The 71,360-nt window shown below is 42.4% G+C and overlaps 1 protein-coding gene and 2 long non-coding RNA genes across 4 annotated transcripts; all 3 read right to left on the bottom strand.

Annotated features, from left to right (window-relative positions):
* Positions 1–12,196: 12,196 nt before the first annotated feature.
* Positions 12,197–13,460, bottom strand: LOC121713308. Of its 2 annotated transcripts, none has more exons than XR_006032784.1 (3): positions 13,336–13,460; positions 13,157–13,248; positions 12,197–12,559 (listed from the first exon to the last, which is right to left on the bottom strand). It is a non-coding gene; the product is annotated as an uncharacterized LOC121713308 (long non-coding RNA). The 2 variants fall into 2 exon arrangements; XR_006032785.1 differs by having other exon boundaries at positions 13,157–13,216.
* A 13,173-nt stretch (positions 13,461–26,633) lies between these two features.
* Positions 26,634–33,530, bottom strand: LOC121713313. The gene is made up of 4 exons (XR_006032791.1): positions 33,472–33,530; positions 29,316–29,451; positions 27,536–27,673; positions 26,634–26,795 (listed from the first exon to the last, which is right to left on the bottom strand). It is a non-coding gene; the product is annotated as an uncharacterized LOC121713313 (long non-coding RNA).
* A 29,665-nt stretch (positions 33,531–63,195) lies between these two features.
* On the bottom strand, positions 63,196–64,357 carry LOC121713238 (nucleolin-like). Its single transcript, XM_042097729.1, has 2 exons — positions 64,180–64,357; positions 63,196–63,479 (listed from the first exon to the last, which is right to left on the bottom strand). The coding sequence occupies exons 1-2, from the start codon at positions 64,355–64,357 to the stop codon at positions 63,196–63,198; spliced, it is 462 nt and encodes a 153-aa protein (XP_041953663.1).
* Positions 64,358–71,360: the final 7,003 nt, after the last annotated feature.

Raw genomic sequence — 71,360 nt, 5'->3', positions numbered from 1 at the left:
ATTTTTTGTGGAAAACATGCTTTGGTTACCTTGTTTAAAGCCATTCTAGTGTGGTATTGAAAGCCTGCATGAAGACTCAGCTCGATTTGCGCCAGTTCTCATTAATATTCAACGAGCTAAGCTGCTTGACTCTGATTGGCTAACAGCTACAGTAGGTTTCGTCCATAACATGACAGCCATTATCAACTAATTTTAGCTTCATGGCATGAACTTAGCTTAGCTAGCGAGTGCTAGCATTGTCCAAATGTGCATAAATAAAACCTGCTAGGCTAGCGAGTTCATTAAACCTGTATAACATAGTACTTCCTTGAGTTCACAATTACGTTTTACTTACAGGCACTGGTCGTAGACTGCGATGGTAGCCTGCTCCAGGCTTCAACAGCAACCTTTTTGCAAAGCCTGTGGCATTGTTCCAAAAAATAAACTGAAGCCATTTGATCCTCAAGTCTGGGTTCTTGGCCAAAATGCATTGTTGAAGTTCTATTTGTGCATAGCGCACAAGTCCGTTGACATTCAGCCATCCTTGCATAGGCCTACGAAAACTGTCACAGAGCTAAACGAATTTTGTGGGCAAGGTCTCAACTGGGCGAGCTCATGAATTGTAATGAGCTTATCAATTCCACGTCAATCTGAAGAGCTTTTGCAATTGGCCTGATTTCTCCGCTTATTTCTTTTCAGTGGCTAGAGCTGACAGAGGAGTTAGCTGTTCATTTTCACATTCACGACATAGCACAGACACATCTGGACCTAACATGTTTAAAAAAAATACAAGTAAAAACGGTTTTGTGTGGCAGGGCACCTTTAAACCATTTTAAGGATACCTAGAAATGAATTTGTATGGATCAAATATCATTCCATTTGATCAAAAAACACTCTCTCTAGTATTTTGGATATACTTGATAATTTATATATTGACACATCCTGGACAAAGATGGGTGGTTTGAAAGATGTGTGAGGGAAGCCATCTATGTGAAAGTGGAGGGACCCTCACCTCACCCTCACTTGTCCAGGCTACAATGCTGCTTTCAAAAATATTCCTCTGTGCTTTATAGACAGGCTGCAATGCTGTGTTCAAAACAATTCCTCAGTGCTTTATAGACAAACCACCTTGATCTACTTCGCAATTCTGTGTTCAAACAATTCCTCTGTGCTTTATAGACAAACCAACTTGCTCTACCTCACATGCAAGGAAAGAGGCACCTTAAGCTACTGGGAACACCATCTCTTCAAGTCATGATTAACATTATAGAATTAGTACAAGGAACATTTTATTTTACAATGTGAAAAGGAGTTCTCTATCGTATCGTTTCGTTATCTCCCTTCCGTAACATATTACACCAAATTTCCCTCATGGGATCAAAAGAGTATGTATACTTATGTATACATACTGTTTGCTGCCGTCGTAGTAGTATAGTATAGAGTGTCGCCTGGGGGTTTATGGTTGGTGCTGTTGTGAGTATGACTGTGTACTGCTTGTGTAACTGGAGGTGGGGGTGCTTAATATGGACACTAGATTACTATTACCTGTGGGGGTGTGATTGACATTATGATAATATGTGGACTCATGATGTTATGGACACGGTGGACGTCAAAGGGAGCTTAACCTGTTTTGTCTGTATGTAAACATGCACAGTGGACAGTGTTTTGTCCTTAGACCTGAACTGGGGCTGTGCACGATTGACTATCAGCAAGGGATAATCGACTGGCTTTCCGCTGGTTGGCTTTGCTTACCATGGCAGCGCGAATAAAAAGGCCAAGCTATCCGACGGGAGGTGAGCTGGGGGAGACGGGACCTCTGACTGATCGGCCGTCCGAGCTGCTGCTGCAGGCCACCGGGATCGCTGAGGAAGAGCCACGCCAACCGCTCCAGACCAAACAGGGAAGAGCCACGCCAACCGCTCCAGACTAAACAGGGAAGAGCCACGCCAGAGCCACGCCAACCGCTCCAGACCAAACAGGGAAGGACATTTGTTTGCTCATTCTGTCTATGTTTCATTTATAGTTACGGTGGTGTTCGCTGTCCGATTCTCAAGAGGCTGGGCCGACGACGCGCTGGATCCTTTGGAGACGGGGAGAAGTCAGAAGATATCCATAACACAATTCAACGATCACCTGGGATCATGCCAAAGGGACGGTGACGCCTTCTAATCCTTGTAGGGGTGAAGAGTTAAATCGCAGCCTATTGTGTCCTGATCAGTTGTTGTTGTTCTCCACTTCCAGCTCGAGCCGTGCACTTCCGCGTCTGGGACTGAGGTGACGTCATTACGCACCGTTTGCCTTGCTGCCATGCACCGGGCTGCCGCGGCTGAACTCCATTTCCCAGAAGGCCCTGGTGAGACTGACCCTTAAAGCACCAGTGCCCTGCCATCAACATTCCTAGTGGGACTATCCCTTTTTTTTTTCTTTTGGCCGGGTAGGGCCCCGGCCAACGGACAATGTTATTTAATATTTTTTGCTTTCTTTTTTCTATTGTCCTATTTGTTGTGTGTTTAAGCCTCTGTATTGGGGCACTTAGGGGCAGAACCATTGGGTTGAAGGGGGAATGATGTTTGAGAGGGGCTTGTGCAATATGGGTCTAGTTTTAGTGTGTGCTCCACATGATTGATATTCATGATTATATTGAGTGCTATGTCATTGATATTATCCATATCTTGTGTGTTGCATTACGGCTGGACATGCGCCAGTATCATGAGGGGGATTATCATCTTCACCAGGGTGACCCGGAGTGCAGTGCTCCTGTACACCGCCCATATTCGCCCCAGCAGGCTGCCTTGTGCGTGTTTTAGAGGAACTGATAAATAAACTTGTATTTGTATTTTTGTAAACTACGTCTCTGTGTTGTGTGTGTGTGTATCTGGGATCGTCATTGGGTACTGGGCCGGCCCCTTGTTGAGCCCGGCGACAGTAGTGCCTACACTCCACAGTCGTAGCAGGCATACAGAAAAGACTTAGTGTTGCCGAGGTTGGCCTGTTTGCATCTCGAGACAGCCCACTGCTAGCTGTGGTTCTCGATTCACGACAACAACCCACTGCTGGGAATAGATGTGTCAGTATGCATATCTGTATGCATTACTCCCTCCAGTGCTAATCTCAGCTCTCCTGTGAGGAGCGTGAATGGGCAAGCACTCGATCACCCCCTGAGTGAACCAAACCTCAGATTGATTGTGCATGTGCAGCTGAGGCAGCAACCTTCTGTCTCAAGCGCAGGGCAAAATATGGTGCCCGAACCTAGAGAGTTTGCGACTGACCATCTGGCTCAATTTCAAATCCACTTTGCTTGTAAGGGGACAGTTTGCAGTTCAAACAGAAATGTAACCATTTGATGCATTGTACCAGAGTTACCCTTAAGCTAATTTACATCTGGAGTCCCGTCTGTAGCTCCTAAGTGGACAAGACTCCTGAGTACGGAACTGCCCCCTCAGTAGTTGAAACCAGAGCCATATAAAGGTAGAGTTGCAACAATGGGTGTTCAAAATTCGTTAAGGTCACGTGGTTCATGTAAACTTCAAAAAGTTCCCGGAAGTGATTGACAATGGATTAGAATGCATTAAATAAGATACTGTTCAATGAGAGACAGAGCCACAATTTTGGGTAATTGACAGACAATAAATGCATTGATATACAATATTTATAACACAGTGTAATTGTGTAAACTGTGTTGTTATCCTACCATTACAACAATATTAATTCAATTCCAGACCGTAGCCTGCTAAATATCAGAAGGTGACCTTTTTTTCTCCCTTTTACGTATGTGTCACTTAATATTAATTTCTGTACAAAACCAAGACGGGAGATTCTTTAGAAAACGCAATAGCACCCACCCCATAAGTGTAGCCTAGGCCTATCTAAATTATCGTTATAAAAAAAATTACCTAGTACGTGACTCGAGCTGTAAACCGTGTTTTTGAGACTGCATGTAGCCTACAAAAGCGCATGGAGATTTTAATTTTGCAACGAGAAACTGTAACACAGCTAGTCTAAGTCTAACATTAACTTATTTGAGTTTTCTCCCCAATGTTTTCTCTGGTTTCTTCACTGATCTGAGATAATGAGCGAACTACCTTAAGTAGCTAGCGTCTCAGGAGAATAAAAAAAAAGTTTAAACATTTTTTAACATCTCTCCAGTGTAATGGTGGGCATGTTAAGTTAACCGTAGCATTACCTACACAGTAACCCCATGGTAATGCGATGCGAGTGATCATAATAACATATAAAACGTGATATAGTCCTTGATAAACTAGATGTACCGCATAGCGGTACAAAATATGACCGCCGCTCAGTCCTGTACATCCGTTCCGCGAAAATAAATCACACTTCAATTTGTCTCCATATTTTACTCCATCCCCCACTCTTGAAAATTTTGTGTATGCTTGTTTGGCATGCCTGTTTGGCATGCCTGAGTGTGTGTGTGCGGCTGCACAGAAAGTAGCCTACTGGTGCTGAAAAGGTGAATAGATTGTAGAATAGCCAAAGAAGATGTAGCATTGTTATAAAACCTTTAAAATCTCTAAACAATCACAAGTAGGGCAGTTCATCACAGTTCATCCAATGCAACTGGATTGATGAAAGGTCACTTACACCTGTAGGCTACAGTATTTGGGAAAAGCAAAAGGTATCAGCATAATGTTATTTATTTATTATTATTTTTTTTTTATGTATTTATAAACAAAAACATCTCTGTCAGTTCCATGCCGTTTTCAACAGCTATCAAAAGCAAAGGTCATTTTTGGATGGATGGATTTTTTGTGAATGTTTCTTCTTCTACATCTTTCTTCTAAAGATTTTAGTCACCTTTAGTTCATGTAATACTTTATTGTCAATACACAAATTAAGTAACAGTAGTCTGAAACGTTATTGTTAATGCACAAATTAAGTAACAGTAGCCTAGTCTGAAACGAAATGCTGTTTTACATCTAACGGTTCCATTCCCGGTCTTTCAGTGTCCCGGGAATCCTTGTTGGTGTATGTCACTAAATGTACACATAAATTATTTTATTGTAAGGCCCCCCATGAACGAAAGTACACAAAACTTGGCATGCATTCGGAGGGTGTCATAATGATCCTACACTTTTAATTTCGTGCAGTTTTGACCTTGTCAGCCAGAGATATTGTGATGAAAACACCTAATTTTTTGCTTTTTAATTTTTAACTAGGTGGCACTATACATGAAATAAGTGGTAATGGGATGGGTTGACATGCCCCCTTAAGACCAACATACATAAAAAAGGTGGACCTCCTAGGCCCTACGGTTCTCGAGATATTCACAGAAAACTGTCTCTGGCCACCTACAAGCCAGTTGGTGTATAGTAACATAAATTAATTTATTGTGTGGCCCCCCATGAACGGAATTCCACAAAACTTGGCGTGCATACAGAGGGTGTCATAATGATCCTACACTTCCAATTTCGTGCAGTTTTGACTATGTTAGGTCACAGATACCTTCAATTACAACACCTCATTTTTACTTTTTTGTGTTTATCTAGGTGGCGCTATACATGAAATGAGTGGTTATGGAATGGGTTGACATGGCCCCTTGAGATCAACATACAAAAAAAAATGGTCCTCCTAAACCCTACGGTTTTCGAGATATTCACAGAAAACTGTGTCTGCCCTACCCTCCTTTCGGGGGTCCAGTCCAGCGGGGGGGCTACAGATCAAAACGAAAAACGATGGTTCCATGCTATCCATGTGGGGTTACATGCCCACCAAGTTTCGTGTACCCCGGTCTTTCAGTGTCCCGGGAATCATTGACGGAAATTTGGGCATGCGAAAAAGAAAAAAAAAAAAAAAAAAAAAAAAATCTGACTAAACCTATACTGTATGACCGCCACTTCGCTGCGCGGCGGTCATAATAATCATGGCTATGAACTCATAAACAACAGTGCTGTGCACTGTGCTGTGAATACAGCATTAAGATGCTAGGCTAAAGAGCTTTAGATTCAGAGAACCTGCATGGTTGTGCTCATCCTGTCAGAAAATAGCAATTTGATCAGTGATCATGCATCATATCAATGCAAGCTTGGTTTGTAACTGGTTTCTGGGGATGGGGTTTACACGATCCTTCACTGGGCTAGTGCCTGCTGTGTTAATATGACCGTGCTGATGCTAACAGCTGCAGCTCCCTCAAATCTATATAGGTTCTCATGCATATTAGGCTAGCTTTTGCCAATGAAAATGCATGCAACATAAAAAAAAACAGTAGGCTACTGCTCCTAACTGAAGAAACGTTTACGTTACTGTAAGGAAATTATTATTATCATTGTATAACCATTTGTGTAAGCAGAAATATTGTGCTGTGCTGAGTTCTAAGAACAGAGAGTTCAAGTTAAATGTTGTTGTGCTGAGTTCTAAGAAGTGTGTAACCAGACAGACAGGAACTGCACCCTGTCTGTGTGTGTGTGTGGGTGAGATAAGAGTATGTCACAATGAAGTCGCTATGTCTTGCTTCCTATTTTCTGTGTGCATCTGTACAATAAAGACACAGCTTTTGGGCTGCAGAGTCAGAGACTGATGGTGTGAGGAATTCTTCCTTACATTAGCAGGCTCTCCTCTTGGTACCAGTTTACGTACTACATGATCACTTAGTTTCAATTTCAACCGTTTTGTCATAGGCTAAAACCTGGCAACCCAAAACCCAAATAAAGAAGCGGGTGCCAACTGTGCAGCCTGAGTCTCGTCGTAAGCAAGCGGGCTAGTTGAATGGCCTACTCCAGAACTAGCTGTTGTGAAATTGTTGGGAATTTAATTGATTAACACATCACATAAACTGTTATTGATACACTGAACTTGTTCCCTCGGAACCAAATCTGACAGCAAGCAGCTTTGGAGTTTTGGAAGTAGGCTGCAGGCAGGCAGCTGGTGGATACATAACTGGCATGCGTAAGGTAATGGTAAGGTAAAAGCAACGACCGAAATGCAGTGTTGAAACACGTGTATGAAACGTATTAAATATGCAAACACAGATCCGGTATAAACACTGACCCCCCCCCCCCCCCAAAAAAAAAAGAATCTCCCGTTTTTGGAAAGCTAAATGTTGACAGTATGGTGTGTGTGTGTATATGAATGTGTGTACACTATCCCCAGATCCGTAAAATGCAGAGAACTCATTTCCTACAGGACTAATAAAGTGTAACTTTATGCCCTCATGAAGCATTTAGTGAAGCAATAGAGTGAGATTGATGTGGTGAGCAAACGTAGTGTGAACATGGTGAGTTAGCACTACTCTGTGTTTGTGTTGTTTAACTGCACATCTGTATATCACATCTGCAGCAGAATATGCCCTGTGTGCCTTAAACCAGTGGCTCTTGCTTTGGGACCCACAATTTCCCATGTGCAGTAAGTCACGATCAAGCGGATACGATCAAGTGAATCCATATCTTACTTAAAATATTCAGGGTCGTAGCCTACTTAAACACTTAAACAACTTAAACTTAACTTAAACAATTCTGTTGAGTTAGAGTTAGTTTGACTGTTTGGGTTTACAGGGCAGTCAGCCAGCATCAGTGCCGATGCTATGAAGTCTGCGGTTACCTTTAGGCATGTTAGGATTGTTTAATGTGTTAGGAAAGCCTGTACTCAGGGAAGTGTTGGGTCTTTATGACATTCTTAGAAGTGGAAAAACCCCGCAGAAATGTTTGTACAAGGTGTTCTGTGCCCACATGAAGTACAAAATGATGTCACTGAAGCTTGAAGTCACTGATGTACTGTAGATTTTGGTAGTTTGGTCTTTTCATGTAGCCTTGGCAAATAGCCATCTAGTATAGGCTTGAATAATATGCACATGAATTGACACTTGTAACTTAAACTCACCTCAACATGTCTTTTGCAATCATTTAACCTGCCATGGGCAATGCTAAAGTCACTGTTACAAACAGTGCAGTGTGCAAGACTAGGCCTATCATTATGTTTTACTCTTATGAGACAAGGGTAGCCTACACTTTGAAATGGGTGTTAGATTTTCCTTTTTTGGGGGGCACTGACTCTGCCATGACACTCCTGTTCCTTGATACACTGACCTAAAGTTCGGGAGAAAAGAGATGAAAGTCTGCCTACACTGAAAACTGATTGGTTGATATAGCGAAACAGAATGTGCAGGTTATAATGATATTATTATATCGTAGTGTCAGTGCTGATAGAAGATGCATTGTAAAGTCACTATTTCAAGGATAACTTGTGCATTCTCAATACCTGACAGACAGGGAACCAAACCAGGGACAGAGGTGGGCACAAATACATCAAAAACTATTTTGTTACAAACTACAAATACTGGCTCATAAAATGTAACAAAATAAAATACAAAATACTGATGTGAAAAATGTATTTAATTAAAATACATTTTTTTTATGCGACTTTATGAACATGGGAAATAGTGGGTCCCAAACCCAGACCACTTAAGAACCCCTGACATAGAATACTACCATACTATCATTTCCATAACCAATGAATGTAGAACGACAAATTTAACAGGTCGGCCTCTTTTAAACTGCATTTCCCTTTTTGTGCTATAAGTGCATGCCTATTGCCTACATAAATGACTGGCAACATGGGGGACAAACAGAATAACATCCTGTAAGGTGTCCCGATATACAGAACTAATGAACTTGGTGGAGAAAACTCTTTCTGCATCAGGGAGGTCTTTGCATCTCCTCCATTATTTCTGCAGACCTCGGCGGATCGCTGGCATATATCCTCATGTCAAATCCATTAAGTGGTTTTAATACTGTTCTGTAGTGAGAATGAACATCAGCTATTAGGTACTCAAGGTCATGGGGTCAAAGGTCATCATATGGGGTCCATGTGCTAATAATGTTCTCCCTCAGTATCTTATCTGTATCGTTTTCACATTTTAGTATTGACTTGACACACCTGACAATTCAAGCTCCTGAAGTTACTTTTTTTTTTTTACTTTCAGTGTTCTAAGGAGATGATGAAACAGAAAAGACAGATACTGTATAAAGCTTTTAAGTTGTCTACAGGGTGACATTATATTGGCGGCGCAAAAAAATTGGGTTTACAACCCATGTTGACCATTTTGGCACCCTCAGTTGACTTTTCTATTCATTTTTTCCAACTTCAGACATGTCCAGAGGGGATCGTAACAGAGAAAAGTTGTATCTACTGTAACACTTAAGTGGGTCACAATGTGGCAAACTACTGCAAGAAAAAGGAGAAATGGGTTTACATGTTACGCTGTCCTTCCAAAAGGGTAATGAGATTAGTATTGCAATCCGTTTGCAAACTGCCAAAGAAAAAGCTCACCGAAAAAGAAGAAGGGTTCACTGGCCTTTTCTTCAAGTTTTTCTTGGCAGTTTGCAAACGGATTGCATTACCACCACCATCTGCTGGACTGGATGTGTAATGGCAAGTGTACCCTCGCCTCTGAAAACGATTCTTTCTAAAAAAAAACTCCAGCCAGAGTGGAGATTTTGGAAAACTTTGTTTGCATGTAAACTGAGAAAAGTTTAGTTTTACGACACAGTATGCGCCAGACAGGGCCGGAGTGGGGCCACTTTTCAGCCCGGGAGTTTCAGGCCCAAGACCGGCCCACGTTTGCTATTGTGGTAGAAATTGGATAAATGAAGCATTTCCTGCAGCTTATCCTGTATCTATCCTGTAGTTTGTATTAGTACCATGGTTCAACAAATGTGTAAAGGTTATATAATAACTCTAGCCTAGAAATCTAGACGCGATGGTCCCATGGTAGGCGACAACCCATGCAGAGGCAACGGTGTCATGCACAGAATGCGTAACGTGTATACTGTATAGCCTACTTTAAGAGAAGATAGACTAACGTGACATGTCAATATTTTTTTTCCTTGACCAGCCCAAAAGTGAAGCGGCCCACCGGGAATTCTCCCGATTACCCACCCTGGGCCTGGCGCCAGAACTTGTCTGCGCCAAAAGTGCAACCTATGTTCAAAAGAGAAAGAGGATGTGATTTATTGCTGTTGTTGCTATTTTCGGGATTCTGATTGGCTAACGTGGGCTTGAGTTTTAAACTCATTGTACTGCCACATATCAAGACAAACTTCAGCAACATCTTGACATCATGTATACCAACTTTGACATGAATTGGATGAGTCATCTAGGAGAAGTGTTTTTTTTTTGTGATTAACTTTTTATTAGGTTTTTAGTAAACACAAAGACAAAACAAAAAACAAACAAACAAACAAAACCGTCATCCTCATAACATGAAGTCAGGGAATAGTGGCCAAAGGGAGGGAGGGGGGGGGGTCATCCAGTGGGGCAGTAACCAAAGAAAATTGTTCAAGGAGGGGTGCAGATATAACTCAAGAGTCTCTAAGAAGTTCACACACAAAATGTCCCCAAGCATCCACAGTTTCTGGCTTTGCCCGATGGGCTCGAGCTGTGGAGAGTTCCAAGTTAGCCATGTATCTGACATTTATCATCCAGTTGCTGATTAAATATAAGTTCTTATCATGCCAGTAACTCAAAATTGTTTTTTTTAGCTGCTGTAAATGCACAAAAAAGGATCCTCCTGTAAATTATTTTAAAATGGAAGACTGTGTCATCATTTAACAAACATAAACATGGATCTGGGTCTATTGTAAACAAGAGTATCTTACTCATAACTTTACATGAGCCCATAACGTTGTAACTTTGTCACATTCCCAGAACATGTGCATTACTGTCCCCACAACAGTGTTCAAACATAAAGTACACTCAGGGCTAGAAAGCAAACCCATTCTATATAATCTATAAGGAGTGGCATAACACCTATGGATTAGTTTAAGATTGATAAATTGGTGGCTCCAGTTCCTGGAGGTGTTGTTAATATTCGTCCATATCCTTTTCTAGTTTGGCTCAGAGTCTTTAAGTTCCCTGTCCCAGATGCTTGTGATGGGTAGTAGGTTACATTGAGAACGTGTGAGTTCTTTGTATACTCTTGAGACCCATCCTCGGACCCATTGGAAGGTGCCAAACCACTCTGACAGTGGAGGAGTCTGTATTTGCGCATTGCACTTCAAGCCACATGCCATCAAAGAAGACCTTAATCTTAAATAAAGAAAAAATGTAGAAGCTGGAATGTCAAATTTTTGCCTCAGTTCTTGAAAAGAATGAAGTCCATTGTCACCATATATGTTTTCAAAAGTGTGGATACCTTTCGTTGCCCACAGGGGGAAATGTAAATGGTTTATTCACTGTTAAGATAAGAGGGTTATTCCAGAGGGGGGACAGTTTATGAAACAAGGGCATGTTGCCAAGACATTTCTGCACTTTATACCACACCAAAAGGGAGTATGACATTATACTACCTAGCTTAGCACGGCTCTTATGTTTCTGTTTGATATACACAAGGTCCTGCAACCTATGAGGTGCCGCTTCCTCTGTAATCCTCCAAGGTACTGCAGAGTTCACAGTAGTACTGCAGAGTTCACAGTAGTACTGAAGAGTTCACAGTTGTACTGCAGAGTTCACAGTTGTCCAAGTATGCAATGCTTGTAGTTGAAAGGCCCAGTGATAAAATTTGATGTTTGGAAGGGATAGGCCTCCAATCTAGGAGAAGTGTGTAAAAATGGATCATGTGTCTGTCACAATGCAAAAAATCCCAAATGGATCATGTGTCTGTCACAATGCACAACATCCCAAATGGATAACATCCCAATTGGATCACAATGCACAAAATCCCAAATGGATCATGTGTCTGTCACAATGCACAAAATCCCAAATACCTCACTGTGGGCATGGCTCATGGAATGTATTTACAAAAGTTGTTAGTGTTGGAAAGGCCGTGTTTGTGCGCATGTGCCAGTATAAACATTTTCCCGCCGTCACCTCAAGTTAGATGCAGCAGCGGAGTGAGAGGGAGAAATGGGGGAAAAAACACTCACATGCGCTACACAAAGAGTTAAATCATTTCTCACTTCAGTGCTGCGGATCATCTCATACAGATCTTGTAATGTGCAGTAGCCTATACGGGTAAATCGCGCTGATTTGAAGTTACCTATAATAACCAAGGGCGTAGGTTTGGTCTCAGCTTTGGTGGGGACATCCAATCCCCCCCCCCCCCCCCATCTCCCAGAAATATGTGCAGACGAAAACAATTTTTTAAACGTAAATAAATGTTTGACCACTAGATGCCAATTTTGTTTCTCAGATAACAGAAGCTAAGCATATCTTAAATTTGCCCAGATTATATAGTCACACACACATATATATATATATATATATAGTTATATAGTATTTTATTTATGTTACTGAGTATGGAAATGCACCATAGTTTAGGATTGAATATGTCTATGAATTTATGCGACTCTAAATTATATTTGTATTTCTTTATTAATGCTTAACTGTAATTCTTTTGCTGTAAGATACCAGTGCCTTAATGGCGATTTCCTTTGTTATTTCAGACTGTTGGCAATACAGAATATCACAATACAGAAGTGAATCTACTCCATCTCATTATATTGTACAGCAATGCTGCTGACTCCAACTGAATTGACAATTTGACATAGGCTAATAATTAGAACCTCACCTGAAGCCCTGATGCTGTTTCCTCAACCTGCCATCCATCTGTAGTGGTTTGATGCTGTCTTTCCTGCATACAAAGTGGTTCATTCATTTTGTAGCCTATCCTTTGACTAGCGAGTTTAACCCTCCTACCATATTGTATATGATAGTGTTATTTGGATATTATTCATCAAATAATGATTAATTATATTTGAATAACCAACAGTGTTAACTTATTCAAATTGCCAACATGTTTTTACAGCATGTATCATAACAATGCAATGACAGTCCTTCAAACGAATTTGGGTCTCCCTTTTATTTCTCTGCATTGTGTAGGCTACACTCAGAAATACATAACATAAACAGAATAGAAACAAAAAATGTCCAGATCCAATGTTTGTTGTGACTTCCAAGATTCTAACTTAAGGTAGGCTAATTAACATTCAGTGACTTGGTAATAGCATCTATTGTGATAGCGCGACATATGCGACCGTGCTGCTGCTGCACACCCCTAATCAATACTCCTGACCTTGGTTGAAAGATTACAGAAGCTAGGTTTATCTTTAACAATATCCTGGGTAACATATGCTATCACCAGTTAATACTATTTTTCCACATAATAGAATCTGCATAATTTGAAAGCCTGGTCACTACCACTGTGTGGCTAGTTATTTTTCTTACTTACACTCTGCTTCATGAAAAAGCTTTGTATGTCCCCTTTCTTCTTCTTGGGTGGCTAGCTGATCTACAAACCACAAAAAGGGGTTTGTATGTATGCTGAAGGGAAAAGGGAATATCAAAATGTTTCACTCTGGCCTTTTATGGGGTAGGCCTATGTATTGAAAGACAGCCCTGGTAACTTACCGTTGTCGTTGACACACCCGCTCGCTTGACTACCAGTGCAAGAATAAAGCAATTTGTGTGCAGCATGCGTGTCAAATAACCCTTCCCCCTCCCCCTCGGTTTTTCAGCCAATCAAATGACGACGTTTCTTGTACTGTCGTGCTGGCTGTCGGAATGATCAGCAGCACAAATGAGTTCGCTAAAATATTGGTGGGGACAATTTTGTCATCTTAAAATATTGGTTAGGACTAGTCATGAGCGTCCCACCCTAAATCTACGCCCATGATAATAACTACCAGTGAGCCGCAGTCTCCTGCGCAGCGCTTCAGCTTCACTTCACTACAAGGCATATGAAGTGCGTCCAAATTCACCCATTCTTCTCTGTTGAACTCCTCGTAGGCTACTCATCACACATGTGTCACATGAAAGAGCCTTTTCTCAGCTTTTAAACGGTGCTAGCTAGCCACTATTTGCTGTGATAAACAGTTCGCGAGAAAAAGGAGTTCAAGAGATTTAATAATTATTCTCGGCGCACACCTCCACATCCATTCGTCTTGGTGGAATATCGTAGACCTACACACTCTTCACGCAACACATGACAAACCATATTTCAGAATAAACAGCAGACCTTACCGAACACAAAGGTGTAATGCATTCCTGTGTATAGCTAGCTGTTCCAGAGTAATCCGGTTTTAAAAATTAATTGTAGCAAAATTCAACATGGTCTTTCGGCTTTAAGCATTTCTTAAAACTGAGCTGTGCTTACATCGCCTATATATCTGTAAATATCAGAATCAGAGAATATACAGGCAGCTCACAGTTAAGAGTTTGTCAATGTAGCCTTAATGATTTCTTTTCACAAAATGCTAAGCATGTATTTAAGTTTCTTAAAACTGAGCTGTGCTTACATGGGTCAATGCATGATTTCATAACAGACCAAATAGAAAATAAATGTTAAATGTTAAATATAGCCTACATATCTGTACATATTAAAATCAGATTATGTAGGCTACACAGTATAGTTAGATCAAGTTGGACAGTAGCACATTTGAATCATTTTATATATCTATGGGGGGGGGGGGGGGGTATATGTTTGAGTGTTGTCACGTAGTTTGCTTAGATACATGTTTAGAGCTTGTCAATAGAACCTAGCATTTACGGAAATTACTTTCACTTTGTAACTCCTTGTAGTTCGTGATTAATCTTGCTATCTCCTTAAACTGTAACCTGTTTCATATCTACACTATGTTAGCACTTATATGTGACATTATTTGCCTTATTAGACCCGTTTCCGACGATGTATGCCATGTGTAAGATGTGATTAGTGGCCACGTTCGTGGAAAATTCCAGAGCCCTAGCGTACAGTCTAATGGTAATTCAGCTGGCCACAAGGTGGCACTATTGTATTGCATTTCAATGGTAATTACTGTTTTACATTAGAATTAGTCATTATAATAGAGAAATGTCAGTTTATAGTGTATTAATGCAAGTGATGCCAATGATTATGTAACTTTATAATGGGAAGTTAACAGACACATTATTTCTTGTTTATTCTTGGTTATTCCAGACCACACATAGGCTACATACACAGATACACGGAAACAGACATATACATACATTGGAACATAACAACCAGTGTACCTTATTGTGCTTGCTGTGCTGTGTAAATCATTCAACACCTCAAGTGCTGGATTGAATTGCGTCGACTCTTTTGTGTTCCGATCGACACCCCAGTGAGACACCCATCTTAAATACATCATTCCTCATACAGTCCTACAATTATTTACCAACCCAACACCCATTTAACAGTTAGACTTTGGGAGTTACACACACCTACCAAATTTGGTATGTGTCACTGAAACTATATTCCAATCATGCAAATTACTGACAAAAGGGGGCGCTATGGAGTTCCTGGACCACACCAGGAGCAAGCCTTTAAACCCTGAGTATTCACTGTGAGAATTGATGTGTGTGCCAAATGTCATGAATTTTTGCCCATGGGAGCCATCTCTTTTTACATCACAAATTATCATGTGTTGTGCGCACAAAATCGTAAATAGCTCACTTCCTGTTGGGTGTGGCTAATGCAATATACATACAACGGTTGTTTGTCTTGGGGAGATACACACCCCTACCCAAGTTGGTGAGAGTAGCTGAAACTATATGTCAACCACAGGATCACATAAGGGAGCCCCTGGGCCACACCTGAGGCCAGACCTCGGTTCCTGACTACAGGCTGGTGTGTGTGTGTGTGTGTGTGTGCCAAATGTGACTGGAGGCTAGTGATCCGGATGTGTGTGTGTGTGCCAAATGTGACTGGAGGCTGGTGATGTGTGTGTGAGTGCCAAATGTGACTGGAGGCTGGTGATGTGTGTGTGTGTGTGTGTGTGTGTGTGTGTGTGTGTGTGTGCCAAATGTGACTGCAGGCTGGTGATGCGGATGTGTGTGCCAAATGTCACCTGAAAAATGGCAAAAAGGCAGAAAAAATCCTGCTAAACGACTAGAATACAAACTAATCCTTACAGAAACGATAGGGCTTTGCAGCTTCGGTGCAAGTTGGACCAGCCTGGACCTCCAGGTCTTGGGCCCTAATGATGACAAGGAAGGTCCAGGAGAAGTCAAGCTAATTATCTCATAAATGCAGCACAAACTGTGGGTAAGTCAGATAAAGAATACTTCAGGTAAACAAAACCCCCTTTGTCCTTACGTCTGTCCAGAATGGTTTTAATTCTGTAGCCTTTTAATTATGGGAGTCATGTGTAACCTGCGTTGTGTTGAACCTGCGCGATTCAGCCCTGCCACACGCCCGGACTCGAACCCGCGAACAGCAGCACCTCGGATCGGGAGGCGAGCGCGCCAACAATTGAGCCAATAGCCCAGGCTACTGGCTCGCATGCCAGCAGCACTCTTGAGGCGTCGGGGAGTGAGGTTTACCAACGTTCCACAAGCACAGCTAAGCTAGCTGGCATCCGTTACACATGGAATATTTATCTTATAGGCATACAACATGAAGGTCTTTGCCAACTTCATAAATGGTACATCACTATTGTGGGCGGGAGGCACTGTGGCATGGGCTGGACTGAGATTGACTGTGCTAAATAATTATGAGCTAAATCTCCTCCTCCAGCTCCAGCCTCCTCAGTGAAACACATGCTCCCAATTTCCCCTCAAAACAGAGTGGTCCCTGTGTAGTTGCAGCATAGATCTGTGTAGACTCTCAGAAAGTAGTTTGGGAATGTTGAACACATTTTCAGAGCGCTCAGTTCGGCTCAGTTCGCTGCAGATACCGCAGTGATTCCACACAGCTGGATTTTTCATTAAACAGGCAAAGCATGTCACAGAGGACCGATGATGAAAAGGACTAAATGTTGATTTGTGTGTAGGTGCTTTTTGGCCTGTTAACTGGATTTACTGCCTACACATCTCTCAGAATGTCATTATGGACACAGAGGAGGAAACGGTAACCAATTCCAGATGTGGAGTGAAAACTGAGTTCAGTCTTCTGCCGCAATTGCTGGTTCTCTTGGCTTACTTCAGTTCATGACTAATCAATGGCAATGCCTGGGGTCTCTACTTGCCGTAGATGAGAATTTGTTTTATGAGGGTCAAGTAAGAGGAATGATAGATAGATAGATAGATACAGTAGATAGATAGATAGATACTTTATTGATCCCCAGGGTGAATGAAGGTCTATTAAAGGTGTTGTTACATCTTCATAGCGGGTCGTGTCAGTCTGGACGGTGCTTCTGCCTGTGGTCTGCCATGGCCACAGGATCTTTTGTGCGATCATAACCCTGATCATAACCTGTCGTTAGGGTTATAACTATGGGCATCAGATTCCATATGCAGGTTGGGAACAGTCCACTCACAGCGCAAGCGCACAGCGCAAATTCCAGCAGGACCCCCACCCGACCTGAGACTGCTGTGGAAACGTGGTTCCCCAGAGCGACCGCATCTTGCTGAGGCCTCATTTCTACCCCAGAGTCACCAAGGAGACCAATCAAACCTTTACTTTTACGGGGAACTCCTCCGTGAGTTCATGGTTCCTCTGGTGTAAATACAGCATATCTACTGCATTTGAGAAGCACAATCAACATGTGCCTATGAAAGATGATCCAGGATCAGCACAATCAACAAGTGCCTATGAAAGATGATCCAGGACCAGATAGGATATAGATAGAGTACTGTAGCGCTAACCAGTAGGCCACGGTTGTACTGATCTGTGGTGGATAGAGTACTGTACTGATCTGTGATGGATATGATAGAGTGCCTTACTGATCTGTGATATGATGGAGTACTGTACTGATCTGTGATATGATAGAGTACTGTACTGATCTGTGATGGATATGATAGAGTACTGTACTGATCTGTATGATCAATATGTTTTGTTAGAGTTACCACAGGTTACTCTATACAACCACAGGTGGCATTGTGGTAACTCTATATAAAACATATTGATCTCAATGGTGCATTTTGCCCATGTTCAGGGTGGAAAATAAAAAAGAAAGATTTGCATAAGAGAAATAGTCTACAAGAAGCAGAGTGTTACCTTTCATTTGAGACCAGGATTATGCTTCTACACCAAGAGATTGCCACACAGAAAGCCTTTTATTGTCAGTATGCATTTTGGGAACCCAAAAGTATTATGGGGAGTTTCCATAGGGCATTTTACAAAACGCATGAGCATACCTTTGCAAATAATGCTCCAAAGCACTCATTTTTATTTTATATTGATCTAGTTTTGGACACAGCTTCACAAGACCTGGTGCTAGGGCTTAGTTGTAGCCTGGGTTTTCCCATGCTGCCTTACGCGCGCAATTTTATTCACGCTGCTAGGCAGCCTGGATTCCATGGAGCAAATTTTCGCCTCAGTTAGGGGACCAATCACAGAACGGAGGGAGGGCAGCAAGACGATGACGACACAGCGAAGCAGTTATGAGCTACGTACAGACGCATTTGATAGACATTCGTAGCGCCCAATAAACGCTTCTGGGCATTCGTAAACCACGTTTCAAATACGAGAAAATGAATGTCTAGTTCCCAGACCCTATCTTAATGAGATGAGGTCTGACGTTAGCCAGGCTAGCTCAGTTGTGTTTTTAAGTCATCTCAAGTGATCTAGAGGGCTGGAATGTGGTCAGTTCAGGGGTACTTGTTATCCGGCAGAAATATAAAACAGTATTTTAGCCTCTGTACCTCTGTGCCAGTACTCCCCACAGCTACAGTATTCTGATTGTTCCCTAAGAACCTACAAGGTCTCAGCTTTCTAAAGAGACCAGGCATTTGATGGTAGGACAAACTAGGTGGGAACAGTGGCCTCTGAAGTAGGCACAGAGCAATTTTGAGGGGGAAAAGTCTAAAAATGCCCATCCCATATTGAAATGAAGTTTCATTTATTCATTAATTTATTTAAAGTCATGTCAAATGGTCATTACTAACATACACAAAGGTGAGGGTCTGGAGATGATTGGGAAAGGTAGATAGATAGATAGATAGATACTTTATTGATCCCTAAGGGGAAATTCAAGACATTAGATATATTAGAAAGAGGGCATGTTCGAGTTACAAAACTACAAAATGTGGCCTGAGTGCTTATACTGTAGGTGGGGACCATATAGAGGAACTGTAGAGGCATGGGGTGGGGACCATATAGAGGAACTATAGAGGCATGGGGTGGGGACCATAGAGGAACTATAGAGGCATGGGGTGGGGACCATAGAGGAACTATAGAGGCATGGGGTGGGGACCATAGAGGAACTATAGAGGCATGGGGTGGGGGCCATAGAGGAACTATAGAGGCATGGGGTGGGGACCATAGAGGAACTGTAGCCCCCCCCCCCACACACACACCACAACAAGTTCGATCTTCCAAAAAGCCGACATCCAATACAATAAACTGCGTCTGCACTGACCGAATAAAGTAGCCATTTTCTGTTTATTTTTTCTCCATTTTTCATGGTCATGTAATAATGTTCAACCGTGAATCTTCTGGGTGGTTTATCTGCATTTTTGGGGAATTCAAAGTTCTTAATTTGCACAGGGCCTTTTTTAACGATTTCAACTCGCTCTGCATCTCTTACGGTGTCTGGCCATAACGCAGGGTCGTCACTAACTGTAGTGCTAGGTATGTGTTAGGGCTACTCACGTTACTGGTTTCGTTTGCACCCAAAGATTCTGCTACTGAAATGGTGTCCGTAGCAGCACCACCAGCACCAGTGCGGATTTCGGCAGTGACAGTAATCTTGTCCCTCACGACTGTTTCACTTAGATCATCATCATCATCATCATCAGTATAAGAATAAGTAGCGCAAGTTTGAGTTGCCGGGGAGGTGCATCGGTGCCACTGCTGCTGCAGCTAGCATTAGCTACACCACCCAGCTCAGCAGATGTTTTTTTCAATCTTTATTATGGATTAGAATATATTGTTTGGATGCGGTGATCATTTATTTAAAAAAAAAATAGAAATACGATACGGGGATGACGAGGCCCCAGGCAATTGCCTGAGCATGCCTAATGGAAGCTCCGCCCCTAATGGAAGCCCCGCCCCTGCCCAAATGGGCCCGCCCCCTTCTGCCCCTCAGTTTAAAAGGGAATACTGGCACAGCTGATGCTGAACATTCTGTTACATGATTACAGGAACAGCCACTTTCTGTGTGTCATATTGACTATAGGCCTGACACTTTCATGCCTACGTATCTCCTGTTAATAACAGACCTCACATTCATCAATGAAGGGAACAAAACCTTAAAAGACAATCTGGTCAACTTTGAAAAAAGTGTTTGATTGTCTAAGTATTTGATAAACTTGACATTTCTTTGTAATGTTGCATCATCTTTATGCTCCATATGGCCTTGAGTACATGGGCTCACAAAGGAGTCTCTCCATACAGAAATTCACAAGTAAGTATGCGAGTACAAGTACAGAACATCTAACATATTTACACACTGGACACTAATTATTACATCTCCACAAACATCTGACATATTTACACACTGGACACTTTAATCACATCTCCACAAACATCTGACATATTTACACACTGGACACTTTAATCACATCTCCACAAACATCTAACATATTTACACACTGGACACTAATTATCACATCTCCACAAACATCTGACATATTTACACACTGGACACTTTAATCGCATCTCCACAAACATCTGACATATTTACACACTGGACACTTTAATCGCATCTCCACAAACATCTGACATATTTACACACTGGACACTTTAATCGCATCTCCACAAACATCTGACATATTTACACACTGGACACTTTAATCACATCTCCACAAACATCTGACATATTTACACACTGGACACTTTAATCACATCTCCACAAACATCTGACATATTTACACACTGGACACTTTAATCGCATCTCCACAAACATCTGACATATTTACACACTGGACACTAATTATCACATCTCCACAAACATCTGACATATTTACACACTGGACACTTTAATCACATCTCCACAAACTACAAGGTAACCATATTATCTCCATTTCCTTTTTTAACCCTAAATCCAGATCCTGAGCAGTTACAGGTTCATAATTTCTGGAAACTAAAAGTAATTTGGATCACTGTGCAAATCAGTTTATTGAAAACAATCGACTTTTATTTGAATGAGTTTCCTTTAGTCTATCACTTCCTAACTAACTCAGAAATGTCAAGGCTCAAACCTGCTGTATTGGGAGGTCATTACGGTTTTGCTCAAACACATTTTTTGAAACCTGCCACCCTTTTCTCAAAACTATAAACACAAATCTCAAACTACATTTTTGTTTGAAAACTGAACACTCGCCTCAAAACAGTTGTACCTGTGTCGTCAGATCATCTCACAAGCCACTCAAAATGAAAACACTACTGAGCAGTCATTACAAACTACATTAAAACATGGGAAACACAGTGTTCAGGGCAGCTCATGTAGCTCCAGGAGAAATGTTCATTGTTTAGCCTACAATACAGTAAATGTATTTTGCATCTAAAAAACAAAATAAAGAAAACAGATTTTGTAACTCAGTGGATTCAACATTTTCTGTAAATCCAGTAAACATAGAGTATTGAGAATGGGGGGTTGTGTTTACAGTTTTAAGAAAAGGGTGGAAGGTTTCAGAAAATGTGTTTTAGAAATTGTGAAAAACTGTATACCGGAAAAGACAGGCCTTTTAGTACTGTAAATGAGAAGTGCATTGCAGTCTACAGCCTCCGAATGCCTCACTGATAGTTTCTGTCCATCACTGATATGAACCTGCAGTGTTCAGCATCCTGTTTACACTCTGAACTAGATTATATTGGTTGTGTCACCTCATTTGAAATGAGTGTGATACATTTTGACTCGTTGTGTTGAACACGTGGTATTGTGTTCTATTTGTGTTTACCTTTTGCCACTTGTGGTTGCCATTATGCATCACAATGCATCCCAGGTGCATCACAATGGAAGAATGTGTTTTATTGCATGAGAATGTGTTTAGAGTTTTGAAAAAGAGTCTATGAGATCTGCAAATTGTGTTTTATATGTGAAAACATAAAAAAGCTTACATACTACGCTTCATGGTACAGTGGACACATGGGGTTTGATTTGACTTTCAGTGTACTTTCCAGTCACATTACGACAAAAGTATGCTGTTGACAGATTTGTCTAAATCAGGCCAATATTCTACTAGTAATAAGTATGAAGGTAAAGCCAAAGTCGAATGAGCTAATGGTTAAAATAGGGGATTGTTTCTGTCATCCACACTGCTGCACGGAGCAGGGGGAAAGTGCTGTGAGAATCGAGTTCTTTGATTTCTCAAGTGCCTTTAACACCATTCAGCCCGTTAGATTGAGAGACAAGCTTGTGCAGATGGGGGTTGATGCTCACCTGGTATCCTGGATTACAGACTACCTGACGGAGAGACCACAGTTGGTCAGGCTGAAGGACGGCTTCTCAGACACCGTGATCAGCAGCACCGGAGCGCCTTAGGGGACTGTGCTTTCAGCGTTCCTGTTCACCCTGTACACGTCTGACGTCAGCTACAACTCAGTCATGCCACATGCAGAAGTTTTCGGACGTCACTGCAATTGTGTGTGTATCAGGGATGGGCAGGAGGACGAGTGCCGGAATCTTAGAGCAATGGTGCAGAATGGAGCAGGCTCAAGCGTCAGTTGTACACAACAAAGTCCAAAGAGTTGGTGGTGGATTACAGGAGGTCTAAACCACCTATGCTGCCAGTCTCCATTGAAGGGATCAATGTGGAGATGGTCAGCACATACAAATACCAGGGGATACACATGGACAATAAACTAGACGACACAGATGCACTTTATCAGAAAGGGCAGAGTCGGCTTTACTTTCTGAGCAGGCTGCGGTCATTCAATATCTGCAGTAAACTCCTCTGGATGTTTTACCAGTCTGTCATTGCCAGTTGCTGGGCGACTGAACAGGCTGGTAAGGAACGCTGGCTCTGTTGTTGGCATTGAGCTGGAGGCACTCACAACAACGGCAGAGAATTGAACCATGAGCGGGATGCTGGCGATCATGGACAATGACCGCCACCCACTACACAGCACGTTCAATAAACAGAGGAGCATGTTCAGTGGCAGACTTCTGTCACTCTCATGCTCACCAGACAGGTTGAGTAGGTCCTTTGTCCCCAGGGCCATCTAACTTTCATCTCAACAAAAGGTAGGGGAGAAATGGACTTTTCAGCATGAGCCTGTCTCTCTCTGCCCCTACCATCATATCACTGTGTCTGCTGTCTGTCTGTCTGTCTTAGGCTATTTTAGCCCTTCTGCACAATCTGGATTGTGGTCATAACAGTTACACCTGTTGCTTCTATAATCTTTACAACTTCATTTCCTGTTATTCTATTGTTCTTAAATTATATTATTTGTCTTGTTTGTTAAAGCTGCAGTTGGCAAGATTTTTTTGATCATATTTCACTGAAACCGACACTATGCTCCGACAGAACAACATAAATCAGCCAGTTTTAGAAAAAACCCACACTAGTACTGTACCTCCACCTAGAGCCACCTAGAGCCTGCTAGAGCCACCTAGAGCCATCTAGAGCCACCTAGAGCCTGCTAGAGCCACCTAGAGCCTGCTTGAGTTATTTGTTTTGCAAAACTTCACAGCTCCCTGTTCTTTTCAATCAGGGCAGGGCTGTGTGAGATCTGACTGTCAATCACAGTCTGGTGCAGTCTGGTGTGCAGTGATGAGCACACACTCGAGGGGCATGAGAGTTGTAAACATTCAACATTTTGGCTAAATCCTCTTAATCTGTCAGACTTCTTATGCATTTCTTTATGAGAGGGCCCAGATATGGAACAAAGTAGTGCTTGAAAAAGAGGTTCAAAGTGTGTAAAGAACTCAATGCAGTGTTGGAGGATGCTTTTCATCATAATACCTTCAGAGTTGCATCGGCATTTGGGTTTATTTGTGTTTGACAACTAGTGACTCTAAATTGCCGGAATGAGATCAACACCGTGACCAACAGATGGCGCCAAATACTTAGATTGTTTTTAAAGCCACAAAATGAGCCGTTCATGGGGTGATTTAACACCAGAGATACATCAAGTGCGGCCCTGCGGCAACAGCAGAGTAAAAGCAACATGTGAGATTTGCCTCAAACTGAATCGAGGATGAATGAGCATTCAGAAAATGAGAGAAATAATGTGTTTTGAGAAGCAAAATGAGTCACTGCTCTGCAAGATATTTATGATCTTAAAATATTCCTCAGATGCACGTTGATTCTGGCGATAACCATTCCTGAGAAATAGACCTAGGCAAATATTACTCTACTTGAGTGCACTGATAATTTGGTGATACAAAATTGTGTTTTTATTTACTAAAGAAGAGAAGTGTTTGTATGTTTGAAATGACTGTCCACCCTGTCATATTGGGATATTTGACCCTTTGAGAAAAGGCCATCCTCTAGTAACATCTGGACAACAGTTTATTTTCTCTTTTCAGTGGAGGGAAATTCACCTGCTGATGTTAGTGAGTAGTTGACCTTCTTACTGACAAATTTAATTTGCCCACACTGCCGGGATAAAATATGTCAGAAGTTATTTGAATACACTATTTGCATAATATGCAGATATGACTATACCAACTTCTCTTCTACAACAAGTCTAGATAGTGACCCAGTGACAGTTTGTTGTGAGTACAAATGTTAACAAAATGTAAAAATGTTCACCCTATCATTGTTGAAAAAATGTCCAAAATTGAAATCCGGCCTAGGCCCGATAGGGTGGACATTTTATGTGCCAAATGCATTGGTTCACCCTGTCATCAAGATATTTTATGTGCCAAATGCATTGGTTCACCCCGTCATCAAGATATTTGATGTGCCAAATGCATTGGTTCACCCCGTCATCAAGATATTTTATGTGCCAAATGCATTGGTTCACCCCGTCATCAAGACATTTTATGTGCCAAATGCATTGGTTCACCCTGTCATCAAGACATTTTATGTGCCAAATGCATTGGTTCACCCTGTCATCAAGATATTTTATGTGCCAAATGCATTGGTTCACCCTGTCATCAAGATATTTTATGTGCCAAATGCATTGGTTCACCCTGTCATCAAGATATTTTTTCAATAATTCAATCATACTATGACATATCTATGGCATTGCATCCCTAAGTAGGGAGGAATAACATGCACATAAAAAGTGCATCCAAATATCAACAGTTTCTTCCCATTTAAAAAGTATGTGTGTGTGACCTATATGAGTTTCTTAAAAAAAGACGGTTTACCTTACAAGTTAAAGCAAATTAAAGCAAATTTATAACCCTACTATTCAATAACAACATATATTTACGGTAATGTATATGTCCGTGACAGGGTTGCCATAATTATGCTTTGTCCTCTGCATATTGTCCAATAATAATCTGGAAATATGTGTAGGAGCTCAGCTAATATATATTTCTACAACTTGAGTGTCCGCTATTGATGATAAAAAATAAAAATAATAGAAAATGTAGAGCAAAAGTTATGGCAGGACTGAATGGAAATCATAGGACATTGCAGTCCAATCCTTCAAGTAAATACATTTTAAGAGGTGGTGCTGTGTGTTCTGATGCCTTGTGTTTCTCCCCCAGTATAGCCTATAGGCTAATATTTAGCTTATCTATTAACCCCCAGTATAGCCTACTGTATAGGCTAATATTTAGCTTATCTATTAAGCCTTGTCTTCACCATGTTTTTACGTAATTGAAATTGATAGATAATTTATAGAATGATATAAAAGATATTATAGACCCCATTAAGATGTGACAGGTTCCATGATTTTCTTGTTGACACAAGACACCAAGAGAAACATCAAACCTAGCTGCTGCTGATTGGACATACAAGGATGTTGAAATTACATACTGCCACGAGTGGTCTGCATGTGGTCTGCTTGGCCTGTCCATCTGAGCAAACACTCATCACTCTTCTCCTCTAGCCTACTCCACAGATCAGGCATCAGGCTACTCTTCATACTCTGGAAAAGTGGCTTGATTCAGAGATGGGTGTCTACACCAGCGGTCCGATCTTTGGAAAAAGTCGCTCTTCCATTGTGTATCCATGGTTACCTCTATGTGTAGCTTATGCCATTAGGCATAAAAGGATGTATTTTTTATTGGTATATTAGGCCTCATGGACTTTGGACTAGGACTGCCATAACTGACTCATTCCCTTTTGGAGTTGATAAAGCAGAGTCTCTATCAATGACATCTGTATTGTTTTCATTGAAAAAAGTGCTTTCAAAACAGTGAATCAGATGTTGAAAGTGGTACACCAGACGCTCATTAATGCAAGTCCTAGCCCTGAAGGGTTCACATTGGTGAGTGTAATTTGGTGTGTGAGGGGTGAGTGGAAGTGAGTGAAATGCATAAGTATTCAGAGAGACAGCCAGTGAAGGCTGACTCACTCATTGGACTGCTGTCAGATTCACTTGAAATTTTGACAAGGGCATTTTATATAAAACCTGCCAGGCCAAATGGGCTACTTTCTACACTGACCTGACTGAGCTCAAGATGTCAGTAACATATTCTGTCAAAGTCATACATAACAAATTAGCGACCCCACAGCTACACTGTCCCCAATAATATACCCCGTATTTGTCCATCTTTCCTATAGTTTTACAGAAATATGACATATTTGCCCTCAATTTATCTGTGAGGGAGCCCTTATTCGCCTAGCGATGCCAGTGTTAATGAGGTGAATGAGGAGAGGGGGTCAGTTACAGACATGCGGCACTCTGACCACACACCTGTCTGAATGAAACTAAATCCAAGATGTGTCCGGCAGCATAAACCAACATGTCAAAGGCCTCATTGGTAGCTATATTTTGGTTCGTTTCCATGTTCCAATAGATATGAGTGACGGGTGAGTCATATTCTGCGCCTGATGTGTGTTGCCTCAGTCGCTGTGTGATGAAGCGAAGACTAAAGGCCGTGACATGGCCTCTGATGAGAGCAGTCCATCCGTCCTGGGGGCTGAGGGGGGAACAGAACTTCAAATGCAGTCACATGTCAGCTGATGTGTGTAAGTGTTGCAGGGCTTCTCCTAGACTGCTGCTGTAACCGGCTCAACAGTGTGCCACCGTCATGGCTGTGTGTGTGTGTGTGTGTGGGTGTGTGGGGGGGGGGGGGGGGGGGGGCTCTACAGTGCGCCACTGTCATGACTGAGGTAGGGGCCCCGGGGGAGGGGCGTGTTAGCTCAAGTTAAAGCTTCTAGAACTTCTCAGGGGTTTCGTTTTTAATCATTATTTCTTTAGTCCATGCCATGTTTTTGTCAGACAATGATCACTGTTTGGACATTTCTGAGGAAAAGCATGATATATGATCTTAAGCTCAAGCCACATTTAGAATACAGCACATGTCAGAATATATAGCTCTATAGCAAACGTCTCAAGTTGAATAGAAAATGACACTGTTTATGTGGGGAGGTGGTTACTCCTTTGATTTATAGTCTCATCACAGGCTCAACTCAGGTTTAGAATTCTGGATGAAACCACAGAGAGTTCTGACAGTCTAAACACATCTACATCAGAAGGCACCACGGCCTAATGACTCAAAAACATGTCAAGGATATTAAAACAAGCCAAACTATGCATGCACCTGTAGAGGTGATGTGACATGACAGGCTGAGATTGTGGATAGGAATGCATCTGAGGCGGCAGACGTGAGTGCTCCGTGTCTGATGAGAGAATCATCCATGCAGACTGCTCCCTTACCTCTCGTGCTGGCACGTCCCCCCTCTGGCGAGCTCCCTTTCCTTCTGCCTGTCTGCCATTTAGCGGCATGCTGTGGATCTCTCTCTGTCTCTCTCTCTCTCATGATTGTCTTCTCAACATGTTTGTGTTATTTTGTCTCTGTGAATGTGTATGCAAATGAATGTGTTTGTATGAGACAGTGTCACAGTGTTTGCCTATACACTGCAGGAGGGTAAAAACAATTCTTCAGAATAGTACTCCTCCATTTGTATTATTAATAATAATCGTTTGCGTAAACAACAGACTGATTGCCATCATGCACTGGCTCTGCTGTTGTTATTCCAATCAATGTTCGCTATACAGGTTTTGGTATATGTAGGTATGTCCTCGAATACTCTACGTTTGTCTCATAACTATTGGATCATTAGAATGTGGTCTCAGAAAAACATGCAACCCACAGGCTATTGTTTTGTTAGAGGGAAAGTTTGAGAGCACAATGTGTTATCTGAATCTGACTATCATCAGGTACCTGTGTGTGCACGATAGATTGGCTCATTATCTGGACTGAGGCTATTAGCAAATGAGGATGGTAATGATTTGCAGCTTTGCGACAGCAAAGGGATTATAGCATCAGGCTTTAATAATTCTAGCTCCTGTCATGAAATGTTTATCAGTAATCATCATGAAGTAGATGGAATCACAACAGTCATCCTGTTCACATCCAGATTGCTAGAGATCCTTACTGGAGGGGTCTCATGCCGTTAGTCAGTATTCAACGCTAGTTTTAGACCTATTGTGAGTACTACAAGTAAATTTACAAGATAAGCTAATAAAAAGTGCAATGTTCTTTGCAGCCATGATAGGAGGGGATGGTCTCTACGTTTTGTCAAAAGTGTGCAGTTGTTCTTTTTATCAATTTAATTTCTGCACGTCTATCTGAATGAAGGCTGTATGATTATCATCCGTTTCAAAACTCTAACTGATCACAGTAACAGTTAATGCTCACATCATTATGCTTTTAATCTAATCTAATCTAATCTAATCTATTCTAATGACCATGCTTTTATTGCAATTTGTAAAGGTGTGTTATGCTGTCCCAGTGGGAAATGATGTGATCTCTAAATGAGGCACCATACTTATATTAATACTAATGCAATGCATGTTGTCAGGGCATCAGACAACAGACATCTTACAGTTTCAGTCACCAGTCGTCCTCTATGACAGTTTTCCCAAAACAAAAGGCTTCAAAGAGCGACACACAGTCAAACCCCACAGAGTACACACTGCTGACTCAGCAGATATGGACTCAATTCCACATCTACTTAATGCCATATAGCAGTGAAGAGTGTGAGGGCATTTGGAAGAAGCAGGGTTGAGTCTATGTGTAGTGCAATATGTGATAGGTTAGCATGTAGGGTTGAGTCTATGTGTAGTGCAATATGTGATAGGTTAGCATGTAGGGTTGAGTCTATGTGTAGTGCAATATGTGATAGGTTAGCATGTAGGGTTGAGTCTATGTGTAGTGCAATATGTGATAGGTTAGCATGTAGGGTTGAGTCTATGTGTAGTGCAATATGTGATAGTTTAGCATGTGAGAGTGTGGGGGCTGTGGGAGGGATGTAGTGGCACAGACTCACTAAGTAGCGGTGATGAGTCAGACAGGTTGGACTCCCTCTCCCAACCCCTCTCCCTCTCTGGCCTCTCCCCCACTCCCAACCCCACTCCCTCTCTGGCCTCCCCCTCTCCCCACTCCCAACCCCACTCCCTCTCTGGCCTCTCCCACCCCCACTCGTTTCCTAACCTCTCCTTTGATTGCAATTGCTTAAGCTCCGTGGAAGTTCCTTCGTCTCCGGATTGATCGTGTCTTTCTCCGCCTCTCACTCCTCATTCTCATTCTCTGAGTCTTTCATGTCTCGCTGCTTAATCTCTGATCAGGCCTTTGTTGTGAAGACAAGAGACACAGAAATGGGAGAAAAGCAATCAAACTCAGGAAAAAAAGGTCTGAGCTCTGCTCAGACACTGTTGTTGGTTTCTCTATCTCGTCATGACAAGTTCACAGATACAAGGTGTATGATAGTGGAAGTGTTTTCTAAAATACCATGCTAGGCAAATGAGTTAAAATGATTTCTTTTTTCACAACAGCAGTTACATCAGATGCTTTCACAACAGTAACTGCTGGTGTACTAAAGGTGCTTTCTTTAGTAATTTTAAGTTACAATGACATTTGTGCTGCTAGCATTGCCTAATTGCGGGTGAATAAAAAAACAAAGTAGTTTATGCATGTATCAGTCATGTGCAGTGTGTGCAGTGAAATATACTCATTTTTTGTCATTGTGCATATATATATATATATAGTGGTGGACAGTCTGGACTGATTTCAGTGGAGAGCAGGAGCATGATAGCACGATGACCTCACTCACAGTGTGTGGAGCGACCATAGACTCTATAAATAAGGAGTGACAGCATGAACAGGGGATTCATCATGCAGTTACTATTCTGTCCAAAACCATTTTGGTCTTAGAATACCAGAACATCAACACACATTTCAGTGCAAGAATGACATTCATAGAGAGAACACACACACACAAACACAAGGGCGTAGGTTTGGTCTGAGCTTTGGTGGGGACACCACTAGGGTGTAGGGTTGAGTGTATGTGTAGTGCAATATGTGATAGGTTAGCATGTAGGGTTGAGTCTATGTGTAGTGCAATATGTGATAGGTTATCATGTAGGGTTGAGTGTATGTGTAGTGCAATATAGGTACACCACTAACCCCCCCCCCCCCCCCCGAAAAAAAAGCCACTCAACTCTTTCACCAGCCACTATAGATATATAAAATGATTCAAATGTGCTACTGTCCAACTTGATCTAACTATACTGTGTAGCCTACATAATCTGATTTTAATATGTACAGATATGTAGGCTATATTTAACATTTAACATTTATTTTCTATTTGGTCTGTTATGAAATCATGCATTGACCCATGTAAGCACAGCTCAGTTTTAAGAAACTTAAATACAAAATACACGCATGCTTAGCATTTTGTGAAAAGAAATCATTAAGGCTACATTGACAAACTCTTAACTGTGAGCTGCCTGTATATTCTCTGATTCTGATATTTACAGATATATAGGCGATGTAAGCACAGCTCAGTTTTAAGAAATACTTAAAGCCGAAAGACCATGTTGAATTTTGCCACAATTAATTTTTAAAACCGGATTACTCTGGAACAGCTAGCTATACACAGGAATGCATTACACCTTTGTGTTCGGTAAGGTCTGCTGTTTATTCTGATATGGTTTGTCATGTGTTGCGTGAAGAGTGTGTAGGCCTACGATATTCCACTGAGACGAATGGATGTGGAGGTGTGCGCCGAGAATAATTATTATTATAACTAGACTGCATTTCCGGCGGGAACTGCGAAAGTGTGCTTGCCCTGGTCCGGTCACCAACGTGAGCAGACAGTGACATACGCTATGCTGAACCTGGCTTGATCCAAGCATTCTAACAGTGCCTTTCAGTGTTGGAGCAGTGGCAATACCTCAAAAGCTCTATTCAACTATTGCCTTGCGGGGTGAATGCGGTTCGTTGGCTTTTACCTGTGGCCTGCCTTCGAATTTAGCTTCTATGACTAAAATCAAATCAATACAATAAAACAACAGCAGTGATTGGCTGCAAAAATAAATAATGTCACGCGTCTTGCACCTCTCAAACTGGGCTATCAGGTAACCTAGAGAAAAATGTGAAATTATGAAATATGACTAAGGCATTAAAATGCTGCTTGTTTGTCAGGATATTTTTTCACTGATTTATTTTAGAAATATGAGCTATGAGTGTGAATGTTATATATTCCATCCCCTAATTCTGTTTTACTGGTTTATTTGACAAATAATCTATATGGATTTGCTCTATAAATACCTTATGTCTGTTTGGGATTGTTTTGACAGCCTATTGATGTATCTCAGAATAAAGGAATGTCCACAACATTAGTGATGTTTTTTTTGTGTGTGTGAATGTATTTTACTTAACTCATTAAATTGAGCTGGATACTCATGAACGCATGTCTCTAATAGCCACAATAGGAGTAATTTTAGCAACACCGTATTTTGTGTGGCCCATAACGACCCAGTGGATCATGAAAACGTGCCAAAATTCACATTCCTTGCTTGTTGTTGGTACATTAATCCCATTCAGATTGCCACTTATCTGAGATGTAAGAGTTCAGTATAGGTTTAAGGTCTGGGGCAGGGATTTGACATTCTGTGACTTCTTCATTGAGGGCTTGCTTAGCAGCACTGTCCGCTTTCTCATTTCCCCTCAGACCAACATGGCCTGGGACCCACCAAAAAACTACACTCAAGTTCTGGTTCTTTAGACGTTCTAGTTGATCAAGCTCAGCTTTGGTTGTACTTTTTGCATGACATTAAAGCCTACTGGAAAGATTTTTAATTGCAATTTAATTGAATGCAATTTACTTTTACGACTAAATAAAATTAATTTATCCCTCTCATCCATAGTTTTCTATTTATTTACAAATGTACATAGGCCTACTGTAATTACATTTATACATAGTTATTCTACTGATCTTTATACTATTCATCCTGCACATAGACTTATTCTTACTACTCTTATAATGTTGTTTCTGCACTACAATGACACTGTTTCCACACTGGACAAAAAAGAGAAAAAGTCCGCTTCAACCAGGGTTTTCTGCTCCCACTTGTTTTTATTTTTCCGTGACGTTTCGGGTAATCACCCTTCTTCAGACGTCTACTGTTTCCACACTGCACATAGCTGTATGTTATGTACATATCTGTTATAAATTTGTCATATTGAATATCCATATTTATTCTGTTTTATTATATTCTGTTAATACACTGCATATATCTATATTATTATTTCTACTATTATAATGTTACTGCTACATCTACATACATTATTCTACTTATTGTATGAGATAACTGCTAATACACTGCACATATTTATATTTAATTCATATTACTCTAAACCACCTTCTGTAAATCAACTGTATACTACTGTCTACATTGCACTATATTTCTTGACCTGTCTCTGTATATTTCATCACCTTTCTATACTTTGCATCACATTGTATGTATACTGTAGCTACATGAATCACAGCTAAGATCCTTGGTTGCTATGAAGGCCAGTCGTCCTAAATGGATGGTTGCTATGGCCAAAGGCCAGTTATCTCTGCGTTGTCAAGCGGACATATCCTAACTTTATCCTATTTTAAATATCTCTATTTTACTTAGCCTACTTCCATACAGTGACTCCTATTAAGAAGTGGCCACTTCATTCGCGCTTACCGTGATTCACGCAGCAACATTATTAAATTAATCTGTCACCATATGCCTATGCCAACGTTTGCAAAGAGGAGAATCTTTTAATTTGATTCACAATGAAACGTTACATTTAATGTACATGTAAACAATGAGTAGGCTAGTTTTGGTTGTTGTTGGTGGTGTTACTGCATCCCTTAGTTATGCCTACAATGCAAAATTGTTCCCTTGTGATTGTTAGACGCATTTCAAAACATCGCGACGTGAAATGCCACCACAAAACATTGTTTGTGAATCGGTCTTATTTAGGGGTCCTCGCTTAAGCTGTCACAGACTCAGGCGCTACTTTTAGGGCTAAAATGCTTCCTGAATTACTCTTAGTAAAAAAAATAGGAGTCCTAAAGTTACTAGTGACGAAGTTATGAGTATAAGCATCTCATATCAAATGACCATGGCATTACGCTAAGCAACATAAATCTCATAACGTTACAGCAACATCTCCTCCCTATGACCTAGCTAGCTAGCTTCTAGCCACACAAGAAATGAATGATGTTAAAATCTCTGCTTAGCATTCTAATAACAGAAGGGGCACATTTATGTGGACCACTACAACATGACTCATTATGTCTGTAACGTTAACTGTATAAAACACTTACTTTCATAAAGGAAGCACACCATCCAGCACATAGCCTACACATGGAAACCGATATTTAAGGTACTTGGCCACGAACTCAAAACGTGTCTCTCTGAAGCTCTGTTCTAGAATCTTTGCTCTGAAGTCTGTCCCCGTTGCTAAGCAACATCAAATAAACGAAATGACAGTCTTCCAGTATTAAATGTCTACGTGTGCTTCCGAATGGATGTGTGTGGTTTGCAATTAGAATAAACAAGAAATAGCATTTCCAATAATTTCCCATGATAAATTACATAATATTTGCACCTTCCTTACTTGTGAATCTCACACCGTATTTCAAGTAGGCTACACTAGTGAAATGTAATACAACGTTGCCACCTAGCGTCCAGATCCTATTTAACATTAACGTGACATTGCTTGTTTATTCTTTCGTCAACTCCATGCTTTTAGGAAAACAATCTTTTTATCATAGTTCCCTCTTCAATGAGCGATTACCAGCTCGTTTTTGTAACAGAGATAGCTGTTTATTGTCCCTAGGTTTACAGAAACACCTATTCATATTAATACGTAGCCTATGGAGTGCTGCCGACCACTGTTCATTACATGGCCCAGAATGCCTTGCATGTCTTTACAACAAAACAACCCAGTAAAACCTAAATGCCCGTAAACATATGCATTTGCATACTTGTAACATTTTTAATAATACTCTCCCATCATGATATGTAACAATAATGAAAAATGTAATTTGAATACCGTCAATGTGAAAACAACTCTATTATGTAAGCTATATATAGCTACTGTTCTCCTTGCTGTTTCAGTTCGTAAGTTCATACTATCCCATGGCAGAGCAAGGATTTCATGATTGGGCAAGGTTGCCTGGAGACATTGTTCATACATGGAAGGCATTGTGATAGAAGGTGAATGGTGTGAGTTACCAAATACCCGTGGGTGGTTTGCCAAATGATGGAAACTTTTGGAATATTTCTTTTTTTTTTTTTTGCCTATGCACCCTCACACTGGAGTCCCCAGTTCATATACAAAATTTGGTATCGATATGTGACAGTGTTCCTGAGATATGGACGACTTCCTGTTTCGGAGCTTCGCCGCCGATTTCGTTTGGCTGTGACGGGCAAACGCTTTCGAAAATCAAAAATCCTTCCGCTAACATTTGTGAGGCTTGGTCCAAGGATAATGTACGTCAAGTTTCGTGGCGTTCGGACCAAATTTGTGACCTGTGAAAATTTAGATTCGCTTTCTGTTCAATCCAATATGGCGGACGAACGGCATGCCCACCTGACGTCATCTTCGCGACCAACTTACACCGGTACTGACCGGACGTTTTAAAGTTGGAACGGTGTCTCTGTCTCAAAGGGCCTAGGCGCTAGGGCTGACAAAAAATTAGGGAGACGGGAAAAATAATAATAATAAAACTTAAGAAGAACAATAAGTGTGCTGCTTTGCAAGCACACTTAATTATTATAATTATTAAGTCATTTTTCTCGCGAACTGTTTATCACAGCAAATAGTGGCTAGCTAGCACCGTTTAAAAGCTGAGAAAAGGCTCTTTCATGTGACACATGTGTGATGAGTAGCCTACGAGGAGTTCAACAGAGAAGAATGGGTGAATTTGGACGCACTTCATATGCCTTGTAGTGAAGTGAAGCTGAAGCGCTGCGCAGGAGACTGCGGCTCACTGGTAGTTATTATAGGTAACTTCAAATCAGCGCGATTTACCCTTATAGGCTACTGCACATTACAAGATCTGTACGAGATGATCCGCAGCACTGAAGTGAGAAATTATTTAACTCTTTGTGTAGCGCATGTGAGTGTTTTTTCCCCCATTTCGACCTGAATATTGGTGGGGACATTTCAGTCGTAATTTGACATTGGTGTGGACACGTCCTTCGGTCCCCACGCAAATCTACGCCCTTGCACACACACACACACACACACAGTCTTTGATTCAGTGTAGCTTTAATCATGCAGGGAAATCATTTTTGTCATTGGCAGATAATTGCGGAACACAAGAACAGAAAGTGCTGCCTGTTGAATGGAAATCAGAGAGAATACAAATGAAAGACAGACCAAGCCATTCATGTATTCATGCATTCACACCATCATGAGAGAAGGAATGACAGACCTAGCCATTCATGTATTCATGCATTCACACCATCATGAGAGAATACAGATGACAGACCTAGCCATTCATGTATTCATCCATTCACACCATCATGAGAGAATACAGATGACAGACAGACCAAGCCATTCATGTATTCATGCATTCACACCATCATGAGAGAAGGGATGACAGACAGACCATGCCATTCATGTAGTTCATTCATTCACAATATCATGAAGCTAAAAGTCAAACACAGTAGAGTTTCTCTCCGCTCTAAAGTCACTCAGTCACAGAGATAATAATCATCAGTAGCACCACATACCTGCTAGAGCAGGTACTCAGTAGAACGGACATGACTAAAGCAGCTAGAGCAGGTACTCCGTAGAACGGACATGACTAAAGCAGCTAGAGCACGTACTCAGTACAACGGACATGACTAATGCAGCTAGAGCACATACTCAGTACAACGGACATGACTAATGCAGCTAGAGCAGGTACTCAGTAGAACGGACTAATGCAGCTAGAGCACGTACTCAGTAGAACGGACATGACTAAAGCATGCAATTCTACAATCAGGGCAACACACATGCAGGGGGAGCAAAGATGTACAGTATTGTAGGCATTAATGTAAATGTAAATCAGGTTTCTAGGCCAAGTATACTTGCGTATACAAGGAATTCGGTCTCTGCATTTATCCCATCTGTGAATTAGTGAAACACACTCAGCACACAGTGAACACACAGTGAGGTGAAGCACACACTAACCCGGAGCAGTGAGCTGCCTGCAACAACAGCGGCGCTCGGGGAGCAGTGAGGGAGGTGCTTGCTCAAGGGCACTTCAGCCCTGGATGTGGGCATGGGAGAGCAGTGCTCAACCACTTCCCCCGCCCACATTATTCCTACAGGTCTGAGCTCGAACCGACAACCCTTTGGTTCCAAGCCGAAGCCCTAACCAGTAGGCCACGGCTGCCCCTAACCAGTAGGCCACGGCTGCCCCTAACCAGTAGGCCACGGCTGCCCCTAACCAGTAGGCCACGGCTGTCCTTTCATCCAGGGAAGTCCCCATCTGGTGTGTGAGGGGCATGCTTTAGACCTGGTACCTACTGATGCTCCAGGTGTTGTTTTTGACGATGCGTGCCCTTTTTGACAGCACAGAAGTAGGTCAACAACTTAAAGTATTCAAGAGGATGAATTTTCTGAAGACAATTTTGACCCAGGTCATTAAGCTTGCAAATCAAATGTGGGCTTGTGCATTTTAAATAGCTTATGGGCAATAGTAGAGACCAGTGGAGGCCGAAAATATTTTTTGGCTTTAGGCACTTTAGGAAAATTGTTGACAATCAGATGTTTATGAAATGCTTTATCTTTAGCACATGAAGGTTAGGATAGTTGAAAACAAATCTACACCAAAACATTTACTGGCAGTTATAAAAGTTTCAAACTTAAATGCCAAAACAATTTTTAGAAGTCACAGGTGAGGGTACATAAGTGGCACTTACTGAAGCAAACAACCACCAGCAATTATTTATCTCACATTTTCAGCATGAAAGGGGAGCCTGTGAAATCAAATAATCCAGGAAACAACTGTGTGTTCCCTCAGTACTCACTCTCACCAGCCTGGTCATCAGTCAGGGTGGAAGGGTCATCAGTATGCCGGTCATCAGGGTGGAAGGGTCATCAGTATGATGGTCATCAGTCAGGGTGGACAGGTCATCAGTATGATGGTCATCAGTCAGGGTCATCAGTATGATCAGTCAGGGTGGACGGGTCATCAGCATGCTGGGCAACTTGCACTTTTGCCATGATGGCATTCACTGAATCTACAGCCAGAACGGTATGGTTAGGTCTCAGTTTCCCATTATCAAGCTCAGCTAGCACAATGGTGTTTTAAGTCCCCAACGTCGTCTTCCAGGCAGCGCTGCATGGAAGGCACTAGGGTTAGGCAAGGGTTAGGGTTAGGGTTAGGTGCCTTAAAGTCGACGGTCGCAACGCTGCCTTGAAGTCGACGGTGGGGGCTTGAAACACCATCGAGTGCTCAGCTATGTACACAGACCTATAAATATGAATGATTGACATAAACAGAGCAAAACACACACGTATATGGACAAAGCAGAAGGCACAAGCAGACAATGAGAAGGGAAGTCATTAACAGGAAAAGGCACGTTTGAAGAGGCGTGTTTTGATATATGGGGTATAAGTGACTTGTTCTTTGTAACAGACCAACTAGTTGCTTATCAAGGATTTGCCAAATCACCTACTCAATAAGAATAAGAAATTCTTCAATAAAGACGTAATAAATGTGCAATGATTCTTAAAGGTGCTCTAAGCAATGTTGGGTAACGTCACTTGTTGACATTCGAACAAAACAGAGAACTAGCTCGCTACTCCCTCCCCCTCCCTCATGTGCAATTGAAACCCTCCTACACGCGCATCTCATCGGTGATTGGCTAGAACAGTTTGTTATGTTTTTATGGTCCAGGCTGAACCAAGTTGTTTTTGTTGCCGTTTTTGGAGCCTGGTCTGTCTACAGTGTATTCTGGGCTGTTTTTACAGTGTATTCAGGGCAAAGGTAGCTAGCAGATGGGGCAGCCATGGCCAACTGGTTAGGGCTTCGGGCTTGTAACCAAAGGGTTGCCGGTTCGATCCCTGACCAGTAGGAAAAATGTGGGCAGGGAGAGTGCTTGAGCACTGTCCTCCTATGCCCACATCCACGGCTGAAATGCCCTTGAGCAAGGCACCTAACCCCTCACTGTGCCGCTGCAGCAGGCAGCTCACTACTCCAGGTTAGTGTGTGCTTCACCTCATTGTGTTTTCACTGTGCTCTGTGTGTTCACTAATTCACAAATTGGGATAAATGCAGAGACCAAATTTCCCTCACGGGATCAAAAGAGTACTTATATTTATATATAGATGGTGAGGTGATGTTTGATGTATGTGACACAAAATGTTAGAAACCACATAACATGGCTTAGAGCGCCTTTAATACAGACCTTGTTGAACACTAATATATACACACAACCTTTTACTTTCTGAACCTGACATGTCCGCCACATCATGATCTCATTCATGGCGTTCTTATTGCTGTGCGCCGCATCATGATCTCATTCATGGCGTTCTTATTGCTGTGCGCGGGCTTAAAAGCAGGTTCATGAAAGCCAAACCTTTGTCATTAAAAAAACCTTAAAGACTCTTTTACCTTTTGGAGTAAGTCCAGGGCAAAGGGAGACTAAACCCTGGCCACACCTAGCCCTCTCTAGAGCAAAGGGAGACTAAACGCTGGCCACACCTGGCCCTCTCTAGAGCAAAGGGAGACTAAACGCTGGCCACACCTGGCCCTCTCTAGAGCAAAGGGAGACTAAACGCTGACCACACCTGGCCCACACGCTGACCACACCTAGCCCTCTCTAGAGCAAAGGGAGACTAAACGCTGACCACACCTGGCCCACACGCTGGCCATACCTGGCCCACACGCTGACCACACCTAGCCCTCTCTAGAGCAAAGGGAGACTAAACCCTGGCCACACGCTGACCATACCTGGCCCTCTCTGGGCCACACCTGGCCCACACGCTGGCCACACCTGGCCCTCTCTGGGCCACAAGCTCTGGTCCGTTACGCTCTGGCTGCCGTCTAGCACTGACCGCAGTGACCAGCGCGTGCCTCCAGGGGAATCCACTGATCTCCATTCTTCAATAAAAAAACACATAACATCGCTTAGAGCACCTTTAATACAGACGTTATTGAACATTAATATGTAAGGGATAATGGACGACACGGTGGTCAGTTCACAGAAGTTAATGCACGGTCCAGGTTGTGAAACGGCCCCGACGCGAAGCGGTGGTTCTGTGGTGGTTCTGTGAACAGACCACCGTGGAGTCCACTATCTCGCTTATTCCACTGTTGCCACTTGCGTTGTGTTCATTTCCTGTTACAATTTAAACATTTTAATCGCTAAAACTTGTCTTGTTTGTAGAACTACTTTCTTCCAACACATATCAACTAATTTCTCAACTTGCAGGACAAACTGCCGTTACTAGTTCTAAATGGATGGTTGCTACGGCCAAAGGCCAGTCGTTAGTTCTATCTCTCCAGTTGTCAAGTGGGCGTATCCCAAGATTCTGATGAACTTTATTTTTGAAACATCACTATTTTACTAGCCTGCTGTCATCCATCTAGCTAAAAGCCACCTCCGTCATATGCTACAATGTTACTATGTTCTGAACGTCTGCATTTTACAGCTCGGATGCAACGTGAAAGTTCATTTAAACTTCACAACGAGTTCGGCGAATGAATATACAAGTGTGATACGGCGAAAAAAACGGATCTACTTCATAGGTGTGCAAATAACATACAGTTAATGGTCGTTCTCAATTACGGACTAAGGACTAAGGGAAATTCAACCAAGCAGTGGAATAAATACACATTAGTAATGTATTAATGTATGTTCTAAAGTAAAGTCTAAGCAAGTTGTTGGTTTTATATCTGAAAGTGTCATTCACATTCAGTCCCATTCAGTTCTTTTTTTCAGTTCTGAAAATGGTAAATGGCCGGGTTTGATGTTGGTCCAAAGAGCACATGGCTAACTTGACTTCATCATAGTGCTTATCCTCTCTCAGTGCGGCCGCTGGGGTGGAAGCCTCATTGTGTTTAGTGTTTCAGAGGCATGAGAGGGGTTGAGGTGAGAGGCTCTTTATGCTAAGCTGCTTAACAGGTGAAGGAGCCGCCACCCCCCAGTTGAAACGCTCACAGAGAAAAAAAAAGATGAGCAGACGTATGCAGAGATAGAAAAACAAAGCCGGAGTCGCGCGTCGTTGCTTCCGGCCTTAAAACCCCATTACAGAGCCAGAAATACCGGCGCAGAAAGCATATGTGAGATTTGAGTCACGCAGAGGAGATCATCATTTATTTATGGCAGCAGTGACAGCTCATTCACGTAAACATCAGCTTAAAGAATCACTTTCTGACTCAAACATCACCCAGTGCATATTTGTTTTTTCACTTGACTTGGGGTCGGTGTGGGGTTTCAGCAAACTTTGAAATTCAAACAACTGTTTCTCTGTCCTCCAGGTCTACCCATCTTGAAAGAGCATACGTAACTAAGTGGAAACAGGAGAGGAGACAGAACTTACAAGTCCTCAAACAACATGTAGAGATGTAAGGTACACAAACACGTGGTAAGCTGCAGTTCAAAGCCTGACGTTGAAACTGTGTGAATTTCTCTACTCTGAAGTGTTTATGCTAGGTAGTCCACATCATGATCTCATTCATGGTGTTCTTATTGCTGGTATTAGGAATTATGTTAAAGGAGAACTCCGGGAAATGAGGTTGTAGAAAACTCTCATTCAACATGCTCAGATGCTGTGTGTGGGCTTAAAAGCAGGTTCATGAAAGCCAAACCTTTATCATTAAAAACAACGTGAAGACTCTTTGACCATTTGGAGTAAATCCAGGGCAAAGGGAGACAAAACCCTGGCCACACCTAGCCCTCTCTAGAGCAAAGGGAGACTAAACGCTGACCACACCTGGCTGGGTGCCGTCTAGCACTGACCGCAGTGACCACCGCGGGCCTCCAGGGGAATCCAGTGTTCCCCATTCTTCAATAAAAACAGAGACAATGACAGACCTCTCTATGCTCTCCAACACACACTTTGTTGTTGTTCGGTCAAGAGAGAGAACTAATAACTTGGATGGGACTCAGAAAGTGACATATTTCCAATTAGATACTATTCTGTTTCTGTAATTTAGCCCAAGTCTAATTTCAGAAAAGATTATTGGACAGTTGAAATAATGCAGCAGAGTAGACACATTAATTAAGACCAGCATTTACTTACAAAGGAACCAGGTGATGTATGCACTAAGCCTCTGGGAAGCCCCCAGGCAGTGTGACTGGACCACAGACAACAAATGATGCTCAAGGGAACCCCACCCAGGAAACATTCCCACAAAATCACCTCGGTCTAGCAGTCAACAGAGTGGGCTCTAATTTGCCACCACTACGGCACCACAAACAGGCCTCAGTGATGTGAGAACCACATAGTGAGACCCAAGCAGTGAGAACACAAACGGGCCTCAGTGATGCAAGAACTACGCAGTGAGAACACAAACGGGCCTCAGTGATGTAAGAACTACGAGTGAGAACACAAACGGGCCTCAGTGATGTAAGAACTACACAGCAGTGTTGGGCAAGTTACTTCAAAATCGTAATGTATTATGTATTACTTATTACTGTCATTTCAAAGTAATTTGTAATTATTATAATATTACTGTCTCTGAATTGTAAGGCATTACACTACTATTGTGTTAATTTTAAGTTACTTTCACCAAAATATCTGGAAATATGGATTTGCCATTCTAAATGCAGTTTATTACGCTCAACCATAGTCAGAATTTTGTTAAAAACCGACAAAAGGTCAAAGTCTGGTAAATATTTTTTTTCTTTTTTTCTTTTTTTTCTTTTTTTTATTTGCAAACATCATTGACATTACAGAAAATGCAACACTACGACATGCACAAGAATACTACATACGACAAACAGATGTACATTACATAAACACATACTGTAACTTAACAAGACATCACATTGACTTGGCTTCCACAAACATAACACAACATAACATTAATAACAGAAAGGCTAAGGATGATTTGCGTCCAGGATGATTACAGATATGATTATCAGGGATGAAATTGATGACCGGAATGAAAAGAAGGGGGGATGGGGGGGGGGGGGGGGGTGCGGATGGTAGCTCTGAGAGTGTGAATGAGGTGGTGTTGGGATGGGGGTGGGGATGGGGGGTGAGGGGTAGTGAGTATGTGAGGATGTATGTGTGTGTGTGTGTGTGCATATGTATAAGGCTGCAAATGTCCATATTCCACAGAAAGTACTGCGTGACATGGACAATAAAACTGTAAATATGGTTAGGAAATGGCTGTGTCTTAATACACATTCCACCAGATGTTTTATCTTCCAGAAAAAACAGGACGGGGGGCTTGGAGTTCCAAACTGCATGTGGGAGTATACCGCCACAAGACAGTCTCACCTCACCAACATGCTGAATTGTGACGACACCAGCGTGAGGCAAATGGCCAGAGCATCCTAATGCTGGACTTTAAGAGACGGAAAGTGCTACATGCATGCAGTGGGGAAGACAACTTCCTGGCCTTTAAAAGAAAGCCCCACGGAAAGCTTGATGGACAAGCACAGGGTTTTGGCGTGTCATCTGACTGGCCAGACCTAAATGACCTATGTCAGAGAACAGGCACTGAATTGAAGTGGACTTCCCATCTCCAACCTGTGGAGGTCTCTGATGCAGTTGTGGAGGATCCATCTGTTGTTGTGGAAGCCAGGCTGCTCCATAACAGCATTGTTCACCTGCTCCAGCCTAGAACATCCAGGCAGACTCTCCTGTCTATTCAGAGAGCCCAAAATATGGAGTACTGGTCCAGTCTAAAGCTACAGGGAAAATTGGCCAAACTGCCCTTTGCGGACCACTCTGCATCACACACCATCTATAGCAATGCCAACATCAGTGAGGAGATCCTTATTTTCTGTATAAAAGCACGTCTACAGGTTCTTCCCACCAAATACAACCTTTCACTGTGGTTTCCTTCCATCCATTCACCCCTCTGCATGCTGCATGACCCCCCTCAACACCTGGAGTCAGTAGCCCACATTATGAACAGTTGCACATCACTTAAAGGACTGTATATTGCCAGACACAACAGACTTGTGGATCTCATTGCTGCTCAGATTCCCTGTGTGGCTGATGAAAAGCTCTATAAAAACACTACTGTACAGTCTGCTTGGTTTAACTCACCTGCAAACACTTTTGTAGGAATACCAAATACACCAGATATTGTTGTCATATCTCAGCATTCCAGAACAGTTAAGCTATTTGAAGTAGCATGTGCATTTGATCTGTTTATGGAGGACTCTTACCTTTCTAAGACTGTAAAATATCAATCAATAATATCTACCATCGAAAACCTTGGCTACAGATGCCAGCTTATTATGCTAGTGTTTGGTAGTCTAGGGCATGTACACAGGCTGGCGACCCGGGGACTTTGCATTGGGGGGCTATTGAAAACAAGAGCCAAACAGTTGGTAAAGTACTGCTCAATTTCAGCCATTATAGGAAGCATGTTTACTTGGAAAAGGAGATGTTTTCTGTACCCCTGAGATTGTATTGTCATACATAACAAGGCGCTGATGTGGTTTAATCTGTTTGATCATTCAAAACATTTGATTCCTAATGAAAATTTACTTGTAATGTGGAATTGAATAAAGTATCTAAAATGTGCATATGTATAAGGCTGGCTTTCTGTTGGGCCAGGAGGAGAGAAGCTGGAACATAGAGAGGGAGGGTTTCAGAGGAGAGGAGTTGTAATTATTCTATTAATGTTAAGTATAATAATAGGAATAACTGATTGCCTGGTTGATTGCCTGACTGATTGCCAACCTGGGCACCCATTAATGGCCACAGTTCCACCCAGCCCCCACAGTTATACTGCGACGAGCTGACAGGGGAGGACCTGCGTGCCACCCATCTCCCCAGGCCCCCAGCATATGCACACATCCCCCACTACCACGACCAACCACACCTCGCCCCCAGACCTTCACCCAACACGCCACTCTTGACCTAAATATGTACAGTATGTGAATGGCTAGGTTGAGGGATCTATCTAGAGTGTAGCATTAAAAGAAGTGGGCATGCATGGTGAATATCTGTCAGGATTTCCCCATGCACACCACACTTACCCTGTGTAAGATGTATGCCTCCTCAATGTGTGCATTAAAATAAGTGAGGCATGCAGATAGACACCTGATGAGGCATCTACCTGCACTCCACTCTTACCCTAGCCTGTTTTGTAGTTTTTGTTTATGTTTGATGTGTGTCACCTAACATGTAGTGCAATTAAAAGAGAGTAAAGCGTGCTGTGTGCTTTCAGGACAAGGCGTGTGCATGAGTGTATGAGGAGGGTGCACACCAGGGGCCCAGGGCCAATAGATAACCCACAGGACCCAACCAATGCCAAAACCACACAGCGACCCACCAGGACCGAGTCTCCCAAGCCATCCAATGGGGCCCCGTCAGAATAACGATGGGAGAGGCAGAGAGAAAGAGTGAAATTAGTAAAGTTATCAGAGAATGTAAATAAAAGGGGGAGGGAAAGAAGGGGATGCTATTTATATTACTAATAATAATAATAATAATAATAATAACAATAATAGTTCCAGCTACCCTCCCCTGCCCAGTGTTCGATGATATGTGTATCTGTTGATGAAGTGTGTTATGATGGTGTGGAGATGGAACTCAGGCAAAGAGGGTCAGGACTGTAAGTAGGTGATAAAGGGGTACCAAGGAGAGGTTGTATCCTGAGTATTGATTAAGTTTGTAGTTGATAGGTTTTCTAATGATAAATAGTCTGTTAACAAGTTTTTCCAATGAGTGATGTGAGCTTTGTCCTTAGATTTCCAGTTCATGAGGATTGTTTTCTTGGCGATAGTCAGCGCTACCAGCAGTGTTTTATTGCAGGAGTTGCTTAAATTGACTGTGGATGTATCACCAAGTATGCATAAGAAAGGGGATGCTGGGATGTGATAGCCAAAGATGGAAGAGAGAGATTTTGTGACACTCACCCAGAAGTGGTTGATTGGAGTGCAATGCCAAACCGCATGAATGTATGTATCTGGGTTATTTTGTGTGCAGTGACTGCAAAGATCCGAGCCAAACCCCATTTTAGCCAATTTATGTGCAGTGAAGTGGAATCTGTGAAGAACCTTGTGTTGTATTAGTTGTAGATTACTATTCTTTGTCATGAGGTACATGTTTTTGCACATTTTGGTCCAGAAGTCGGCACCGGGAGTAATTGATAAGTCTGATTCCCATTTGTGATATGGCAGGCCAATTGTTTTTTCTGAACGAGATATAATTTTGTAAATTTGGGAGAGTATTTTTTTGGGAGAGGGAATATTAAGCAGCTCTGAGAATGGTGGGGGAATGTCAAGGTTAGCTGTCTGGATGTTAATTTTTCCTAGGATAGATGATTTAATTTGCAGGTATTGTAAGAAGTGTTTACTCTCGATGCCGTGCTTCTGGACCAAACAGGAAAATGAGGCCAGATTATTGTCTTGAAGAATGGGTTGAAGGTGAGTGATGCCCTTTCCCATCCATGTGTGAAAGTTAAGTGTTTTTTTATTGACGATGAAATCTGGGTTATTCCAAATCGTGGTGCGAATTGATGGTGCTATAGGTGAATCAGTGATGTGGTAGAATCTCCACCAGGCTGTCAGAGTAGCTGAAATTGTTGGGGCTTTGAAGGATGGATGTTTTTTTGACCGACTGACTGCAGAAAGGGAGATCTGAGATTTTAATTTCTTTACAGATTGTTTGTTCTAGGTCTAACCAGGTGTTGTCTGAGGGGGTGGGGTGTAGCCATTTGTGGATGAAGTGGAGCTGGTTGGCCAGGGCATAGTGCTGGAAGTGTGGGGCCTCTAGTCCTCCCATTGCTTTTGGTTTTTGGAGAGTGGTGAGTTTGATCCTTGGGGTCTTATCTTTCCAGTAGAATTTAGTGATTAATGAATCGAGAGACTTAAACCAGAGTGGGGTGGGCTGGGTTGGAATCATAGAGAATAGATAGTTTATTTTGGGCAGTATTGTCATTTTGATTACTGAGATTCTGCCCATGATGGATAATGGGAGGTTCTTCCAGCGTTGAAGGTCATCATCTATTGAAGTGAGTAGAGGGGAATAATTTAGGCTAAATAAGACTGACAGCCTGGGGGAGACTTTTATCCCTAAGTAAGTGATATAGTTAGTGCAGAGTGGGATAGGTGAAGAGTTGGCTGTCACATCCCAGCTGTTGGGATGTAATGGGAGAACTGCAGATTTATTCCAATTGATTGAGTATTCAGAAATTTTAGAGAATGTGTCAATGAGTTTGATGGTTTCTTCTACTGATGTTGTGGGGTCTTGAAGAAAGAGAAGAATGTCGTCAGCATAAAGGCTGATTTTGTGATGCATATATGGAGTCTGGACACCTTTGATGAGGGGGTTCTGACGGATGGCAGCTGCTAGGGGTTCAATGAAGATTGTAAATAGTGAGGGGGAGAGTGGGCACCCTTGTCTAGTTCCCCGGTGAAGAGTGAAACTTTGTGATGTTAGTCCATTGGTGATTACTGTGGCTGAAGGAGAGGTGTATAGAAGTTTAATCCAGTTAATGAACGACTCCCCGAAGCCAAACCTCTCTAATGTGGAAAACAGGAAATTCCAGTTCACCCTATCAAAAGCTTTTTCTGCGTCCAGAGTTGCTATGATGGTATTATCTTGAACATTTGTGGAGTGATACATTATATTTAACAGTCTGCGGGTGTTGGTGGATGAAATTCTACCTTTAATGAAGCCTGTTTGGTCTGGGTGGATAATGGATGGGGTGACCTCTGCTAATCTGTGTGCTAGCATTTTTGCGATTATCTTATTGTCCACATTGAGGAGAGAGATTGGTCGGTAGCTGGATGGCAATGTTGGGTCCTTATTGGGCTTGAGGAGCAGTGAAATTGAGGCTGTGGTGGTACTAGTTGGAAGACGTCCTTTCTGTTTTGATTCATTAATCATTCTGATGAAAAGTGGAGCTAAGATGGTCCAAAATTGTTTGTAGAACTCAGCAGGAAAGCCATCCGGACCTGGTGCTTTATTATCGGGCATCTGTTTCAGGGCATCAAACAGTTCTTGTTGAGTTATAGGTGATTCCAAGTTTTTTATTTCGGTCTCATTGAGTTGTGGTAATTTGATGCTGTCTAGGAAAGAGTCTATGAATTCCTGGTTGGGGTTTATTTCTGAAGAATATAGTTTATTGTAAAACTGGTAAAAAAACATGATTTATTTCTTCAGGTGAGCTGGTTAGCTTCCCTGCTGAGTTCTTTATGACCGGGATTGTTGATTTTTCTTTGTTACGTTGGATTTGATTTGCTAAGTATTTACCTGATTTATTGCTATGGTGGAAGTTTTCCTGCCTTAGACGGTGAATCATAAATTGAGTGTGTTTATTGAGTATTTCATTGAGTTTGAATTTATGTTTCCTAAGTTTTGCCTGTGTTTCTTCAGTTGGGTTGCTTGCATTGGTTTCTTCTAACTGTTTAGTTTTATTGTTGAGTTCTACTTCCTGTTCTTTTTCCTTCTTTTTTTTGTATACTGAATATGAGATGATTCTTCCTCTGAGTACTGCTTTTCCTGTTTCCCACAGAAGGGAAGGAGATAATTCAGGGGAGTCGTTAATTTCTAGAAAGAATGCCCACTCTCTCCCAACAAAACTGATGAAATTTGGGTCTTGTAAGAGGGATGTATTAAAACGCCATTTGCTAATTGGTCGCTGTTGGTTGGTTATGTTCCATTTAATTGTAACTGGGGCATGATCGCTAATGACTATGGGATGAATTGTTGAATCAGAGATATTTTTCATTATAGAGTTGCTGGTTAGAAGATAATCAATACGGGAATAGGAGTGGTGGACCGGAGAGAAAAAAGAGTAGCATTTGGAGTCTGGGTGCTGAAGCCGCCAACAATCGCCAAGGCCAGAATCGCTCATGAACTGTTTTATTGTTTTTGTGGATTGCCAGATTCGTTTGCTTTTAGAGTGATCAGATCTGTCAATTGTGGGGTCTAACACTGTATTAAAGTCTGGTAAATTGTGATATAAATACTGTAACTCTAAGGCCTAGGCCTGCTCAATAAAATCAATAGAGAGCCTACTATATTGTAAATCAAAGCTTAAAGAAACTGTATGTAAGATTGTGGCCAAAACTGGTACTGCAATCACTTTCAAATTACTGTAGAGCGATGTATCCCCTTCCCCTCCCCCCTGACTGGCAGAGCTGGCAACCTGGATGCCGAAACACTACTGACTTTGTGATTAGTAGATAGGTGGAGGGTGGCGCATCAGGCCAAAACACAACATGACAACATCAACATCAGTTGAGGGCTGCAACTCCACTTTTAAATGACAATATCTTGGCCAGACTACTGTTGTCAGTGATATAAGTATTTGAAATAACATGATTTCTTAATTTCTAGTGACATATCAGGGCCATTTATGATTAATTGAAATACATTTCTTACATACGGTTCCTTTAATAAAGACATGTCAAGATGGTGGCCTACTGACCATTTTGGTGCCCTAAGTGAGTGGTTTTGAGTGAGTAACATTTAAATGATAACTCAAACACCTAAAGTAAAATAAAAGGCCTATTATTTACAGACCATTACTGTGTGTTTTTAAACATTCATGCTGTTTTCTTATAAATGGTGCACTGTCACTTTAAGAGCATTGATCTTTACGTTCTCATAATGCCTTTTTGCCAGCTCTTGTTTACAAGCCTTGTTTGTTGAGTTACATTGATAGCACAATATTAACAATACTATGCACAATATTAAGTTGTTTTAAGCAGCCTTCATTGCTTTGGAAAGTATGCAATAACATGTTGCTTCACATTTCGTTTTGCAAATAAAAGTGAATTATGAGCCTGGTATCCACCTAGCTATCTGAATGGATTATTTTTTTGTCAACTCGACATATCATGTGCTTCATGTAAATGCTTGGAAAACGAATTATTAAAGACCCACCAATTCCATTCTAGCACTACGTGGTGGAGATTGAGAGAACCCAAAAAGTATCAAACTTGTATGTACCATGGTGTTAGTGCATTCTGACATTGTAAACGCTATTGATGAAGAGTGAAATGCAGTTTGCAGTAAAGCTACTATTCATTGGTTACATGTGGGTGCCCCCTCTGTCCGTTGGTGCCCTACGCAAAGTGTGTGATGCGCGTGGTGGGAGCGGTGGCACTGCCAGGCTACACAATCTTTTTTATGCATTTCAATCCCTTTATTCTCTTTGAAGGGGTGGTTCAGGATTTTGGACATAGGACCTCATTTCCAAGTAAGCAAGTGTTATAGTTATCAGTGGAGACCGTTTTCAACACGTTTCATCCAGTCGTTCTAATTGCAGAGTTCACAGGTGCTAGGCTAGCGCAAGTCAACGGTATGTGCTAGCCTGCCACTAAAAACAGTCTTACCTACTCCAAAGGACACTCGAGGCAAATTCCAGACAATCGATGTAAATGTCTGTGTTGATAGAATAGTGTAAGAAATACAACTACCCTCGCATCGCGTTGCAATAGTTATACTTTGTTCCCTGAAGTTGGTAGTAGTCATTTTGCATCTCAGCGGCGGACTGATATTACCAAGGCTACTACTAGGTATCCCCATTGGAGTGCGCTTTACTGTTTACTTTTTGGCGCAGTACTACTAACTGGAGCAAGTATAATTCCGCCGCTGCTAAGACACTAGTCCCTCAAAATGTAATGCGATCGTTGAAATGCAAGGATAGAATAATGTTAGAAATAAAACTATCAATACAGACATTTACATCGATAGTCTGGCGTTATAATTTATTTGCCTTGGGTGTACTTTGGAGTGGGTAAGACTGTCTTTAGTGGCAGGCTAGCACATACCGTTGACTTGCGCTAGCCTAGCACCTGCGAACTCTGCAATTAGAAGGACTGGATGAAACGTGTTGAAAACGGTCTCCACTGATAAATATCACACTTGCTTACTTGGAAATGAGGTCCTATGTCCAAAATCCTGAACCACCCCTTTAAGTTCAATTGTGAATTCAAGTTCACAGCTCAAAGCTGACATGCACTAGAAGTTTGTGTTTAATCAAGAATCAAAAAGATTAGCGTGGCACCACCTTATATGTTTCATTAAATGACTTGTGCTATTTCGCGAGGCATAGTGAGATCTTTCGGTTTCGCACAAAGTTCACTAACTATTATGTTCTTCATATCCTTGTCTCTGACAGGCTTATGTCCATCCCGCAAATAGAGTCCGCTGCAGCCACAGTCATCTTCGACCAGTATCAGGAGATAACGTTCTACTATTTTGTGCAGATTTTTTCTCCTCTGTTGTTCTCATGGTGGTGTTTGCGAATATGTATCAAAACAAAAACACTGCATAATTTTTGGTTAAAATGCATTGTAACGCGCGTTACTGAAGTTTGTACCGAGTAAAATATTACCTAATTTTTTTTTGTAATGCCTTACATTACCGCGTTACCGCAAACAGCAATATATTACAGTAATTACATTACTTTTGTAACGCATTACTCCCAACACTGGGCCTCAGTGATGTGAGAACTACGCAGTGAGAACACAAACGGGCCTCAGTGATGTAAGAACTATGCAGTGAGAACACAAACAGGCCTCAGTGATGTACAGTAAGAACCGGTCCATGCAGTGAGAGCAAGCTCCAATATTCACACATTTTTTGGAATGGAAAATCTGGAAATCCAGAGTTCTCGCGATAGCACAATGGAATTATCTCTGCGAGACACTCTGGCAATGAGCAATGATGCATGTTACTTTTTCCCCTTGCATCCCGGGGAACCCAAACTGATGAAGACAGCGCTGCAACGTTGGAGGACAGTAAATATTGGTCGTAATGTTATCCGATGGCGTCGAAGTCCGGAATCATTCGGAGTAAATTGGTCTAGTGTTATACAATTGCGTGCAGTGAGATTTTCAAATGCATGCTTGTTGCCGCCCCTCGAGTTGGGCCATTACAATGTTCGTGGCCAGACCCTTAATCTTTCTAGATTACCAGGGTCTGGATTTTCCAGGCTACTGAGTAGCCTAATTAGTAGCACTGTTTAAATAGAGGAACAAGATGGAGATTTACTCTAGATGTGAATTGGGCGTCTTTATTTTTCAGAAGTTTCCGTTTACAGAGAACTTCCTCATTTGTGCATGGACACACCACAGCATTGCACTGCCTCACCCATGGCTGTGTGCTGGACAGGGTTCTCAAGTCTCACGCAATGGGCATGAGACACACGCAATTCAACAAGTTCACACGCTCACACGCCACACCTTGCATTTCTCACGCAGAAATATTACTAGGGATGTCAAGGTATCTGCATCATTATTAGAGGACGCGCAGGGATACGAGAGGATATCTCGCAGGGTTCAGAACTAGGCCACCACTCACCAGCCAAATCAAAAAAATAAATCCACCAACATCTAATCAAAAAATAGTGTTCGTTGTATCCGGGTAAAATTCCAAAATAGGACATCCCCTCCCTGCAACCACACTATATGCTTGTGCGCTGGGTTACACGTTCAAAACTGCACCAAAATTATTTTTATTCAGAAATTCAACTGTCTCAAAAAATTAGTCTGAACAGTTCTGGTGAATTACGTGACTGTCTTGCTTAGCACTGGAAGCCGTGGTAGTAATCACACCAAACTGAAACCTTATGGTTGGGGGCACGTGGGTGGTTTACTTTCCCTGTATGAATCATCACACATCACACTCACTTTTTGGAAAGTTCTCAAATCACTACGTTTGAAAAGCCAGTTTTATTCCACCTCACCTTCAAAATTATTTTTATTCAGAAATTCAACTGTCTGTCATTTGGTAAACCAGCCTATGGCACTTTAACAGTGTATGTAAATCACAAGTACACCTCGCTGCAGCCTGCGGGAAGGCGAGGCTTGACATCAAGCCCCGCCCACATCCAACACAGCCATGTTTTTTTTGCCTACGTCACTCCCCATACGCTTTGGCTACCGACAGCCCGGTAGCGAATTATATAGTATTGTAGCGTGTCTTAAGTTCCTAAAAGTAGTGGTCTAAGTTTCTAATGTGTGTATGGTTATGATAGGCTCTGTTACCTGGGCCAGGGTTGGGGTACCGCCCCCTTCCGGGGGTAATGTGTGTAGTTTTGGGGGGAAAAACAGTAAGGAAAATTACGATGAGGTGTGTGAGTTGGGCTCCTATACGTGAGTGTAAAACTTGTTCTTGTGGCGTGACTGTGGCCGACAACAGTCAACATTAAACCCGGTTATGATAAACGGTCTCTTCATTGGCACAGAACGTTACAGTATATTGTTTCATATTAGATGATAGAAACTGATGATGTAGGCTAAACACAAATGACATTTCATGCAATAACAGTGAATTTTTCATGTAGGCCTAGGCTAGTTACTGTAATTGGGTTTATGTACTTTTTTGTTCATTTGATTTCCTGTTTTGAAACAATAGACCTCTCCAGAATAAGTCCCGCCTCCTAACTTCCGTATCCATCCAACCTTCGGTCGTCAAATGTCTATGGGAAATAACATGGCGTTTTGAAAGATCGTACCTGTCAAACTCTGTAGGTGACAAAGTAAAAAAAGCTGCTGGGCAGATTGGCCTACACACTTCTGCCATCTAGTTTCCACTGGATTTTTTGATTTTCAAGAACCGGTATGATATTTCGAAATGCCATGTTATTTCCCATAGACAATTGACGCCCGGAAGTTGGATGGATACGGAAGTTACGGAGGCGGGACTTATTCTGGAGAGGTCTATAGCCTAAGCACATTCAAAAAATTGGTAATTTTAAATATTGATGACAATGTGTTCAAACGGAAAACGAGCCATATTTCATTTAATTTAGCCCTCAAAAGTAGAATGGTGTGTTGTTTCATTATCATGGACTATCAGTTTAACAGCAAGAATTCTCCATTACAATCAAATGTAGCCTACAAAAGGGCAATTTTGCTTTATTAACAGGTGAACCAGAAGCATGCATTGTGTAACGTTAACCGGTTAGATCAAGCTAGACATATCCTGATCTCAAATATAGGCTACTGCTCAGATATCAAGCAGATATCGGACCACCGGTAGATAGGCTGGATTGGATGTTGGAATGGATGTTGATAGGCAGATTGCTTAATGGATGTTGGTGGATAGTTTAATGGGTGGATGAGTGAATGGTTTGAAGAGGATGAATGGATAGAAAGTTGGATGGAATGTGCCTTATATCCTTGTAGAATGGAGAGACACAGAGAGAGTTGGCCTAGTTAAGCAGAAAGCAGTTGATACAGGTGCAATCAGTTTAACTGGCCCTTTGATGGGTCCTAGTAGTGAGCAGCTGGAAGTTGATACAGGTGCAAATCAAGTTAATTAGCCCATTAACTATAATATTTTGTCCCAAAATACTATAAGATTCCTATACTACTTTTTCATAAGGGGATTGCTCATGTGGTTAGAAAAATGGGCAACACCAGTACCCCTGTTGTCTGTATGACCCTGTACCCAGGATTAGAACCAGTCTGCCTTAACATAATGTACTCCCTTTAAAATGCACTAAACATTCAACTATGGCCCCCTGTGAGACAGAAGATATGAAAGGTAAGATAAACCTTTAGCCTAAAAGGGACAAAAACTGACGCAACTCCTAAAACGAATATACAAAACAGGTCAATTTTCAATAAATAGCTTTATTATATTTACATACAGCAGTGGTACTCAAAGTGTGGTCCACAAGCTCTCTCAAGTGTTCCACAAGTAGATGTGGTAAAATATAATAGATGAGTTGTTTGCAATATTGAGCCAACTTGTATGTAAATCCAAACAGTTCTGCAACACTGACGTAACCTACAATATGCCAGTTTAAATCATATGAATCCTCTGACACCATAAGCAAGGTGCAAAGACAATAAGCAAGGTGGTTCAGTGAGAAGGCCTATTGTGTAATATACTGTTGAAGTAGGTCTACTGTTTTTTTTTTTTGCTAGGTGGTCCGTGATTTATTATTTTGTTTAAATTATTATTGTTTAAGTGGTCCTTGGTCTGAAAAAGTTTGAGAAACACTGACAAGGAGTCTATTAAAATAATGCTGATTTATTATTTTGTTTAAATTATTATTGTTTAAGTGGTCCTTGGTCTGAAAAAGTTTGAGAAACACTGACAAGGAGTCTATTAAAATAATGCAAACACAAAACAAGAACATCCAAACTATGCACAGAATTAACGATTTCCTCTTTTTGCCAGACGATGCAGACATCTGGCCTACAGATCCTTTGTAAGATGGTGCTGGGATTATTTAGGGAAAAAGGTCTGAGTTGTTGTTTCGGCTTGTGTTGTCCTGGGTATCCGAAGGGACAACACACAAAACACATTCGTTGGCTGTGATGATTCTATTACATTGCTCATTGATTGCGCTGGGCCATAGGTGGAGCCATCAGGTGTTATTGTGGAGATGTCACTTTCATCCTCCTCCTCCTCTTGATCAACCCGAGGTCTTCTAGCTGGCCTTGGATGAACAGGCTTGATGGGAGTAGAGGTAGCAGGCCCCCATGTCCATGGTGTATCCGAAGTGCTTGTATCAAATCTCATACTTTTCATGAAGTATTCTGTTTGGGTACCTAAAGTAAATAAATGTGTATTACTGTCAAGTTACAAGATACTAATAGTACACAGGACATTCACTATCTTACACAAAACTGTACTGGCACAATAGAAACAAAAATATTTTAGTGACTGTGGTAAGGTGTATGATGTACTAAGTAGCACACCCACAAGAAGACATTCAGTAATATCAATTATATCTGTTATGCAATTCATGGTTTCATCAGGTCCATTTACACAGGTGTATTAATCAAGCACCATACAGTCTGCATTCATAATCGAAGTACTTGATTTTATACACCTGTGGAAAGTGACCAGATGAAACCCATGAACTGACTTTCCCAAACATTGACGAGCACATAAGAACCTGTATTAGCCTAATAGAAAAAGACTTCTAGAAACTAACTAGCACAACAATAAAAGTTAGATCACAAACCTTTGCTTCTAACGTGATGACCTAATGTAGGCTAGAAAGCTGTTTAGCCCGACATGAGGATGTGCTCTGGAAGACATACAAAACACTAAGTAAACAGCAAGTAAGGGGCAGCCGTGGGCCACTGGTTAGCACTCTGGACTTGTAACCGGAGGGTTGCCGGTTAGAGCCCCGACCAGTGGGCCTCGGCTGAAGTGCCCTTGAGCAAGGCACCTAACCCCTCACTGCTCCCCGAGCGCCGCTGTTGAAGCAGGCAGCTCACTGCGCCGGGATTAGTGTGTGCTTCACCTCACTGTGTGTTCACTGTGTGCGTTTGTGTTTCACTAATTCACCGATTGGGTTAAATGCAGAGACCAAATTTCCCTCACGGGATCAAAAAAGTATATATACTTAAACTTATACTTAGTAATCAAACAAAACATCATTGTAGGTCTACAAAGGCCAATGTAATAATGGCAAGAAGACATAAATTAGACTGAAGTGTAAATACCTGGGCTCTAGTGATAGCAACTTAGCCTAACAGTGCAAGGGTATTGTGTTTTTGATTTTCCCTGTTTAGACTAGAACAATACCAGTCCTTAGTTGAGCATAAGATATTGTTGCCAATATTATTATTTGTGGTTTAACACTTAGGTTAGAAGATTATAGGTTCAACAAGCTAAATCTCTGGGTTGTGTGGTCATACAGTTTCTTATGAGTGTAGCTACACCAGGCACGTAACTGAAGCATTCCGTTCGCGTTGCGTCTTCTGCAAAAATTAGCTTCCAATAGGCCTAATCAATGGAAGTAGCTACACCTGGCGCGTGGCCTGTAGGCTACGTAAAAAAAAAAATAGACCATTCCTCTAATGGATTTTACCAGAGCCCTATTAGACATTCTCTGATTTTACACGTCGCGAACAGAACACTTCAGTTGCGTGCCTGGTGTAGCTTCCTGTAATATAGGCTAGCCTAAGCCTAGCTTGTGCCCTTTTCATGCATGCTAACGTGAAGAATATGAACATGCTATTTTGTAACAGTCGTTAGGTGGAAAAGTTTGTTTGTACTTACAGCCTGTGAGCTGGTGGTCGATCGTCATGATGGTACAGGTCCAGGTTTTCAGAACATCGATGCAAAACCACTTTCTAACTGTATAGTAGTGGTTAAGCCCTTAAATCAAGGGGAATTGTGCACTTTTTGAAAGAAACATGAAACTTCTACCATAGTTAGGTTATACCATAAGGTTTATTTTTAGATTTGGAGGGAAGTCAAATTTGACCTCTGAGGCCCGGGAGAGGTCAAATCCAAGATGGCCGCCAACAATATTCAAAAGTGCCTCACGTGTTGGAACCAAATACAGTATAAAAACACTTAAGGTATCATTTCCCACTAACCTTTGGGTGCCCATTCTGTATCTGATAATTTTGAAACCACCAGAGTTCAAGAAAATGCATTTATGTAAAGGTCAAGGTAAACAAAACATCATTTTTTATGTACCCTATGTACCCCAATTAATTTCTTTGTTGTCCCTGTATTATTCAGTTATTACATGTAGTTGTTATTTCATGAGATGTGTGGCTAATTTCATTTCTTCACAGCACAGAATTATCCACAGGTGACCCCCCTAGACCATTTTCACAGACCACCTGCCATACCACCGCTGGTTAAAAAAACCCTGCTTTAGAGAGTTGTTGCTACAGGCCACAGTACGCACAATGTAGAGAGCACTTCAATAGACATATTCTAACAGGTAAACATATTGACTATGAACAAACAATATTATTACATAATTACATAATATTATTCATGTTGCAAATTAATTTAACCATAGCCAGGAAGGAGTTTTCCTTGGTAGTTAGCTTTTGAGGTAAACATCATGGAAATTCATTACATTACATTACATTACATTACATTTAGCAGACACTTCTTGACCAAAGTGACTTACATATGTCAGCTATTACAAGGGATCACATTGTCCCCGGAGCAACTTGGGGTTAAGTGCCTTGCTCAAGGGCACAGTGGTGGAAGCAGGGAATTGAACCGACAACTTTCAGGCTACTGCACGCTAGCCCAGCTCCTTAACCACTACAATTCAAATTCATCAGGATAATTATCCTAGCTAAACTAGAAGACAGTCTGGAACATTTATGTGAGCTGAAGCTAGTTTAATGATTGAACAGAGTATATTGTAGATATGTCAGCTTGGTAATGTGAAATTTGTTGTGGCTGAAATAGGTAATGTTAACAGAGTAGCCTAGTTAAAAAGCGGATTCACGCCACCAGACTGAAAGAACGACTGCTTTCTGAGCTTCCACATCTGAGGGCACATTTACGTGGAAGACACACACTCCTGAGTTTTGAGAAGGACATTGGACCAGCTCTCATGATAGCCTGTTAAACTGACAGTGATGCCATGCACTTAATGCGAGCAGCACAAGTAGTGCGCAAAGAGATCCTTAATTCATCTTTCTCTTTTGACGGGTCATTCAAAGAAAACTGCCAGCAGAGGGCTGTGCCACCATCTCTCTTGGCCTTCATCAACATGGTACTTGATGGTACAAACATTGAGCATCAGTCCACCACAAAACCTGCCCTAACAATCTCCCAATTGATAGTCTTAACAGTAAGAAGTAATTCATTAAGTAGTAATTAAAGACACAGCCTTATATTAACATGCTAGCTACAAATGTGTTCAAGCCCGGTTGACCGGCTATTTAAAGGGACACTAGGCAAGCCTGCTGCTTTTTCTCTACGAAACTCCCCCTCGCTCGGTCTGAAGCTCTTTTCCTTTTCTTTGCGTCTTCTGTCAAGGGTTTTCGCTGCTTCTTCGCCGGCTCTGCCATACACACGTTTTCAACAATCTCTAGCATTTCGTTAGCCTGTCTGCTTCGGTCGGCGGGTAGGATACACTGAACTTGCAAGTGGGATATTCTTCCTACAGGCAGTAGGGGCGGGCGAGAGTCTTCATTCACCCTGTAACGAGTCATTTAACCATATACCGACTTACGAAGATGAGTAATTAACACGAAAACGTTGCCTGGTGTCCCTTTAACTAGGCTACTCTGTTAACATTATGTAAACATGTTAATTTCAGCCATAACAAATGTCACATTACCAAGCTGACATAGCTACAATATACTCTGTTCAATCATTAAACTAGCTTCAGCTCACATAAATGTTCCAGACTATCTTCTAGTTTAGCTAGGATAATTATTTTGATCAATGTCCATGATTTTTAACTCAAAAGCTAACTACCAAGGAAAACTCCTTCCTGGCTATGGTTAAATTAATTTGCAACATGAATAATATGTAATTATGTAATAATATTGTTTGTTCATAGTCAATCTGTTTACCTGTTAGAATATGTCGGTTGAAGTGCTCTCTACATTGTGCGTACTGTGGCCTGTAGCAACAACTCTCTAAAGCAGGGTTTTTTCAACCAGCGGTGGTATTGCAGGTGGTCTGTGAAAATGGTATAGGGGGGTCAGTCACCTGTGGATAATTCTGTGCTGTGAAGAAATGAATTTAGCCACACATCTCATGAAATAACAACTAATTGTTAACTAACTGAAAAATACAGCGCCAACAAAGAAATTAATTGGGATACATAAAAAATGAATATTTTGATGTTTTGTTTACCTTGACCTTTACATAAATGCATTTTCTTGAACTCTGGTGGTTTCAAAGTTATCAGATACAGAATAGGCACCCAAAAGTTAGTGGGAAATGACACCTTAAGTGTTTTTCTACCAAAGATTGTTGAGGCGGAGCAAGATACTTCGTCGTAGTTCATGTCTATGGGCGCGAAATGGGGATCGAATCCTGTCTGCATAAAGAGGCGTGTCGATGACGTATTGACGAGCGTAAGTTGCAACCGGCCAACAGCAGCGGCAGAAATAACTGGCGCACACCTGATATAAGGTTGATTTTCTCCAGACTGGATTGCTCAAAAATGCTAAAAATGTACCTGAAATGTTCAGAAGGGTTTGAGGATCATGAAAATGTGCCCGAAATTCACATTCCTAACTCTATAGAACCAAGACCTTAGCATATGTGGTGAAATTCTGAGCTATGTCCATAGACTTCAATGGAGCAGTCGCTGCCTCTGCTCTGCATAAAGGGGGATTTTGACCCCCCCCTCGTGCGATCCGGGTTCCCGGAAGTGGCTCCTGATGAAATATCTTGCTCCGCCTTAACAATCTTTGTTTCTACTGTGTTTGGTTCCAACGTGAGGCACTTTTGAATATTATTGGCGGCCATCTTGGATTTGACCTCTCCCGGGCCTCAGAGGTCAAATTTGACTTCCCTCCAAATCTGAAAATAAACCTTATGGTATAACCTAACTATGGTAGAAGTTTCATGTTACTTTCAAAAAGTGCACAATTTACATGGTTACCCGCTGTACTAGTAGGCAGGCACAGTGAGTGTGGTCGAAATGATTGGAACACAGAACTAATGTTGCACTATACTTCGGTGGTGGTGTTCCAGTGATAAATTCCAACCATTTCTTCCTCAACTCTTCTTTCTAAGGTAAGACATGCAACATTGATGTGTTATTGCCACAAATAACACAGGCACGAATTTGCTCTGCCATGTTAGCAACTTGCTGTTAGCTCCTACTAGCTGCAGAGAGACAATCTCCTGGCCAAAATCTTCCTGTCTTCCTGTGGGTGGTTACAAGCCAAGGTGGGCCATGAATAATTGTTTTCCCAGCGGCGTCACAGGGAAGGGCTTTTTCTGATTCGCTTGTTTTTCTGTGTATTTTCTTTCATTGGCTAATGCGGGCAATGGGGGTAGAAGATCATTTTCACGTGCAGCATGCATATGCAACTTAGAGTGAGCTATAGTATTTCGAAAGGCGATTTCTCGGTGAATGAGACCTTTAAACATTAACAGTAGCTAATATTAGCTGGAATGACACCTGCCAACCTGCTTGAAGCTGAACGAAATGGCAGGCAGAATATTCCTTGATATCACGAAGGGTATGTCTCTGGGTGGACTTTTAAAATCCGTCTGGATAAAAATAAATAAATAAATAAAAGCAGATACATACCTTCCGAAATCACCTGATTTCCATTGCATGTTGACAGCTGCTGGACTGGACGGTTGAAAGAATATGCCTGCTTGCCTGACGATTTTTTTTTCTCAACCTTCAAATAACTATGCAGCTGTGTTGAAGTCACCCTGGTGCTGGGTAGTGTACTCCAAGTCAGATGGGGGACAGGAGGGAGCACAGCCCTAAACTATCAACCCAGCAAGCTGGGTTACAGAAATGACCCAATATGAGTAAAAACAACCAAACAAAATGACCCAACAGCCTCAACCCAGCGTTTGGGTTGAAAAAATAACCCAGCATTTTTTACAGTGCAGTATTAATGTATAGAGGGCTACATAGTGCACCAGTTTTGGAGAGGATTGTTTGCGTGCCTATCGAGTGAAATTTTGTCAGGCTAGTCAGAGAGTTAGCGTTAGCATCTAAGGAACGGCAGTAACATGGCTCAGTTTCAAGTCACTCCTCCGGAGAAATTTACTTTCAAGGCGGACGAATGGACAAAGTGGATAAAACAATTTGAAAGGTTTCGCATCGCGTCGGGATTAGACGCGCAAGATGACGAAAACCAGGTGAATGCACTTATTTACTCAATGGGAGAAGAGGCTGAAGACATTGTAGTTTCCCTGCACTTAACCCTCGAAGAGGCGGGTGAATATGCAAGAGTTAAAGCGAAACTGGATGCTCACTTCATAACTCACAGGAACGTCATATTCGAGAGGGCTAAATTTAATCAACGACAACAAGAAGTGTGCGAGTCAGCAGACAGCTTTCACACGGCGCTGCATTGCCTCGCGGAGCACTGTGGATACGGTGCTCTGCACGACGACATGGTGAGAGATCGACTGGTGAGATCGACTGGTTGTGGGCCTGAGAGATAAACTTCTTGGTGGACTAGCTGCCATGACACTCCAGCTGAACAAGTCAGTGATGAGGGAGAAGCATCCTCTGCCTTCAGTCGAACACACATTAGGACAGCTCGCTTGAGCCAAAGTTTTTTCTAAACTTGACGCCAACGCTGGATTCTGGCAGATCCCGTTATCCAAAGAGTCCTCTCTCCTCACCACCTTTATAACCCCATTTGGGCGGTACTGCTATAACCGTCTTTGTTTTGGGATCTCGTCGGCTCCAGAACATTTCCAAAAGCGCATGTCTCGCATACTAGAAGGCCTTAAGGTGTTGTGTGCCAGACGGACGATGTGCTCATCTGGGGAGCAACGCAGAGAGAGCATGATGAGACACTGAAGATGGCATTGTCACATCTGCAGGAGGCGGGTGTGACACTCAACGACAAGTGTGAGTTCTCAAAGAGTAGGATGAAGTTCCTGGGACAGGTCATCGAGGCCTCAGGCGTCAGTGCAGACCCTGACAAGGTGAGCGCCGTGAAGGCCATGACAGAGCCCACTAGCTTGCTCTTGCTCTGTATGACCCGAATGCAGAAACACTCGTCTCAGCTGATTCATCTTCTTACGGCATGGGGGCTGTCCTTCTCCAGCGACAAGGTGAGAGAAACTGGAAGCTGGTGGCATACGCTTCCAGAGCCCTTAGCAACACCGAACAACGGTACGCTCAAATTGAAAAGGAAGCTCTAGCCACAACATGGGCCTGTGAGAGGTTTGCTGAATTCCTCATTGGAAAGAATTTCGACATAGAGACAGATCACAAACCTTTAGTTCCTCTATCCTCTGCTAGGCTCAAAGAGCCTGGATGAACTGCCACCACGTATACAGCGCCTACGCATGCGACTCATGAGGTTCTCTTACAATATCTCACACGTGCTAGGCAAGGACATCGCGACTGCAGATGTGCTCTCCAGAGCACCGGTCACTAACACAGCAGAAGGCTTACAGGAGGAAGAGGTGAACCTGTATGTGGACACAGTTATAACAAGCTTGCCAGCTACAGAAAAAAGACTTAAAGAAATACAGACACATCAGGACAAAGACACCCTACTCCACACAATCAAAACATACTGCAAGGAGGGCTGGCCGGATAAATTCACTATACAAAGAGCATTTCGGCCCTATCTGCCATTCTCAGGTGAGCTAACAGTTCATGAGGGTTTGCTACTTTATGGCTGTAGAATAGTAATCCCTGCATCACTTAGAGCAGACATGCTGAATTTTATGGAGTTTAATTGCATCTAATGTGTCCCACCGCTATGCCGAGGAGTGGAGTTTAATTGCATCTTTCCCCATTTAACACAGAGAAAAGAGCCTTTATTTTCGTTCTTTTCATCTCCATAGAGACACATTCTGACATCACCCCGATCAAACAAAAGAAGAAAAGAGGAAGTAGACAGGTCCGCGTCTGCGTCTGCAAGTGTGTGTGCTCGAGTAAGGGAAACCTCTCAGAGTAACTAACTCAGCGGCCTTTGGTGAGCCGATTCGCTTGCACATCCAAAGGACATCTTCAGAGAAACCAGATCACAAACTCCATGTTTCTCTTCAGAAGGATGAAAGACTTGCGGATGGAAAGACTCCCCCCGCCCCTTCCAGTTGGAATGTAAGTTCTGATGAAGAGACATTTCATGTCGTCCCTACATGAAGTTGGACAGGTGACGTGAAAAGGGAAAAGAGTGTGTGAGCCATGGCCATGTTTTCCCTGCGGGGGGGGACCTGCACTATGATTAGCGTCTGATTAGCCTCAGGGCCAGGTTTGGGAAATTAACCAGACTCACTCAACACAGAGTGACTTAACACACACAACACACACATTGACTTAACACATACAGTGACTCAACACACACACAGTGACTCAACACACACAGTGACTCAACATACTGTACATAGTGAAGGGCATTATGGTGTTTTCATTGCATTTGTTTGATACTCAAATCAATTATTTTCTGTGAAAGGCAATAAGTACGTGATTCCATAAAGTAAAGGGAATCAAAGTTTTGACCTTTTATAGTCTTGCCTTCAAGGTGCTATAATAGCTTTAATGAGGACATTTGAACTTATTGTCCCTTTCAACGGGATATAAGGCTTCAAAGTCCTCTTCCTCAAAGTCCTCTTCCTCAAAGTCCTCTTCCTCAAAGTCCTCTTCCTCGGAGTCCTCTTCCTCAAAGTCCTCTTCCTCAAAGTCCTCTTCCTCGGAGTCCTCTTCCTCAAAGTCCTCTTCCTCGGAGTCCTCTTCCTCGGAGTCCTCTTCCTCAAAGTCCTCTTCCTCGGAGTCCTCTTCCTCAAGACCTTTCAATGTATTTTTGTTCTCCTCCGCTTTACCTTCGGCATTCACCCAGAAAGGATGGAGATTAGACCTCAGAAGCAATGAATATGCGGCAATAGAAAGAGGTGCATTGATCCAAAATGAAATGTCAAATCATGGCATCATTTCAGGTAATAGTACAACATACAGCATATTTCTTTTCATGAAAAAAACTAAATTTTTCCAAAGGCCTGACCACATTATTAAAATAAATTTAAATAAATATTTTTTTCTGTATAGATAAGGCGATCTCTTTTATTTGCAGGGGCTCAATCATCATGTAATCATTTAGACTGGTCCATCCTCATGTAATCATTTAGACTGGTCCATCCTCATGTGGTCATTTAGACTGGTCCATCATGGTCCAACATGGTTCATTCATCACACAGGTAGTAGACTATAAGACCGTATTCCTGGTTGGTGAAGTTCTGTACATGATGCCCACCCTCCTGTGCCTACTGGTTAGCACAACCGTAACTGGAGGGTTGCCGGTTCGAACCCCGACCAGTAGGAAGTGGCTGAGCAAGGCACCTACTGTAACCCCTCACTGCTCCCCGAGCGCCGCTGTAGCAGGCAGCTCACTGCACCGGGATTAGTGTGTGCTTCACCTGAGTGTGTGTTCACTGTGTGCTGAGTGTGTTTCACTAATTCACGGATTGGGATAAATGCAGAGACCAAATTTCCCTCACGGGATCAAAAGAGTATATATACTTATACTTTCTGTGTACATTATGCCCACCCTTTGGCCAGCTCCTGTGCTGTCCTGCGGATGTTTATAGTAACGGAACATGGGCAACAGGGGAGCTAGGATGGTCAGACATGTCGTCACCTCAGAAAGTTGTAAGTGATATTCCCTTCGCAGAAGAGGTGATTCATGGCTGAAGAGGTGATTCATGGCTGTCACTAGTGTGTGTTGTAAGAAAGGAGAGGAGGGCTTAAGGTGTAGAAATGTGGGGGAGTTCTGTAAAGAGTCGAGGCTTACGCGCAAATCACACTACATGCCTGTGTGAAGATAGGCAGTGACTCATCTTTCATTAAAACAGGAAGACATGAAAGGGAAAAATTGCAGAAGAATTACGGCCCTCCTCAGCCCAAGCAATTCATGCTGAACACACAACAAATCAAAGTGCAATATCTGCCTTCCACATAAAAGTGAAATAGCATCAGGACTGTTAACTGCTGCCATGCTGAACAGCCATATGATAGAAAGAGTTGAACGTTTTTGCATTGCATAGCAGTCCTGGATGGGAGTGAGATGACCTTCAGGGAGGCATGACCAGGACAATGCGCTGTCTGGTTTAGCAGGGTATCTTCAGACACATGACCAGGACACTGCTGCCTGGTTTAGCAGGGTATCTTCAGACACATGACCAGGACACTGTGCTGTCTGGTTTAGCAGGGTATCTTCAGACACATGACCAGGACACTATGACATGACCAGGACAATGCGCTGCCTGGTTTAGCAGGGTATCTTCAGACACATGACCAGGACACTGTGACATGACCAGGACACTGTGCTGTCTGGTTTAGCAGGGTATCTTCAGACACATGACCAGGACACTGTGCTGTCTGGTTTAGCAGGGTATCTTCAGACACATGACCAGGACACTGTGCTGCCTGGTTTAGCAGGGCATCTTCAGACACATGACCAGGACACTGTGACATGACCAGGACACTGTGCTGTCTGGTTTAGCAGGGTATCTTCAGAAACATGACCAGGACACTGTGCTGTCTGGTTTAGCAGGGTATCTTCAGACACATGACCAGGACAACATGCTGCATTGAAGGCATGAGCACTGAGGACAGCAATGCTTAATGTTGGACTTGATTTTCTTGAAATAAATAAATCCAATGACCAGTGTGGTTATTTAATCATCTTTTTCATCAACTCAGCTTCATTGCGAGGACATTCATATTGTGGGAACAGGCCCTGAACAGAAGAAGTAACCCAGCTTCAGCTTCAGACAGAGATGTTTTTTATTCTGCAGATCCTGCCACTATTAAAAGTGTAAAGTGCTGCCAAATGAAGTTGCACAAATACCATCAGACATTCTCTGCTGCAAGGACACTGACCTTAAGATGAGATGAGAGTTTATTTCTTCTACACCGTCATCACCATGGTGATACTGATAGTCATCGCCATATCATATGTTTATAAAAATGTGCTTGCCTTTGGTTTTTTGGGGGGGGGGTTTGCTTATTAATTATTCTTTATTTTTATATGATTTTACCTTGTGTGTTTTTATATTTTCTTTTTATTATGATCTTTACTTTTTGAACTATTCTTTGACTATATTGCCCTTCTATGCTTTTATTTGCTATTACTGTTTGCTTTTGTTTATGTAAAGCACACTGAATGACCTCTGTGTATGAAATACGCTATATAAACAAACTTGACTTGACTTGACTTCCATTCTAATTGCGTTGGGCGTGTGGCGTTGGGAGCATGGCATTAGGCGCATGGTGACGGGAGCAGGGCGTTGGCATGGCGACGGCGCGTTCTAGTGGCCAAAGGCTCCTCGGGTGGAGCAGGAGAGGAAGTCACTGTAGCCACAGTGATCATGTCTAAATCAACTACTCAAGCTTTTCTAACACCATAGAAAACACACACACACACACACACACATACACTAACACAAATACTCACACATGCGTGAACTTGAAGGCGCCCTGCATTCCTGAGCCTGTTTAATGTTGGAAATAACGTTTTCATCAGAGGGTTAAGTGAAGTGCCTGGAAGCTGATCAAACCCTTTCCAACACCTTTACTATTTTGGTCTCCTCTCTCTTGCTCCCTCTGTCCCTCTTCCTGTCTCTCTTCTCTCTCTCTCTCTCCATCTCTGCTCCCCCCCTCTCTCTCTCTCTCTGCTCCCCCCCTCTCTCTCCATCTCTGCTTTCTCTCTCTCCATCTCTGCTCCCCCCCTCTCTCTCTCCATCTCTGCTCCCCCCCCTCTCTCTCCATCTCTGCTTTCTCTCTCTCTCTCTGCTCCCCCCCTCTCTCTCTCCATCTCTGCTTTCTCTCTCTCTCTCTGCTCCCCCCCTCTCTCTCTGCTCCCCCCCCCTCTCTCTCTCTCTCTGCTCCCCCCCTCTCTCTCTCCATCTCTGCTTTCTCTCTCTCTCTCTCTGCTCCCCCCCCTCTCTCCCTCTCTCTGCTCCCCCCCCCTCTCTCCCTCTCTCTCTGCTCCCCCCCCCCCTCTCTCTCTCTGCTCCCCCTCTCTCTCTCTCCATCTCTGCTTTATGGTTTCTCCTCGTTCCCTCTTCATCTCATCTCTATATTTAACTCCAACACCACACAGTAGCCATCCCAGACATGGCCATGCTGAACAGCTGATGCAGACGCTGCACATTTGGCCGTCCGACTCCCAGCCTCACTGCAGCCCACGCCAAAATAATTGGTTTAGCCGGAGGGGGCATCTCTGTAGTGATGGACAGCACAACAGACTAGCAAGCAAACCAGGGGTCCATCTTCTTACCCTCCACAGCATCAGGTCTCATCAGGGGTCCATCTTCTTACCTCCCCTCAACAGCACCGGGTCATGTTCAACATGCTGGAGCATTTATCGCTATAATATTGAGCTATTTAGTTATACCGTAAGGCTACTTATATAGATTGCTCTTCCAAAGCCGCTAGTGAGTGTTAATTCAGTGCTAGGTGTATGACAACACAATTATTCCCTCAATGTTGTGTTTGAGATGAAGTATAGACATGTATCCTTTATCACCTTCAATAAATGACTCAAATAATTTTTCATTCATATTTCAAAGTGAAATCCCAAATTGATTTGACTGCAAACTCTGAGTGGGAAAACTGGTTATGTAGATAAACTTCTGTTTTTAACAGAATTGCAACCAGCAAAAGCAAACCTGCGTTGTATGATAAGCACACCTGCGTATGGTAAGCACACCTGCGTATGATAAGCACACCTGCATATGGTAAGTACACCTGCGTATGATAATAAGCACACCTGCGTATGATAATAAGCACACCTGCATATGATAATAAGCACACCTGCGTATGATAATAAGCACACCTGCGTATGGTAAGTACACCTGCGTATGATAATAAGCACACCTGCGTATGATAATAAGCACACCTGCGTATGGTAATAAGCACACCTGCGTATGGTAAGTACACCTGCGTATGATAATAAGCACACCTGCGTATGATAATAAGCACACCTGCATATGGTAAGTACACCTGTGTTTGGTAAGCACACCTGCGTATTTCATCCACTTGTACAGCGCTGTGATGCCTCCGCACCCTCAGAGAGCTCAAAAAGAGAGGGAGGGGAAAACAGAAGATTGATCTTGATGTGCTTCTAAACTGAATCATGAGTACTTTTGATTGACATTCACCACACATTGATAAAGGGATGGTTTAGCATATGAGAGATATGAATTTCAGAATCTGATAAATTATTCCCATTTGTACTGCTTAAACTTCAGAAGAAACGACGCATAGACCCACACTACAATTATCAAAGCCACAAAGGGTGTGTGTGTGTGTGTGTGTGTGTGTGTGTGTGTGTGTCTGTGTGCATTATCCCCAAAATATCTGCTATCAACCCGATCTCTCTGAGAACAACGGAAAACAATCTCACTGTTCTCCCGACACCCATTCCTGTGCCAAGTGCTTCTTCTTTCCATTGAATTCATCTGTTTCTGAGTCTGATAATGCACTCAGATCAAGCCATTGTGTGAGCTCAGATCCTGCTTATTTTCTTTGATTAGTGTGTCTGTGTGTGTGTCTGTGTGTGTGAGTGTGTTTGTGTGTGCATGCGTGCATGTGTGCGTGCATGCATGTGTGTTAGTGTATGTTTGTTTGTGTGTGTGCGTGGGTGCGTGTGCATGTGCATGTGTGTGTCAGTCAAACTCAAGATCAGTGTCCAGGCACAGCCCCATTTCCCATTTCCCAGGATGGCGTCCAAACTCAAGATCAGTGTCCAGGCACGAACAAAACAACACCAGCTCTGCATTCTCCACTCATTTTGTTCGTGGATCATTAACTATCAGGATAACATAACAGAGTGACATTAAAGGTTCGTGGATCATTAACTGTCAGGATAACATAACAGAGTGACATTAAAGGTTAGATGTGCACCCCCCCTCTCATTGTCTGCTGTGCCTCTGAAATTGGCTCCTGATATTTATAGTGCTCTCCTCGGTAATGGCCAGTTATGTTCCTGTGTGCGTCTCAGCAGGAGCCCAGTCATTCCCTTCAGTAACTGTAACCTCTAGAAAACCTTGGTGCGCTTGGTGCAAGTGTATGTTGCTCTCTCAGGGCTGTATGCCTGCTGTACAGGCAATAATACGAGCAGAATCCAAACTGCCCTCCAAATGGCCACCTGACTAGACAGTGGAAATGACAATAACAGACAGAGCATCTGATGACAACATGTGACCCTGGAACATATGCCTTAGCAACAGTCCATACTCCTTCTGAGACTTGCTTCTTGTTCTTTTTATCTATGCTGTGGTTTCGCACTCACCAATATTGTCTATCACAAATGAATTGGCTAAGGAGGCATCTTGCTTATCAAATATGTGGGTTATGAGACATCTCATACGGCGCTCTTCAGATATGTGGGTTATGAGACATCTCATACAGCGCTCTTCAGATATGTGGGTTATGAGACATCTCATACAGCGCTCATCAGATATGTGGGTTATGAGACATAATGGATATCATCTCATACGTGGATATCATCTCATACGCTCAGGATGGTGGGAGGAACATTCCTTTTGAAACGGAGTCCGCATCTGATCTCTCTCCCCGTGCTCTTTGGGAAGACAGGTCCAGCTGTGTGCGTGCGTGTGTGTGTGTGTGTCCGTGGTGCGGACCTGTGCTGTCCCCTGGCCACCGGCTCAGTGGTCTTAATCATGGTGTGTGGCGTATCTCAGTGGTCTTAATCATGGTGTGTGCTGTATCTCTGGTCGAGGATGAATGTGGCTCCTCAGTAATAACACTTCAGATACTGTATCAGCGCACTAGGGAAGGACAGCTGGACCCTCCACTGACACAGAAATGCTGCACTGTGCCATAACAGAATACATGGTGTGTGTGTGTGTGTGTGTGTGTGTGTACATATGTGTGTGTGTGTGTGTGTGTGTGTGTGTGCGTGTGTGTGTGTGTGTGTGTGTGTGTGTGTGTGTGTGTACGTATGTGTGAGTGTGTGTGTGTGTGTTTGTGTGTGTGTGTACAGTATGTATGCGTGTGCGTGTGTTTGTGTATGGGTGTGTGTGTGATTGAGAGAGAGAAACGGTCTGGTGTTTGGGCTAAATCAGGTTCATGTCATAAATCTTTTGGTGGTCTTCAACAGAGCCGTGTGGGCCATGAGTAACTGTCCACATACAGTATGTCTAGTGAGCTACAGATTACACAGGGCAGAGCGGTTCAGTTTGACCAAGAGTGGCCAGAAGCAGAACTAGAGCCATTCACTGACCTCTTCATCAGCTGACCTCTTCATCAGCTGTAATTAAATCTGAGTAAGCACTCTTACTAAGGGCCTCTCTCTCTCATGTTGGTCTCATGATGATCAGCTAAGGGCCTCTCTCTCTCTCATGTTGGTCTCATGATGATCAGCTAAGGGCCTCTCTCTCTCATGTTGGTCTCATGATGATCAGCTAAGGGCCTCTCTCTCATGTTGGTCTCATGATGATCAGCTAAGGGCCTCTCTCTCTCTCATGTTGGTCTCATGATGATCAGCTAGGGCCTCTCTCTCATGTTGGTCTCATGATGATCAGCTAAGGGCCTCTCTCTCATGTTGGCCTCATGATGATCAGCTAAGGGCCTCTCTCTCTCATGTTGGTCTCATGATGATCAGCTAAGGGCCTCTCTCTCTCTCATGTTGGTCTCATGATGATCAGCTAAGGGCCTCTCTCTCTCATGTTGGTCTCATGATGATCAGCTAAGGGCCTCTCTCTCATGTTGGTCTCATGATGATCAGCTAAGGGCCTCTCTCTCTCTCATGTTGGTCTCATGATGGTCAGATAGGGCCTCTCTCTCATGTTGGTCTCATGATGATCAGCTAAGGGCCTCTCTCTCTCATGTTGGTCTCATGATGATCAGCTAAGGGCCTCTCTCTCTCATGTTGGCCTCATGATGATCAGCTAAGGGCCTCTCTCTCTCATGTTGGTCTCATGATGATCAGCTAAGGGCCTCTCTCTCTCTCATGTTGGTCTCATGATGATCAGCTAAGGGCCTCTCTCTCTCATGTTGGTCTCATGATGATCAGCTAAGGGCCTCTCTCTCTCTCCTCCTCCACAAGCCAACACAGATGCTGCGGTTTCAGAATTGCAAGAAGTGTTAAATAGACAACAACACACGCACCCTGAAGCTGCGCTTATTGTGGCCGGTGATTTCAATCAAGTACATCTGAACCGGTCCATGCCTGAATTTATTCAACACATTCACTTCCCTACACGTGGTGACAACACACTGGATCACTGCTACACACAGTTCAAGAACAGTTACAAAGCGAAGTCTCTACCAGCTTTCGGAAAATCAGATCATGCCGCTGTTTTCCTACTGCCTATGTACAAATAGAGAAGTCAGACGGACCCCCCAGTGACGAAGGAGGTCAAGCGCTGGACTGACCAATCGGAAGCCAGGCTACAGGACGCCCTTAGCAACGTTGACTGGGAGATGTTCAAGACGAACTCTGCTGACATCAATGAGTTTACGGAAGTATCATTGAGTTACATCAATATGCTAACTGATTCCATCATCCCAACTGTAAAGATCCGAAGCTTCCCTAACCAGAAGCCATGGGTGGATAGAGAAGTGAGAACGGCATTAAAGACACACACCATGACTTATAATGCTGGGCTTATTTCAGGGGATATGACGGATTACAAAGCAGCATCTTATAGTTTATGTAGAGCTATTAAAGATGCTAA

This window comes from Alosa sapidissima, chromosome 7, assembly GCF_018492685.1.
Source record: "Alosa sapidissima isolate fAloSap1 chromosome 7, fAloSap1.pri, whole genome shotgun sequence".
Lineage (NCBI taxonomy): Eukaryota > Metazoa > Chordata > Actinopteri > Clupeiformes > Clupeidae > Alosa > Alosa sapidissima.
This window is presented reverse-complemented; position numbering and strand designations above follow the sequence as displayed.

Coding starts and splice junctions, on each gene's coding strand:
- LOC121713238 (XM_042097729.1), bottom strand. CDS start 64,357: ATGAATCACCTCTTCAGCCATGAATCACCTCTTCTGCGAAGGGAATAT. Junction 63,480..64,179: donor GGGCATAATGTACACAGAAA/GTATAAGTATAT, acceptor TGAATGCCGAAG/GTAAAGCGGAGGAGAACAAA.